General features: G+C 46.6%; 1 protein-coding gene across 1 annotated transcript; it reads left to right on the top strand.

The window, feature by feature from the left end:
* The first annotated feature begins 14537 nt into the window (after positions 1-14537).
* CNGA3 (cyclic nucleotide gated channel subunit alpha 3) lies at positions 14538-52193 on the top strand. Its single transcript, XM_058534506.1, has 7 exons — positions 14538-14648; positions 23862-23975; positions 26197-26372; positions 28167-28179; positions 44234-44341; positions 46586-46692; positions 49180-52193. Exons 1-7 carry the CDS (start codon positions 14548-14550, stop codon positions 50589-50591), a joined length of 2031 nt encoding a protein of 676 aa, XP_058390489.1. The 5' UTR covers positions 14538-14547; the 3' UTR covers positions 50592-52193.
* The last annotated feature ends 226 nt before the right edge of the window (positions 52194-52419 follow it).

The raw sequence follows: 52419 nt of genomic DNA, 5'->3' as shown, positions 1-52419 counted from the left end.
CCAATTCGCAGCTGCCATATTTTACGCTGTCGTTGAGACTTTAAACTTTGTCACTCTGAAGCGGATGTCTACAGCTAGACGCAGCGTGAGGCCGAGGATGAAGGGGGCAAGAGCAGAGAGGGCCCAGAGCCCGCGGCCGGGCTCCTTGGCTGCGGACCGGGTGCCTTGGACACTCAGTCCGCTTGCCCGGGTCTCTCCGCGCGAGTCGGCCCCGCGGGGGCAAACTCTAGCCAAGAAACGCGGCAACCAGACGGTGGACGCTCCTCGCCAAATCTTCCAGAAGCTGGGGTAGGCGGTGCAGTCCCTGGTACCCCAAACTCTTAGGCAATGGGCCACCACATGGCTTCAGGCTCCATCACGGAGTGGGCAGCCCAGATCCCTAACTTTCTCTGTGGACCGTCCCCCAGCCCCCCACCGTAACCCCCGCGCGCGCGTGCACACACACACACTTTCATTCATAAAAGCGAGCAACAATATCATTGCCTGGGCATGGGATCACACACTCTCTAAGCGAGAAATTATTGGAGGTGGCAGTGGAAAGTTGGGCCGGGAGAAGGGAGGGGACCACTATCGCCGCCACTCTCCAAACCAGGTCTTGTATGCCAAAGTCCCGGATTCTTGAAAATTCTGCCAGGTCAGGGAACCCAGCTGGGATTTCACTGAGCTGGTGGAAGCTCCTTTGGCGGGGATGGGGGTGGGGAAGACATGAACTCCCCTTACTTCACATAAAATGCCAAAGCGCACACACTTTTCCTCTTCAACCTCTGTTCAGCCATATATGGGGTCCCCGTTGGGAGCAGGATGCCAGGAGAGGGTGGAAGGCGGCTGTCTGGGTAACTGACCGGTCAGCGCAAGATCTCAGTCCCTTTCACTGGGACTTCGGCCAGGGCTGCGTATGCCCCTCGCCTTTGATGCGCCTGTTTTTATGTCTTTTCTGTCCTCATTCACTATCTGCCAGCGGTCGCTGCGTCTGGTTGGTAATGGGGTTGCCATAGCGACCAATCCCCTGTCGCCACGGTACCCAGGAGGTAAACAGTTTCAAGCTGCAACGGCTCCTCGCTAGCTCTCCCAGAACGCACACTGGCTGCGTGCGGGTTTCCTGCGGGAGTCTGGGAGGGATGGCAATACCCAGCCGCCCTTCCAGCAGCCTGCTCATCTGATACCCTCTCTAATCCCTGCCAACCACGGGCGCCTCCACGTTGAGATGGGTCAAGGTTTTTCCTGCATCCCCCGATTGCATACACTGGGGCCAGGGGATAAATGGTTTTCCCTCTGACCTAATTCTTGTAGGCTGCACGATGACTACTCTTTGGTGCAAAACATAAGGCTAAGTCCGGTGGGAGAAACAGAATTAAACAGACACAGTCCCTGCCCTCTGGACATCACCAGGTAGTGTGGGAGACAAGCCCTTACAGCACCTGTCAGCAGGCCTGTGCTCTGGGCTGTAGTAGAGGTGATAACAGTTCCCTGGGAGTAGAGAAAGGAGGGAGAGACTGACTCCTGGTCAGGAAGGGCGTCCCAGGAGAGGTCATATTGGAGTTGAAACTTGAAGGATGAAAGGACTTTCAACTGGTAAGCAAGAGGGGAAACATCTCTCCAGGCAGAGGGACTAACAGAAGCAAAGATGTGTGGATTGGTCAGGAGAGGATAGGCTTTGCTGTGGTAACATATGGACTCGGAACGTCACAGTGGCTTAGCTCATCACTTATGCAATGTCTGAAGTTACGAGGCATTGGGGGACCCCGCATCGTGGGAGGAATCTGCTGGCCAGAGCCTGCTGCACCTGGCCTGGAAGGGAGACTGGGACATACAGGAAGCACAGGGTGAGCTTTGCTGAGCAGACTCTGCCAATAGGTGGGGCGAGAAAATTCATGACACGCTTAAGGAAAGAGTGAGTAATTTGTTTTAACTGGTGCATCCCGTTTAGGCTGATATAGTCCAGGTTACAAAAAGTCTTGAGCGTCAGGCTAAAACTGTATGCTGGAGGGCGGGCCCGGTGGCTTAGTGGTTAAGTGCGCATGCTCTGCTACTGGCAGCCCCAGGTTCGGACCCGGCGCGCACTGAAGCACCGCTTCTCCGGCCATGCTGAGGCCGCATCCCACATACAGCAACTAGAAGGATGTGCAACTATGACATACAACTATCTACTGGGGCTTTGGGGGAAAAAAGGAGGAGGATTGGCAATAGATGTTAGCTCAGAGCCAGTCTTCCTCAGCAAAAAAAAAAAAAAAATAAGAGGAGGATTAGCATGGATGTTAGCTCAGGGCTGATCTTCCTCACACACAAAAAAAACTGTATGCTGGAGAAAATAGGCAACTCCTGAAAGTTTCTGAGTGACATGATTAAAACTACCTTTTAGAAAGACCCTGGTGTCAATTTGGAAGATAGATTCATTCATTCATTCATTCATTCATTCATTCCATGCTCATTGAGCACTTCATAAGTGCCAGGCCTTGGATGGGTTGCAGAGGGACTGAAGATGGCAGATGAGCAAAGGGAATTATTTCAACAATCTGGGGAGGGGGACAAGGACCCGGACAATGGTGGGAACAGAACTCAAGGAGGCCAGGGGCTGCCTCTGGCTTCTTCACTGCTATACACGCACTGCCTGGCAGAGCCCCTGGCACATGCTTAGTGCTCAGTCCATTTCTGAATTAGTGAATGAATGAGTGAGAGGGGCCAGAGGGGACAGATAGTTGGTGGTGTAGCTGAGGGCTTGGTGATGCTGGATGGGGAGTGAGAGAGGAGTATGTCGTGTCTCAGCTGAGTGATCAGTTGGCGCTGGGTGTCATGTACCGCATCAACCAGTACAGGGCTCAGGAGAGGAAGAGAGTATTTGGGAGTAGCTGGGGTGGTGCCATTCCAGACAGTTAGTTTTGTACTAACAAAAACTCTTCCCTGGATATGCTACATCCTCACACTGCCTGCATGCTGGATCTCCTCTGATCCCCAGAACATTTCTTTCTTTCTTTTTTTTTTGGCAGAGGAAGATTCACCCTGAGCTAACATCTGTTGCCAATCTTCCTCTTTTTGCTTGAGGAAGATCTTCCCTGAGCTAATATCTGTGCCAATCTTCCTCTATTTTTTTTGTATGTGGGTCGCCGCCACAGCACAACCATGGACGAGTGGTGTAGGTCTGCGCCCGGGAACCGAATCTGGGCTGCCAAAGCAGAACACACTGACCTTAACCACTAGGCCACAGGGCCAGCTCCCCCAGCGCATTTCTTTTGTCCTCCGTTGCAGGATTTTGCACATTCTGTCTTGTATTATAATCATGCAGTGTAGAGGTTAAACTCAAACAGACTTTTGTTCCCCAGTTTCACTGGGTGACTTTGAATAAGTTATTTCACTGTTCTGAGTCTCAGTTTCTTTATGTGTAAATTGAAAGTAATAGTTATAATACCTGCTCACTGACTTCTTGGAAGGAGTAAACGAAGTAATTGGAGTGACTTCCTTAGCGTAGTGCCTGACATGGTAAGTGCTCAAAGTTAGACATGGCCGTCTTATCATTTCCTGTAATAAACAATGTATTACTTTTATAGTCACATCCCAAAAGTTAATTAAGGGAAAAAAACACCCTTTACCTCCTGTGCCTGCCGCTAGGTTTGGTGAAACAGGTCTCTGGGGAACAAAGGGAGGTCCCCTGCCTGGCCTTGTTGGCTGTGTGTGTGTGTGTGTGTGTGTGTGTGTGTGTGTGTGTGTCAGGGGCTGGGGATGGGGGAAAAGACGGAGTTCTGGCTCAAGCATCTGCAGGGCAGGCTACAGAGATCTGGACTCTCCAGCTCGAGCAGCATCTGGAAAGCAGTTTCACCCTTTGGAATCTCAACCTGAGCAGCTGAATCTTATTGCAAAACAATCATTTTGAAACTGAGTACACTTAGCCTTGAAGAAACCAGGGTCCTGTTTAATTCTGAGTCATCTCTGCAGAAGACCAAGACACTTTCTAGGCACGAGAAAGGCCTCTGTCTGGTGATTGAGTAACATGATTGGTAACCTTGTTACAATTTCAGTGCATTCTCTTTCACCCCAAATCTCTTCCTGTTCTTGCGAATAGTGTTAATTTTTCTTCTCAGGCCTGAATTGAAAATCTGCAGCTGGCAATACGCAAGTTTCCCTTTGCTTGCTATAAAAATGCATCAAGTTCAGAAGAGGGAGAACTCACAGCCGTTCAGAGGTTTCCTTGGGAAATAAGGCTCAACTCTCCTAACTCAGACTCCTTCTCTCTCTTGGTGTGGGGACGTCCCTGGGTTTGCCCATACTCCACAGAAAATGGGGCGAGAGATTCTGACCGCCATGTCCTCTCATCATGTGGGAGCTCAACCCTGAGTACAACTGGACACACTCTCGTGATCTAAGACCTGAGCTGCCCTTTTGAGCCCTTTCTCGGGCAGATGGAAGAAGCTTTGATACTTACTGGTCCCAGAAATTGGCCTTGTTTCTTGAGAGGCAGGGGATTAAGCCTGCAGGCTCTACAATTAGAGCGCCTGCTATAGTCCTGGCTGTGTGAACTGTGTACCCTGGTTTGCTCATCTATAAAATAGGGCTAATAATAGCACCTACCTCATAGGGTTATTGTGAGGATTAAACAAATTAATATGTGTAGAGCCGTGCCTGGCATAATGTAAGCCCTCAAAAATGTGATTGTTATTATTGTGTTATTTTGACATCTCTCCTCTTTATTACGTTTATATTTTGTGAGTTCCTTGTAGCAGATATTGTGAGTTTTGCGTTTTGAAAGTGTTTTGGTTTCAGATTTAACATTACTATCTTTAGATATAATTCACATGCTATAAAAGCATCCATTTAAAGTATACATTTCAATGATTTTTAGTATATTCTCAGTTGTGCGACCATCACCACAATATAATTTTAAAACTTTCAACACCCCAAAAAGAAACCCTGTAGTTATTAGCAGTCCCTCTTTTCTCTGCCTTTCCCCCAACTCTCGCCTCTGGCAACCACTAATCTACCTTCTACCTTTATGGATTTGCCTATTCTGGATTCCATATAACGGAATCATACACTATGTGGCCTTTTGTGTCTAGCTTCTTCCACTTAGCGGAATGTTTTCAAGGTTTATCCATGTGTTGTAGCATGTATCAGTATTTTATTCTTTTTAATTGCCTAATAATACTCCATATGAATAACATTCTATTATGTAGATATACCACATTTTGTTTATCCAGTTATTAGTTGATAGACATTTAGGTTGTTTCCACTTTTTGGCTATTATGAATAATGCTGCTATTAGTATTCAAGTACAAGTCATTGTGTGGACAGATGTTTTTATTTCCCTCAGGTATATATGCATTTAGGAATGGAATTCCCGGGTCATATGGTAACTCTATGTTTAGCATTTTGAGAATCTGTCCAACAGTTTTCCAAAGTGGCTGTACCATTTACATTCCCACCAGTAATGTATGAGGATTCCAGTTTCTCCACATCCTTGTCAACACTAGTTTTTGTCTTTTTTTTTTTTCTTATAGCCATTGTAGGCAGTATGGAGTGGCGTATCATCGTGATTTTGATTTGCATTTCTCCATGGCTAAATATGTTAAGCATCTTTTCATGTGCTTGTTGAACATTTGTGTGTCTTTTTCAGAGAAATGTCTATCAAATCCTTTGCCCATTATCAATTAGGTTACTCGTCTTTTTATTATTGGGTTGTAAAAGAGTTCTTTATATATTCTAAATACAAGTCCCTTACCATATATGATTTTAAATTATTTTCTCCCATTCTGTGGGTTGCCTTTTTACTTTTTTGGTGGTGTCATTTGATGCACAAAGGTTTTTTATTCTGATGAAGTCCAATCTATTTTTTCTGTTGTCACTTACGCTTTTGGTGTCAAATCTAAGAAACCATCGCCTAATTCAGGATCATGAAGATTTACTTATATGTTTTCTTCCATAAATTTTATAGTTTTAGCCCTTACATTTAAGTCTATGATCCATTTTGAGCTAATTTCTGTGTATAGTGTTTATTCTTTTGCATGTGGATATCCAGTTGGCCCAGCAACATTTGTTGAAAAGACTATTTATTCTTTCCCCCTTTGAATTATCTTGTTACCACTGTCAAAAATCAATTGATCAAAAATGTGAGGGTTTATTTCTGGACTCTTAATTCTATTCCATTGACCTATACACCTATCCTTACACCAGTATCACACTGTCTTGATTACTATGTCTTTGTAATAGGTTTTAAAATCAGAAAGTATGAGTCCTCCAACTTTGTTTTTCTTTTTCAAAATTTCAAGATTGTTTTGGCTATTCTGCGTCCCTCGAATTTCCATGTAAATTTTAGGATCAGCTTGTCAATTTCTGCAAAAATTCCAGCAGTGATTTTGATAAAGATTGCATTGAATCTGTAGATCAGTTTGGGGAGTATTGCCATCTTAACAATACTAAATCTTCCGATCTATGAGCAGGAGATATCTTTCCATTTCTTTATATCTTCTTTAATTTCTTTCAACAATGTTTTATAGTTTTCAGTGTACAAATCTTCCATTTCCTTGGTTAAATTTATTTCTAGGTATTTTATTCTTTTTGCTGCTATTAAAACTGGGATTGTTTTCTCAATTTCATTTTCTTACTATTTATTGCTAGTGTATAGAACTACAATTGATTTTCGTACACTGATCTTGTATCCTGCCACACTACTAAACTCATTTATTAATTCTAATAGTTTTTTAGTGGATTCCTTACTATTTTCTATATGTGTATCATGTCATCTGCAAATAAAGATAGTTTTACATCTTTTCCTATCTGGATGCTTTCGTTTATTTTTCTTGCCTAGTTACCTTGGCTAGCAGTACAATGTTGCATAGAGGTGGTAAGAGTGGACATCTTTGTCTTGTTTCTGATCTTAGGGGGAAAGCATCCAGTCTTTCACCCTTAAGTATAATGTTATACTGTGTTTTTATCATAGATATCCTTTTCAGGTTGAGGAAGTTCCTTTCTAGTCCTTGTTTGTTGATTGTTTTTTATCATGAAAGCATGTTGGATTTTGTCAAATGCCTTTCCTGTGTTGTTGAGATGATCGTGTGGTTTGCACCGTTTGTTCTATTAATATGGTGTATTACCCTAACTGATTTTGGATGTTAAATCAACTTTGCATTCCTTGGATAAATATCACTTGGTCATGCTGTAGAAACCTTTTTATATATTGCTGGATTTGGTTTGTTAGTATTTTGTTGAGGATTTTTGCATATTAATGTAATTTTCAAAGTGCCCTCTCAGATAAGTTCCGGTATTCAAGTAGTTTTTACTTATATTGTACCATGTCCAAAGAATATTAACATTATATGGTTTTTTTCCTTTTCCTTTTTTGAAGCTCTGGATTATTTTCATTTCCTCCACATAGGATCACATTCACACACAAAATGTGAGGGAACCGTCAGGTACAATATTTGTACTGTAGAATTTTGTCCCATCATGGAACTTCTGGAATGGAAGTACCTTTAATAATTAGTTGGGCCTTGGTTTTCAGCTTTGCTCCACAGGGTTCCCTGGGGTGTTCTGTACATATTTTAAGAGGTTTTTTTTTTAATGCATATTTAAATGTCTTAAAAACCCAAATGAGTAAAGACAGCACTGACACGTGTACCATACCAAACTTTAATGGTCAAAATTAACTTGTGTCCCACTGATTGTCTTTATAAAAGTTATCAAATATATTTAAATAAAATATTCAAGTGAATGTTTTATGCATTGGGTTTCTGTGGAAGATTACATTTGCAATAAGTCCGTGTCTATCATTGGATGAAAAAACTAAGGTGCTGGGTCACTTGCCCAAATTGGAGGCTGAGCTGAGAAGAGAATCCAGCTCTTCGTTCTCTCAGTACAGTGCCCTTGACCACCTATATTGTCTTTCCAATGTCATCAGTCTCAAACAAAAGATATTTTACTCAGGTTTTTCCTTCTACCCTAAGATGGCTTGAAAACACACAGCCCTCATCACTGAGCATAGTAATGTCTGTTGTGTTCCTTGTGTTTGTTCTGTGAGCTGGTTCTCAGGTCTCAGAATGATTAAGCGACTTAGCATTGGATATTTTCCCTTCTACCCTGCAGTTCTCAGATGGGATGAGGGAAGAAGGGAAAGGCAATTAGAAGCGAGCTTTAGAAAAAGTTCCAAGGCATGTAGACCCTGTGGGAGTTGTTGACTTATCTTTGGAGTTTAATTTGACAAAGTGAACCTGTCCAACCTCACATTGACTGAGAATTTGCTCAGTGCTTTTGCCCAGAGTGATGCTGAGAAAGTTGAGTTGTGGAGGACAGAAACAGATGAAACCCAGGAAAATATTCCTTCTGAGAAGATCAAAGTGGTTAAAGTGATTCATTTCAGCTGGGGAAAATGGAGGCCTGGGCCAAGTGTGCCTGTCTGTCAAGACTGTGGGGCTCTCTCCCGATTGGGGTTTCAGTTTGTTTGGCATGGCTTTGCGTCCAGACTTGGTGCCTCACTAATTAGACCTGCCAGCCCCTGGCTGAGGAGGAGTCACAACCAAAGACAATGATGATTCAGAAAGGCCTCCAGTGGCTTCGAGGAGTATGCATATTGGGTATGCAGGTGCCTCTCTATTGCCTGAGCTACACTCAGGGCTTGAAAAATGTTAATATTTCAAATGACACAAATTGAAACAGGACTGGTTTTTATGTTTGTCTTCATAAAAAAGAAGACAGAGCATAGACCATATTTTTTTAGTATAATGAGTTAGTGATCGTGAGTGGGGACCAAGATTTTTTTCCAGAAGCACATTTTAGCTTAGAGCAAAGGGCTTTACATGTTTGACCTCCTTTGTTGTTACTTGCTCTCTCCCTCATAAATTCTCATCTGTTTTTAAGTAGGATAAATGTTCACTTTGACTCATTCACAGGAGCATTGTGAGGATCAAATGAGTTAACATACCTTTAAAGCTATAGAACAGTACCAGGCAAAGAGTAAAATGCTCAGTGAATACACTGTCGTTATCATCAGTGTCATCATTACAATTACTCACCCGTTCCTCCTCCATTTATGCCACTTACTTTTGATAACCTACCATGTGTATATGCTGGGCCTTTGGGAGGATAAAATATTTTTATAGTAAAAGGAAATAGTTCTTGCCTTCAAGGCTTTTGGAGTTAATAAAGGAATGAGAAAAGTACAAGAGTAACTGCAATGCAGGTGAGCTGTGTTAGATTACTGGCCTACTTAGGTGTCCAGGCCAAAAATGATGGAGAGAGTTAAAGATACGCACCAGACCACAAAAATCACAATCGAATCCTGAAAAGTGCACAGCACAATGGCTAACACATGGTAAATGTTGAATGGTCTTAAATAAAGATTGAGATTGCTTGTCACTTGAGAAGCCGCCTCAGACCTCAGCGGTCCCTGAGTCAGAATTAGTCCACCACTATCCACATTGCTCCCCATCATGCCCCTATCTCTGCTTCAGCACCTCTCTATCTTACCCACTATTTACATGCTGTTGCCCACATGCAATTTTGTGCTTTCAAAGACAGGGACCTATCTTCTTCATCTTCATAATCCTCAGGGCTGGGTACAATGCCTGGGACATTGAAGGAGCCAATAAGTGTGTTGGAGGGAAGAAAACATGTTGGATTTAGTAATGTTGTAAAGAAGATGAGAATTGTCTGATGCGATGTGTTCCTAATTCCCCAGTCAAGCCCTGGGAAACACATTCATTTGGGAGATGCTTGTAAACCGTTCTTCTACTCACACCTGGGATCCGCTTCAAGATCACCCTCGTAGTTGGCAGGATGCTTCTTCTTCCTGTGCTTGAAAATTAAAATTATATTTGTGCATTTCTAATCTCCTGTAGTGAGTGTGATAAACAAAACACACCAGGGACAGACAGACCCAAGCCTGTTTCCTCATCTGCAAAATCAGCATCACTATTACCTCTGCGGGTTCCTGAGGATTAACGAGTAAAGGATATGAAAATGCCTCACACTCAGGGGGCCCTGGCTGGATGGCAGTTTTCGTTTACAACAGAGCCTCAGGATCACTGATTGTAATTTCATCATCTCATCTGTAAGTTCTCCTAGAGTTTATCAGAGCCAGGAGATATGAAAACACATAGTGCATTTGGGGAATCTCTTAGGATGTCATGACTTAAAAACTGGTAAATAAAGGGAAAGAATTAAGTGATTATCCTGTCTTACTTGTATGAACTGCACTACTGAGCAGTCAAACAGTAAGTAACATTTTCTTTTTTAAGAATATTTCGGCTGATTGATGAAGAAGGAATAATAGACTACCACCAATTTGCAACTTCTAATGAATTTATAGATCTAGGCAATGATCATTAACGACTACTACAATCACCCAAAGAAATATTCTTGCAAAAGAAGAAATTGAACCCAAACTTGACCAAGCCTCTGAGTACAACTGCCAATTTACAGGAAACATTGTAGAGTTGGAATTGGCAAAAATCCATATTGTAGGAAACTCTATAGTATAATTACGTTTCTTCTATGAAAAGAAAGAAGAGAAATGCATAGAAAATTTTAGATTAAAAACTACCAATGAGGGGCCAGCCCAGTGGCACAAGTGGTTAAGTGCACGTGCTCTGCTGCGGTGGCCCGGGGTTCACCAGTTCGGATCCCCGGCGTGCATGGATGCACGGCTTGGCAAGCCATGCTGTGGCAACGTCCCATATAAAGTGGAGGAAGATTGGCACGGATGTTAGCCCAGGGCCAGTCTTCCTCAGCAAAAAAAGAGGAGGATTGGCAGATGTTAGCACAGGGCTGATCTTCCTCTCACACACACACAAAAAAACTACCAATGAGATACATCAACCAATCAGAATATATGGAACTTACTTTGGTCCTGATTTTTTAAGTAATTTTTTAAAAAAAGACAACCACTTTGACATTTATGAAACAATTAAGAAAAAAAAAAGATTTTGACTTATCTTAAGATAACATCTCCCTTTAATGGTGTACATTTTGCCCTGTCTGACCCAACATCATTCTCCTGGATTAAGAACACAGAATTAAACAGGAAATTAGTTTTACCTCCAACTCTTGATGGGCCCAGGTCAAGAGTGCACATAGCCCACTTACCATATGTCTAAATATCTAAAAAACATCCTCTTAGCTGAGGTAATCCCCTCCCACCAACAAAAAACAGACCCTTAGACAAGGGCATGTCACAGGCAGTTTATCTGGGGAGTGATTCCAAGGAGGAGAAGTAGAGGTCTTCTCCTCCTCCAAGGGAAGAAGGGAAAGCCACTCCAAGTATACATTATCAAGCTGATCGCCACTCTGGGCAACTCTCTTGATCCTTCTAGGGCTTCCCTGAAGAGCACTGTAGACTGTACCTCCAAATTATCTTCCTGAGCAATAGAAGAAGGGAACATTTGCTCATGGTTCCTGGGTTCTATTAGCCACGGGTTACCCAAGGGGAGTTAACTCCCTAGCACTTCTAGGTTTGCACGTGTGTCAGAATGGCTGACATGGTCCCAGTAGGTGTTCCCTGGGGGAAGCAGGGAAGCCCCAGGGAAGAAGGTGAGCAAGCCACAGTGTAGCTGAGGCAAGATGCTACTGGGCTACCCAGCATGCAGCTGGTTGCCATAGCAACAGCTGAACTAAAAGATGGGCAGGAAGAATGTGAGGTAGAAGTGCCCATTACAGACACTCAGCTGGCAAACTGCTAAATCAAACATGCCCTATCCGCCTATCTTGACAAATCAGTTTCACAAAGACTTGGAGGCCAGGTTCAAATTGAGAGTTCTCAGGCCCCTGTGACTTCAGCTTCAGAACATGGTGGCAAGGGGAGATTTGATCTCTGGTCCCCCACCCATGGCCCTTCTCTGCCCAGCCCTGGATCCACCTCATGTCATAAGGGGGCTTTCACACATGTATGTGGACATCCTGCCCACACCTCTAAGCTCCGTTCACCCCTCCCTCACAAACAGCTCCTTGTTGGCCACTCTGAGGCCTAGGGGAGTGCACTCCAGTGCCAATCTCAGGAAGACAGATCTGGGAAAACATCCAGGCAGGCTCTAGAACCAGTCCAGGGCCTCCCAGGCAGAGAATTTAGGGGTCCTGGGCACCCAGGACATAGTTTAGAGCAGGGGACAGGGTTCTGGGTGGGTACATACCCTTGGCCTCCTGGACTTCTCAATCCTTTGTGAGGGATGTGGTGGGGGAGGGCCAGAGTGGGGTCCTTTAAAGCGTGGGGCCCCAGGTAGAGACCCCTCCTGCTCAGGCCAAAAGGCAATGCTGGTTCTTTGTCATCCATTTACTTTACACTATAGGCGATGGAGTCAGAGAGATCTTTGTCAATCTTGGCTCAGGCGGCAAACAATAACATAAGGGAAAGTACTCACCTGTTCAGTTTCTTCAGTTGTAAAAGGGAAGGTTGTGAGGATTGAACGAGAAAATATTACACAAGCACTTGCCCTGTGCCTGGCAGATAGTGGCGCCCCACAGGAGGCAGGTCTGTGAGGGGCCAGAAGTGCTGCCTCCATACAAGGGCATCTGGGGCCAGGCTTTGTGTCCAGGGCGGAGGGGGCTGAGGGAAGGAGCGCAGGCTGGAGGCAATAAACTTTTTCTCTATTTGGTGCAATTTTCCTGGAAATGTATAAAGAAGAGTAATTTGATAGTTTTTGCACAGAGTTCCAAAACTTCTTTAAGACTTGTTCTAGATCCCACTGGACTGTGAGCTCCTTAAGGACAGAGCTGCGTACTGCTCTCTGATAAAAGCCTAGCTCTTAGCATAGTGCCTGACACTATTATTATAATAAGTGCTCAATAAAAAAGCATTGGATGGACGATTTCAAATTGGGTTTATTGCTTTTAATGGAAGGCTCTTTTTCATATGTTGGCTCTAAAGTTTCCATGTTAATCTCAAACTGTAATCATTCTCTTCCTCGAGCCTGCTCCTCCTCCCAGTTCCCTGCCTCAGTGTGCAACACCACCAACCCCCAAGCCGGCAGTCAGGGCATCATGCTCAGCACCTCACTCTCCATCACCCCTTATACCGGGTCAATTACCATGTCCTGGAGATTCTATCCATTTGGTAGTTTTGGGATATGTCTGAGTCACTACCGCAAACCTAGTTCAGACAACTATTCTCTCTCCCTAAAATACTGCAGCAGCCTTTCAGCTGCTCACTTCACACCCATTCATCTTCCCTGAATATGTCCTCCCCAGCGCAGCCAGAGGGGCCTTTACACATCTGACCACATCCCAGCTGGGGTGCAGCTGCAGGACCCTCTAGTATCCATCAACTGCCCCACAAGCCTGTAAGATCCTTGAGAACAGTCTTTGCCTTATATTTCTTTGTATCTCCTATGATCAGCCAGAAACTCAGTAACTGTTACATAAAGTTTTTAAAATTAGAACAATTTTTGACCTATTCGGAAAATTATAAAATCTCAAATCAAAGATTTAAACTATCAAACATCAGAGATGAACCAGGACCAGAGGAGCCAACGGCAGCCCCTGAGTAACTCGTGGTGAGCTGACCTTGGTGAGCAGGGGTCGTACTCATATTTGCTGATCTGGTGCAAGGCCCTGGGATCCTTGCACTGGCCCTCATTTGGATATGAAATTAACTTAGTCCTGGAGTGAGTCATTGGGCTATTTCTAGAAATCACCATCTTTCTCAGGAGTCGTCTTTACCGACATCTGACACTTAAGCCATGTGGCTGCTCAAGGGAGCCTGTGCTGTGTGTTTCAGAAAACCCATCCTCAGGAATTTATCTTCCACCTGGAAGGTTTTGATCAGACATCATGGAACCGACCAATCTTTGTGTTCATTACAACAGCCCTGTGCTCGCATCAGCTTTCTTTTCTCATCAATCATAGGGACACCTTCTGATATTTGCTGACGGGAAAGTATTTATGGTCTGCTTTCTAGCACAACCATCATGCATCAACAAGTTTTATCTATTTCTTTGACTGGACAAACTGCTTACCATCTCTGAGTCTCAACTGAGTCATCTTTGGGAATAAAAATCATAACTATCTGATGAGGTTATTGTGAGGATTATGAGATGAAATGTGTATTGGGTTTAACATTGCATTGTAAAGGTTTTATGAATGTCAAGTATTATTGGGGGTTTTTTGTGCTTTGTTTTAAAACAGGATTTGGGGAGCTACTAAAATATGTGCAAAATTATAAGATAAAATTAAGTAAATGAGAAAACCAGAGTCAGAAGGGACATTGCATCATTCCAGAGAATCATGAGGGTTTTAGCTTTCTTACGTCAAATGCCAACTTGGCCATGCATTCGTTCATTGTCTGGATCAGCACTTACTTTGAGCAGCTCTTCAGCATGGTAGCCTATACACAGGAGTAAAAGAGCTTGTTTGTGCTTCAGGCTGGGATGAAGAGCCCAGAGATACCCAACTAAAATACGGTGTGGCAAGAACTCTGAGAGAAACTGAATGAGGGCGTGTGCACCAGGGCTTTGCCTGAGGGGGGACCCTCACATACAATGAGATGGGTTTGCAGTTACTTCCCCGTCCTGATGACGTATCTGCTTTATGTTTATGTTTCAGCAACCACCTTGGGACTAAACGTGACAAAGCAAGAATATGGCCAAGATTAGCACCCAATACTCCCACTCCTCAGCAGCCCACCGTGCGGTAAGGACCATGGACAGAGATCTGGATCACGTTGAAAATGGCCTCAGCAGGTAAGATGGGCTTTTCCTTTTAAGCCTGGAACAGGTTACTCCCCTACCTGATCTGGACTGTGGGGGAAAGAAGGCCTTAGGCCCGTGGCCAACCACAGGTTGGAGGGCGGGGGCTATTCACAGAGCTCCTGCTAACTTTATTTTTCATCTCACTTAATCCTCACAACCCATACTGAAGTAGTTTTTATTCTCCTTTTAGAAATGTGGGAAAATGAGGCTCAGAAAGTTACATAACTTCTAGAGGTAATAAATTGAAGATTCAAATGCAACAGATTAAATTCCACTGTAAAAACTTCTCCAAAGTGCCACACTTTCCCATGTATACATCAAACATATATTGGACACTCTCTGTGCACCAGCCCTTGTCCTGGGCACTAGGGATAAGTACAAATCAAAGGTCCTGTCCCTCATTTCCAGGGGAAGGTCAGGACTCATGCTGTGCTCATGGGCCTGTAAGGAGTGGGCCATGCCTTGCCAGCAAAGCCATCAGCTTCATCAATGACATCCCAACATAGCAGCCATAAGGAAATCTGCGTTCTACTTCTAGCCCTGTTCCTAACTTACCAGTAGACCTGGGAAAACTCACTTAACCTCTCCATGCCTCAGTTTCTTCAACTGAAAAATGGAGCAGCATTCTTTTATAAGCTCCTGGAATAATAGAGAGGGAATGGGAGAGTACCTATTTGGTGCAAATGAACTTACATTTTTATGTTCCTTAAATACTCAATGAGTTGACTGAGTTGAACCATAAGAAACTATTTCCAATATTTATGTTATTTTTCCTACATATATAACACTAAAAACTTCCCCTTCCCATGATAACTGCATGTTATCTGATGGCCAAAAAGTGCAATGACAGTCCCTCAGTCCTCACATCCCTGGCACGGGGCCTTCTGCCATTTCTCCTCACTCACTTGTGTACATTGCTTCTTCTCTCAGATGCACATTTGTTTTTTCTCTGTCTAGGTTCTTGGTCCCAGCTCCTTAGCAAACTCTGCTAATAAGTGATGGACAACAATTTCCAAAGAGATTGGGTCCCTACTGTGGCAAACTTATACAGCCCTTGGACCCCACCTTTTGGGATGCAGGCAAAAGAAAGAAAATCTCAAAGCATCTCAACAGATATTTATTCCCTCCAACCATTTTAACTTGGTCCTGGGGCCCCAGGAAATTTGATATGACTCAGGGGCATCAGAAATTCCCACCCTACTCAAATCTCTCCCTCCCAACTGGCCTATACCTGTGTCAATACCTGTGTCCCATCACTGGGGACTTATTCCTTTAGGTTAAGGCATTGCCCCTTATTTAAAAGAAAAAAAAATGCTATTATGACAGTTATCTACTATTAAAACTTTGGTATGCTTTAATAGTTTCTATCCCACGTCTGAGCTAATAAAACCCTTTGAAGGGGAGCTTCGAGGAAGGTTGGGGTGAAGGGGAAAAAGGGCCCAAGTATGGACATATCAGTAAAGTCAGTCTCCCTGGGCAGCATCGGGCTCCTGGGATCACGGGCCTAATGACAGAAGGACAGAGGCTGTCAGGATCAAGGAGAACTTAAAGCAAAATGGAACTTTTCCCCATTGCTTCCTTTTGCCTCAACTGGGGCATGACCCGGGCGACTCATGGAGCCTCCAGACTTCCTGGAGCAGAGAAGGCAGCAACGGGGTCTCAATCCAACTCCTTCCAGTGAGATACTCAAGAGGAGACGGCAGGCACCGTTGGTGGGCTGGAGCTCCTTCCCAGAATGCCTGCTTGACTAGACAAGACTGGGACAAGACTCCAGTCCAACTGACTTGTCCTGGCTCTGCCTCGGCCAGGGGCCTACACGCCCAGGCTGACTTGTGAGCTGTTCGAGAGGGCTCACGAGGTCTCTTGGAAGATGACCCTTTGCAAAATGAACTGCTGGCTCATTAAGCCACACTGACACCTAGCGATGGGCCTCTGGCTTCCAAGAGACTCACTGTGGGCTCACACTGGGTTCATGCACGCTCAGGGAGTCAGTCAGCCACGTGGTCATGGACTCTGAATTGACGCCCTTTGACAGTGCTTTTTACCATCTGCATGGGTGAGAAAATGCCCTCTCTTCTCCTTCCCATCCACTATCCCCTGACCAGCATGATGACTAACAACACAGGCTCAGGGTCAGACTGCCCGGGTTTGAACACTGACTCTGCAGCTGACCAGGTCCGAAAAGTTGTTCAACCACTCCAAGCTGCTCCAAGTTTTCTCATCTGCAAAATGCACTAGTGTTGACCTCAGAGGGTTGTGCCAGGTTAAAGCTCTTGGCACAGTTCCTGCCATGTAATAAGTGTCCAATCAACCCTCACTGTCAGTCTTGGGAATGATTCCCCTCCTGTGGGCCTTCTCTGGTCACCCAGGCAGGAAGCCTTCTCCTCCTCCTTTGACCTCAGAAAGCCCCAGCTATCTCAACATCTGGAACAGGCCATTTCCTGCCTGTGTCCAAGTCATGCTTTCTCAGCCTGACCACTAGCCAAGTCTCACCAAGCCCCACTTGGGGCCTTGCCGACCATTCATGTAGTAAAAGCTTGTTGACAAATTAATACAGAATCCCATGGAAACACTACAGAGATTTCAAAAGGAGAGCAAGAAAGAATGCTTCCTTCATGAGAGAGATGTTCTTTATCTCATGGAGGCAGGAGTGGGTAAAGAGATGGAAGTTTCCAGAATGGGTTCCTTGGAATCACCAAGGATTGAGAACACATGTTCAGGCTGGGGGCGGAGCAGCCACAGGCTGTGAGGCTGGGTCCAGGCCCCTTGTCTGCTTCCCAGCACAGCCCAGTGTCTGTCTATTTACAAACTAGTTTTCCCTGTGAGATTCATTTGAACAAAGGACTCCGGCACATACATATCAAAACTTTAAAGTTTCCAATCACTATTTTACGGGAGGAAATGGTGTTTGAACAAACCATAGATCTTTGCTCTAAAATTCTAATCTTTTTCGAAAGCTTTTGGGAGAAATAATTGAGAGTGGATGTCCTTAAATATCAATCATTCTTTATCCTCAATGGTATCGAGAAGCTGTGTTGGGACCCTGTGTTGGTGTGGCCCTTTGCTGAGTGCCCCCAAGAGGGAGGGGCTACCACGTCCCCCGCCCCTGAGACATCCCTGCCCTCCAGGTCTTTCACCAAATTGGAGACCCAGGTTTCTGTTTCTCTTTTTAAATTATTGGGATCATTTTCCTAGGGAAGAGTCACAGTGAAGGAAGAAAACATTTCATGTGAACAAAAAATTAAGTTTACACCCTGAAAATACCAGAAATAAAAATGTCTTGCATTTTTCTTTTCTATAGATCTCTTTAGTTGACTCAATTATTTAAGAGCGGTCTGGCATACTTTTGAAGATAATGCAGTAGAGAAAGACTTCAGAATCCACTACAGACAACTGCAGCTAGGACCGAGGGCACCCCAAATCCCAGAGAAAGCTCCTGGTGTAACTATTTTAGGTGAGCCTTCGGGCACAGAGGTCTGTGTCCTACAGAAGAGAAGCCTTCGTCATACTGCTCCCTGAGCAGAGCCCAAAGCAATTATCACCAGAGAAAACCATTTTCAGCCTGCTTCCCCAGGACCCAAGACAAAAGTGACGGACATCAGTACCCTGGTCACACGTGGCCAATGGCAGTGTACCCCGATCATTCAAGTGCCTCAGGGCTTGGGAGGAGGAAAAGAAAAATAAGGTATCTATTCTCTACGCTTGTTCTAAAAGGTCACTTCTGTTTACTTTCCTGTCCCCAAAGTCACCAGAGGAAGACACCAGGTGCTCTGCAGAGGGCAAAGTTAATTAGCAGTTCCAGTTCTAATGAGAACTTCTGTCCTTTCCCAATGACGGAAGAAACCTTACCTCACAGACATGAATTCCTCTTCATAAATAAAGTTTATTTATGTGCTCAGAAGCTGAGCACTACAAGTTGAAAATAACCTTGTCTTTCAAAAAAACCACTTCATTGTGTCGCACTAGCTGCTCTTGATCTTGCTAAGCACCAACTCCAGGGGCTTCTTCCTGCAAAGCCTCATCACTAGAATCGGAGGGAGCCTGAAAGTGGGAGGGCAGCTTCAGGGTCGTCCTGGCCTGATCTGCACATCTTACTGTCGAGTCCTTGCCCCAGGCTTCTCAGCTAGCTCCAGGGAGGACAGAGCCTGGCCCCCAGTCTCTCCTGCCTCTGTATTTCCCTGGGAGGCTCTAGATCCCCGTTCTTGCACTGATTGCCAAAAGTTCCTCCCTTTTTTCAGTAGTACCTGTGTGTCCTTGGGGACTCAAAATGTCACCTCAGACCTTTGGTTCCTCTCCTGTCTTCCCGCCTCCCCTTTTCATCTGCTTGGTAAAATCGGTTTCTCTGAGACGTAACTAATTGGGTTTACTATTTAAATAGTGCCAGGCATTTAACAAGGGTAAGGACTCTGGTTGTCTGGTGGTTAAGATTCGACACTCTCACCTCAGCGGCCTGAGATTCGTTTCCTGGTCAGGGAACCACACCACCTCTCTGTCGGTTGTCATACTGTGGTGGCTGTGTACTGCTGTGATGCTGAAAGCCATGCCACCAGGATTTCAAATACCAGCAGAGTCACCCATGGTTGACCTTCCAGACTAAGACAGACTAGGAAGAAGGACCTGGCCACCCACCTGGAAAAAATTGGCCATGAAAACCCTGCAAATAGCAGTGGAACACTGTCTGATATAGCGCCAGAAGGCGAGAGGATGGTGCAAAATACGGAGCAGGGTTCCCTCTGCTGTACACAGGGTTGTTAGGAGTCGGAATGGATGCAAGGGCATTAAGAACAACGACAAAGACGCTGGAGCTAGAAGAAGGATGTTGATCAGGTAGAATTTCAGGCATCCAGAAACAAGTGGAGAGATGCATTGGGAAGAAAAGGCGCCCTTGGGTCCTTTGATCTTACGTCATATGAGGCTTTCCCAATTCTTCACAGCTAAATGCGCCTTTCTGGGCTTGGGTCTTTGAAGAATACTTACATCAATATAAAATCACCATTTTTTTCTTTTTTCCTTTTTGAAGACCAGGAAACTTAAACTCAGGGAGGGTAAGTCACCAGCCCACAGAACACCCAGCTAACAGGTGCTGGGGTGGGGATTCAAACCCAGGCCTCCTGGCTCCCCGCTTGGCCTCTTCCCCCTCCAGTGGGCTTCACAAATCCAGTCCACATGTGGTAGCCCTCACTGCTGCCAGTGGCATACATGCTTTGGAATCCAGTGTGAGTTTTGCCCCCCTCACCTGCCCACCAGCTCTGATGTCATGGGCATTGATTCCTTCGATGCTAATGCAAATGAATCTGGTCTCAGGATGTGCCCTCACGTAATTAACAGAAGCCAGACTAGGCAGAAATGCTGGAACGACTGCTTGGTGCTTAGAGCTCTCTGAGGAGCTGCTGGCGGGGGCAGAACACCTCCATCCTTGGGATTGCCTCCAGATCTTCCAGGCACACATGCCGTGACAGAGCTCTAGCCCAGACGGCAGTTGCTGCCTGATCCCAGGGCCCCACCACGTGCCAGCTGCTAGGATTCAGGGCCTGCAGATATGGACTCACTTGTCCCCCTGCCTCCTCCTCCTATAACTGACCTAGGTGCCTTGGAACATGCATTCCACCTTTATAGTATAGTCATGAGCCACATAACGACATTTTGGTCAAAGATGAACCACAAATATGATGGAGATCCCATAAGATCAGTACCTTATAGACTAGGTGTGTAGTAGGCTATACCATTTAGGTTTGTGTAAGTGCTGTAGGGGAGGAAGAAATTTTCCTCGACTCTTCTAGGTTCTTCTGGCTGGTCTAAGAATTAAATTGACATGAGACAGATTAACAGGAGAAAAACAAAAGTTTAATAACATTTATACATGGGAGAAACCCAGGAAAACCTGGTAACTCACCACAATGGCTGAAGCCCTCACCTTAAATACCATCCTCAGCTAAAGACAAAAGAAAGTGGGAGAGTCGGGGACTTCAAAGGAAAGGAAGGCAATGCACAGGTTGGTGAAAAGGAGCAAAGGTTTGGAAAACAAGTGTTTGGCCACACAGAAACAGAAGAACACAGAGGGGAGCCCAATAAACAGGCTTTTCTAGGTTCCCCCCGTCTATCACCTAGTTCATGTTATGCTAAGGTGATAGCTCACTCCCTGAGACAGGTTTTTTGTTGGGTTTTTTTTTTTTTTTTTTGGCGAGGAAGATTAGCTCTGAGCTAACATCTGTTGCCAACCCTCCTCTTTTTGCTAAGGAAGATTGGCCTTGGGCTAACATCCATGCCCATCATCCTCTAATTTATATGTGGGATGCCGCCACAGCATGGCTTGACAAGCGGTGCCTCAGTCTGCACCTGGGATCTGAACCTGCGAACCCCGGGATGCCAAAGCGGAGTGCATGAACTTAACCACTATGCCACCACGCCGGCCCCAAGAGACAGGTTTTTTGTGTGTGTGTGTGAGGAAGATCAGCCCTGAGCTAACATCCATGCTAATCCTCCTCTATTTGCTGAGGAAGACCGGCTCTGAGCTAACATCTATTGCCAATCCTCCTCCTCCTTTTTTTCCCCAAAGTCCCAGTAGATAGTTGTATGTCATAGTTGCACATCCTTCTAGTTGCTGTATGTGGGACGCGGGCTCAGCATGGCCGGAGAAGCGGTGCGTCGGTGCGCGCCCGGGATCGGAACCCGGGCCGCCAGTAGCAGAGCGCGCACACTTAACTGCTAAGCCACGGGGCCCAGAGACAGGTTTTTCCTCTGAGTTCTTTTAGGCAGTTGTGGGGGAAGTAACAAGAAACACTTCATGAGTCTTTTGTTTCTTAAAAATAATCAGCCTAAAATAATCCTCATGTTAAAGAGACACATTTTGGGGTGGCAAATTCTGTTCCCCTTCGGTACACTGTATGATGTTGGCACAATGACAAAAATCGCCTAATGACACATTTCTCAGAACGTTTCCTGTTGTCAAGCAATGCATGACTGTACCCAGAATATTAAAAGGGCAAGGGAATTGTGGCTTCCTAATTGCAGCAGGGCCTCTGACAGGGTCTCGCATAGGGGAAAGGATGAGATGTAAGTGGTCTCTTATGGGGATAGAGGAAGAATTCAATGAGGTGGTTTGGAAATAAAGAGCCATGCCCACTTAGTGCAGCCAAGGGGATCGGAACCGTGTCTCTAGTGACATGAAGCACAGCTCAGTCCTCAGCCGTGTCCTATTCAACTTTAGCTTTAATCAGTGCCACATACGAAAACACAGAGAGCGGCTTCATGGAGTGGATGAAAGCAGGCTTCCAAATGGGATGGAATGACATTCTAATCTCAGCTTTGCCACTTGGCTGTGTGACCTCAGGGAAGTGACTTAACCTCTCTGAACCTCAGTTTTCTCTCTTATAGGGTTATCTTAATGAAATGATAAAATGTATGTGACTGACATACAGTAAGCAGTCAATCAATGGTATGCGGTTGGTGCATCGCATTTGTGAGTGAGATGGATTAGGGAGGAAAGGCTAGTATGATGCTGCTGCACAGTGAGGGTCCCAGAACATCAAGTGACTCACGTAAATGGGAAGGTCCAATACTTACTTCCCACGAGTCAATTGTACATGCATAGGATAGGGCCTTCTGGCTTGGCAGCAGCCCGTGTTATAAGACTTTGGGTTTTGGCTGATGGTCGCTGGTGATGGGGCCACCAAAAGCACATGAACCCACAAACCTACAAAGACCTTCTCACTTGGGCTCTAGTAACAGCAGGGTGTTCTCCGTCTCCCTGCCTGGTCAGGCAAGAATGCGGGAACCTGCTCACAGGAGAATGAGCATGACGGGGAAGGGATTTGCACCTGCTGAGGAGTGGCTGGGTGAGCTGGGGTTTCTAGCCCGGAAAAGCAGTTGCAGCCCAGGTGCGAGAGCCGTCCCAGCATTGAAGGCAGACAGGTAGAGATGCACTTGCCCGACTCCATGAGGTTCCAGAAGAAAAAGTAGCCCTGATATGGGGAGGCTGAGGGTAGGAAGAGCCTGGTGGCAGTTGGGGCTGTGCAAAGGTGGCCTGGACGGGCCACAGGATGGTAGCGAGTTCCCACTGCTGGAGGTAGCAGGGATATTGTAGAAGGGAAGAGGCAGCAGCTCAGTGGCTGGGGTTCAGGACTCTGACTTCTAATCACTCACCTGGGAGAGAGAGCCTTTCCCCTGACATTAATTCTCACCTGCTTCTGCCCCCTTGTTAAGAAGGCTGATTAGGTTGGAATCGGTCACATGATAGACTTAATTTGTCTTGCTTGGGATCTTCAAGACTCGTAGAATGAAATGCAGATCCCTGGAGGCCAATGCCTGGATGGCTTTTAATCAGGCTGATCAAACATCAGCCCTAGGAGGTTTTAAAAGAAAAGGAAAGAAAGGAAAATAAGCCCAAATGCGTTGGTCTTACCGAGGCAATTCAACCCACCTCAGGCTCTGCTGGTGTCACTGGTGCTCACATTGAGTTGTGGGCACCTGTCCAACATGTGCTCATGCTTTTCACCCTGAATTGCACAGGTGAGGTCACCACCCTTAGTCACTTCTGCATCGCAGGGGATGGAGGTTAGGGCTTGGGAAAGGGCACAGTGGACATGCACATTAGAAAAATGCACGTGGAGCGCTAGACCCGTTCCATACAATATTCCAGGACCCTCCTCTTAACGGCTGAGCTCCTGTGAAGGCAGCCAGGCCAGCACACAAATAACTGCCCAGGTTGTGTGACTGCAGCACACGCACAGTGGGAGGGGAGGCTAGGGAAGGCCTCTTGGTGGACGCAGCATTGACCTGGCCTTAGAAGATAGAATTTCAGTATGCAGAGATGTATTTGAACCAAAATCCTTGTTCTGGACTCATTGTGTGGAAACAGCTGCTATGGCTCCAGAGGGCAGGCACTAGGACCTCCCCTGCCTGGTGCTCTGATGAGGATCATTTGCTGCTGCCTTGCCCCCTTTCACCCAGCCCGTGGGTAGTAGCTGGGCACGAGCTACCTTCTTTCGTCAGGCTTGCTTTAAAGGAAAGGCCGCATTTATCCTAAAAGCCAGGATCTGCTGGATCCTGCTGGAGCATGAACTCAAGTGGGGAGCCCCTGGGTTGGGGATCTGTGACAGTGGCTTTCCTCATTAAGCAGGGCATCTGGCCATCTCATTCCTGAGTGCGTCCAGGAGCTGGATGAGCTTGAAATCAATTGAGCTTGCTGCATATTTGATTTCCTAGGACCCACTCGCCATGCGAGGAGACATCATCAGAACTGCAGCAAGGAATCACCATGGAGACCAGAGGACTGTCTGAATCCAGGCGAAGGTCCTTCACTGGCCAGGGGCCTGCCAGGTAACTGACCATTCTCAGCCATCACCTTGGGAAGGGGGAGACTGAGGCAGAAAGAACATAGATACATCTCAGGAAGAGATGGTGGGTGGAGTGGGGTTGAAGATTTGGAGAAATAAAGGGCAAGAGAAGAGCAGTCAGAAATCTATTAGTCAGTAATTTCCTCTTGGCTCAGATGTTCTGAGCTCAGAAAAGTCTAAGAAAAACTGCCTTTATCTGAAATTGCTTTGATAAAAAGTGATATTGAAGTACTTGCTCAATTCTGGAAGAATTCAGAAAAAAAGCCAACCAGGGAAGGTTCAGAAAAGAACTCAGAAAAAAGACCAGCCAGCTGTGGGAGCCCATTGGGTGGACCACAGTGGCATGCAGAGGGCAATAGTGGCACTGTCCCAAAGAGCCTCTGGCAAGTCCTCATAGGCGTGTCTTGACTCCGTAGCATGCATCCTTGCAAAAGCATTTGAGAGATTAACTAGGCTCTGTCTGCCTTCTGATGACATCTGTACTCCGGCTTCAACAGCCCTAACACCTTGAGGAAGTCATTTCACCTCTTCAAGTCTCATTTAGAAATGCATCTAACAGTGCCTGCCCCACAGGCGGCTAGGAGCACTGCGTCAGAGCCAAGCATGGACTCACGACAGGTGCTCAGCAAATCCTGGCCTCATGATTTCCTTCCACCGAATTTTTTTTTACCAATGCCATAGTCATTTTATACAGTCATGTGTTCTACAGTTTTTGCTTGAGATTATTACGAAAAATTAATTTATCTCTTTATTCTTCATATTTTTCATTGTGGAGGATGCTACCATTATTTCACTAGGCCCGTTATAGCTGGGCATTTATGTGATTTCCAGCGTTTTTGTCTTAAAATGCTCTTAACATTCTTTGCAAGGAAGAGAATGCCTTCAAACCAGTTCAAATTAAAAGGCCTGGGGCAGGGCCAGCGGAAGCTAAGATACAGACCACCTCATGGAAATGGAGCCAGTGGGGCTCACGAAAGGGAGCTGGGGAGGCAGCTCTCTCATTTTCTTGTGGCGTTTCATGGTCTTTGTGCTTTTTTTCTGCATATCTCCTCCATTTTTGGCTTTCTCTGCTCACACATCAGTAGGCACAGGCTAAAAATGGCCTTCGCCACATGGTCTTGAGTTGAGACACCCAACCCCATCTTGGAGTGGTGCTTAGTTCAGAGGCTTGAGTGACTCACTGTGGGTCAGTTGTCCATCTCTGAGCCTGTTGGCTGAGGCCAGAGGGGGGTGTATGACCTCGGTTCCACTTCCTCAGCAGAGGGAGGATGTGGGTGCGGGAGCGACCAGAGCAGAGAGGTTGGCACCTCCACATACGCCTCCAGCAGCGTCTGTAAGCATCTCTGCATGTGGGATGTTTTCCTGCTTTGATTAATTCCCTTAGGCTAAGGTCACAGGAGTGTGATGAGGGTCAAAGAATGTGACAATTCATGACTTCACTCCGGATTGCTCAAAACTGATTTTATTGGGGACAGTGGCGTGCACTGTAGATGCCACATCAGGGAAACCGGGCCCCAAGATACAGGGTTGAGTCTCTCGTCCCGTTCCCTCGGGCAGAGGCAGGGAAGGCAGGAGGCAGGGCTGAGGGAAGGGTTCTCATGGAAAGCTGGAGCTAAGATGAGCTCTGGGAACAAAGACTGCCTGTTCTCAGGGCTTGAGGATCCCATGGGGTCTGGCTCTGGGAGAGGGGTCAGGGCAAGTTGCAAAGGACCTTGTGCACAAGTCCTGGGGGTAAATGAGAATTTCTATGAGAAACAGTAAGACAAGGGTTGGGGAAAGAATCTAAATTGTACCTGGGTGCTTGTTCCTTTAAACCTTGCTCTAAATTTTATACCATTTGGAAATTGTATTTTTTACTCCTCATATGCTTGCTAGTCATAACAGAGCCCTCCACAGGGCAGAAGGGATGATGAGCAGCAAAGCTCGCTAATGCCCTGTTTGAAGGATCGTGCCTCTGGTAGGGTCGAGGTGTTAAAAGGACAAAGCCATAATGAAGACAATGTCCCTTTTCAAAGAAGCTCTGTCTCAGGCTGCATATGGCAGAGGAGAAGGGAATAAAAGGCCCAGCAGAGTGGACGTGCAATGAGCCCACGGGGCCCCCAGGACCCGTGTCCTGCTGGTCATCTCCGCGTTTGCCTGGGCCCTTGAGAAGCGGTTTCCGTCTCCTCCTTCTCTGCACTCGCTGCCTGTCTGTGCCCTTCCAGGTTGTCACGCCTCATCATCTCGCTGCGCGCCTGGACCGCCAGGCACGTACACCACCAAGACCAGAGACCTGACTCTTTTCTGGAGCGTTTCCATGGAGCCGAGCTCAAGGAGGTGTCCAGCCGAGAAAGCAATGCCCAGTCAAACGTGGGCAGCCAGGAGCTACCCAACAGAGGGAGCAGGTAAGGAACCAAAAAGGAGAAAGGGCTGCCTGCACCAGCGGGGACAGGGCAGGGCTGGAAGCATTTGCCTGCTCCATCTAGCTTGGATGCACTCTGCCCCAGGGTGGCTCTGGAGCACCGCCCCCTCAGCAGTTCCTTGAAGAAGATGTCTGTCTTGGAGGAGTACTGCATGCTCTAACAGTCCCTGTCCAGAGGCCAAGGAGCCCTGCAGGAGAGGAAACCCTTTGACCAGAGTCCCCAGCCTCATTCTACCACTGCCCCCATCCTACGTGGAGCTCTGCTCGCCTGCCGGGAATTAGTACTCTCAGAGACTCATCTGGGGATGCTGGCTTCACCAGTTTCTCCCCAGCAAAGGACCCTCATCCTAGACTGCACTATGACCCTCCTTCCTAAAAGAGAGAGGCTTTTAGAGCACAAGCCTCAAGGAGTACCTAAATGGAACCCACAATTTTATGCCTAGGTATACATGCATTTTTCTGGGAAGAAGGTCCAAAGGTCAGAATTTTCAAGGGGGATCATCCATGTCCCAGATCAGGTTAAGAACTATGTGGTGGGGTGGGGGGGAGGTGACTGTGGGTGGAGGAGGATGGGGGATGGGGAGAGTGTTTGCTTTCTGGTAGGAGAATGGTCAGCAGAGCAAGGGTTCTGAGCGTCTTCTTGCACGGCCGCCTGTCCGACTGGAAGCTTGGGGCTGGTGCTGTCTGGTGCAGACATGTACAGAAATTGGCAGGTGCTGGACTGACATGCCCCCCCACCCCACCCCACACACGCCCCCCACACGCCCCACACACGCCCCACACACACCCCACACACACCCCACACACACCCTACACACAGAGCTGCGGCTCCCCCGTCTCTTGTTCTTGAGAAGTCCCCCCACCCAGTGGTTGGTGGGGAGACCCCTGGGCCACCACAGGTCAAATTAATTGTCGCAGAGCAGCCAAGGGTCTCTTTAGGACCCTCGGGGCAGGTGGAGGGGAGGAGAGGTAAGACAAGGAGGGGCAGCGTACCTCTCTCAAGAGGTACCTCACAAACAGGACTCTTGCTCAGAACCTGCTTTCTGAAAAAAGGGGCTTGAAAAGATCTCGTGGCTGAATTCTCTAGGTAATGCCAAGATTTATAAGATGTAAAGGTGAAAATGAGTATGATTGTTGCAGAACAGACAGTCCCTATATAATTTGCTAGAGAAAATGCCATCTGTTTTTGTGTCAAACAAGCAGAAGAAGGGCTCAGGTGTAGGCGTCTGGGCCCCTGGGGAGTGAAGGTCATGATGCCTCAGAGGAAACAGGATGGCTCTTCCTGAAGCTTCCATTTTACCTCCGTATTTCTGTGTGCGTGGGGGGGGGGGGATTTTATTATAGATTATGCATTAGATTGTAAAATGTACAAGCCTGTTCAAGATAAAATATGAGAGTTCAAAGAAATTTCTCACTAGTGACCCCATTAGGAGACCCAAGTTCAGTCTTCTTTCCTGGGGAAAGTGTGAGAGCTGCTGGCTGAGATGCGAAGGCTCCTGGAGCAGCATTCTCAGGCTCATGTTCTCGCAGGAGCTTGGGCTACAAACCCTCGGGCTCTGTGGGCTGTGGGAAGGGAACCATGGGGGGCCTGGATGCTGGCTGGGACACTTGCAGGGCCATCCCAGGGTCCCAGGGCCTAGCACCCCAGACCATGAGGGAGCTCCAGGACTGTAAGGCCTGTACGCTGTTTGCTGCTAAGTCAGAAAGACAGGGGGATGGCAGCTAAGGAAGAAGAGAAGATAGAGAGGGAGGAGGAGGAGAAAGAGGAGGGAGGGAGGAAAAAGAGGTTTGCTAGCAAGCCGGCCTGACCGGTTCAGTCCTTTGGGCGAGCAAAGACTTCCCTGGTTTAGTTGATCAAATTCTCTTCTCCACAACCTTAGACTAATGGAGACAAACATTAGACTTTTTGTCCGTTTCCCATTGTGATCAGGTGAGTGAAGGGTTGAGCTAGGACCCCATCAAGGGCAGGCCCTGACTATACCACAGATGCCTGGTCACTCACCCGACAGTTCAGAGTGAGTGGATGAATGCACTGGTGCAGGATAGTAGCTGATCAATCAGGGAGGCTTCCTGAGGGAGGAAGACTGAATTTTCCAGACCAAGTCCCACTGACAAAGTAAAATGTGTGCAGAGATGGGTCTTAGTTCTCCCGTGGGTTTGGCCTTATGAGATTACGGGCACAGTGGTGTGGGAAACACGGGCCACTGCACCCCAGGAGCTAAACTTTCCTTCACAGTCTCACAGGGGTTTGATCCCTCGAGGGTTTTCTGATGATCAGAACCAGTCCTGAAAGAAGCAGTTGGAGCCACATCCTGGGTGGGGAGAGGGAGACAAGGGCAGGATGAGCAGAAGTACCAAAACGGCTTTGGCTGGATGTTCAGCATCGTAGAAAAGGTACCCTGAGAGTCAGGCTGGAGTGTCACTGGCCACTGGCTTATACAGTGACCACGGACAAGCAAGCCGTCCTCCAGCTCTGTGAGGCCGAGCTGGCTTTCCTAACCCAGCTGTGTCAAAGACGGGTACTGGCAGTCGAACACTGGAGATAGCACCTCTTCCCATTGAACACCACGAGGTAGTGAGCAGCTCAGCTCTGAAAAACATCCAGTTAGGTGCAAAACCAGCTCCCACCTTCTACCTGATTCTCGCATAGATCAGGTGGCAGGCCCTGAAGTTTTAAGATTGACACGGGGGCAGGGGACACAGGGAGGACAGATTAACAACTGGGACAATTCTGCTCATGGTCTATATTTTGCTTTGCAAATTGGAAGCGGCTCCTGTGATTGGGTTTCAAGGGAGGACCCTGTGAGAGCCACGCCTCTGTAGATGAGGGTAGCACGTGGTCGCAGCTGCCGAATGTGTCCGCTCTGGTGGGGAAAGCGCTCAACCTGCTTCGCCTGAGAGCACCGGAGGACAGGCACCACATCGGGTCCATTTCTGTGCCCCTGGTAGCGCCTGGCATGCTGCCCGGCGTTTGGTTAAACTGAATGAAATCGAGTGGAATTTGAGGCCAGGATTCTGGATGGGATTCCAATGGTGAATCCTCGTTTGCTCAGAAGCCTCCTTTTCGCCAAGTGTTCATCCCCTCTTCCCCCACGGCTTTTACGAGAGACAACTAGTCACAAAAAATTTTGTCCCTGACGATAACAACACCCCCTGTTCTTCAAGCTGTGTTCTTCTCCTGTGTGCCCAGGAGACAGGGGCTGGGGGTCCCAGAGTAGCCACCTTGGGGCAAATGGTCCCCAGCAATTGGAACTGAGTTCAGACTCCCATGCTGCGTTCTCTCTGCCTCCCTGCAGTGCCTGGCCCCTGGCCAGAAACAATGTCAACTCCTGCAACAACTCAGAGAAGTGAGTACCTCTGCTCCCTGCAGAGCCCCGCTCGCCTTCCCCTGACCCAGTGCCACCCTCCGCCCCCTAGAAGCCCCAGCTTTGCCTCCCTCAAGTACTCCCGCTTCCCACCCTCCCAAAACACCACTAGACTATTCTAGAATCCTGTTCCTTTTATTGGAAATCTATCCCCATGGACAAACTGGGGGACGGGACCTGGTCTGTATGACTTCTTTGGGCAAGTCATTTTATCTCTTTCTCTCTTGTTTTTCTTATCTATAAAGCAAACGGTTGGATCAGACAGAAGTTTTAAGTTTTAAGACCCTCTATCGCTAGATATTTGAGGGTGGTAAACTGGGGTTCCTTTTCAGAGCAGTGGATCTTCTCCTTCTGGTGAGAATGCACCCTCCCTTCTACAACCTCAAGCTCCTGTGTGCCAGTGAAATGCCCTTGTCTTACGGCCAATTCAGGCCAATTTGAAGGGTGTAATCAGGGCAGTGGAAAGAGAAAATTTAAATATTTCCAGAGATTAGCCTCCTGAAACGGTGACCCGCTGTAATTACTGTCTATCACCAGATGCTGAGCCAGCAGATCAGTTTGACGTGTGATTCTGACAAGCGCCACCCAAGAGCCCAGGGAGGGCGTGTGCATGTGTGTGTGAGCGTACATACGTGTTAGCGTGTGTGCATGTGTGCACTGTTCTCCAGCCTCCCTTTATGGAATACCGTGGGATCTCATGGGGGCAGTCTCAGCTAGAGCTTACAGAAAAACCCTCAATATCCACAAGAAGTGTCAATTTCTTGACTTCCAGTTGAAAGAGAAACATGCCAGAGCTTTTTCTTCTTATTTCCCTTTGTTCCTCTGATAGAACTTTTTCCATTTCCCTCCAAGAACCTCAGTTGCATTTTGTTTACATAAATTTGGACATCAAATTCAGAGACCCAACCGCCAGCAAACAAGAAAAATGATTTAATCTGCAAAATAATAGCTACTGCGCTATGTGCTTGATTTAAAGCCAAACCTGATATTAAACACCCTTGAAACGCTGGTATTGAGTCCCACAGTCGGTGAAAGGCTCAGGGCACTGGAAATCACGGATGGAGGTCCTGTGAGTCTCCAGGCTTCTCCGTCCTGGGGCTGGGATGTGGGCGAGGATGGATGTGGGTGGTGTTGGCTGCACCAGGCTCTTATAAATCTTTCCAGATGGGCTCACATCATGGGTCCACACTGCAGCCAAGGACCGAGGGACAAAATTGGAGATCGTCCCAAAACGGGGCCCCCTGGGCACAGAAGATATGGAAATAACTCTTATGGACACCCTCCCCCATTCTTCCACCACATTGCTGGCATTTTCACTTAGTCCCATGGGTCCTGAACAATTTCTCCCTCTCCCATCAAACTGTTCCCAGCCAAAACCAGCATCATTTCAAGACTCTGCATAGGTCTTTTGGGGCAGTGCTGGGCGGACTTGGGGATGCAGCTGGATGGCGCTGGGTCTTTCCTAGGCCCTCAGCAGGTTGGTAGCCAGAAGAAAGGCTGAGACCTGGACAAATCCTGGCCCAAAAATCCCGGACAAGGGTGACTGAGCCTGGCGTGATTAAACTCCCCGCAGAGCTAAGCCTGCCAAAAAGCTTGTGGGCAGCGCCCTCTGCCGGTGCCTTGACATTAGCACTTCAGAGGCAGAAAACCGACTTCAGGGGGCACATCCCAGTAGATTCAAGAGGACAGAGGATGGGTGACTGTCCTTGCTCTTCTCATTTAATGATTTTAATAACCTTTTACTCTTTTTTTTTTTTTTGAGGAATATTGGCCCTGAGCTAACATCTGTTGCCAATCTTCCTCTTTTTCTTTTTTCTCCGCAAAGCCCCAGCACATAGTTGTATGTCCTAGTTGTAGGTCCTTCTAGTTCTATGTGGGACGCCGCCTCAGCATGGCTTGATGAGTGGTGAGTAGGTCCACACCCGGGATCCGAACTGGCGAGCCCTGGGCCGCTGAAGCAGAACGCGAAAACTTAACTGATACACCACCGGGCCAGCTCCCTAACCTTTTATTCTTACTGAATTTATTCATATACTCATTGTCAAAAACTTTGAAAACACAGAAAAGCATCCATGAGCATACACAAAACGTACACTTCATGTTAACAATAGAATTCCATTATCAGAGATAACCCATCTTAACATGTTGGCAAATATCACTCCAAGTTTTTTCTAGGTATGTATATTGAATAGATAGATAGATACGATGTATTTAAAATATACACTGGTTAAGAATATTTGTATGCCAACTTGGCCACCTAAGAGCTTTGTGACTTGGCAAACTACCTAACCTCTCTGTGCATCAGTTTCCTGACTTGTAAAGTAGGGGTTGTAATTGTGTCTTACTTACAGGGCTGTGTGAAGACTAAATGTGTTAATATATACAAAGTGCTTAGAACAGTGCCTGGTGCATAGGAAGTGCTCAATAAATATTGACTAGTGTGGTAAGCAGAATAATTTCACCCCCCTCCCATAGATGTCTATGTCCTAATCCCTGGACCTGTGAATAGATTACTTTATATGGCAAAGGGACTTTGTAAATGTGATTAAATTTGAGGACCTTCAGATGGTGAGATTATCCTAGATTATCAAGTAGGGCCCCTGTAATCACGTGAGTCCCTTAAAAGGAGGAGACGGAGGTAGAAGAGTGGGTCAGAGCTATGAGATGCAAGATAGAGGAAGAGAGATTTGCAGTGTGAGAGGGACTCGACCCATCATTGCTGGCTTTGACGATGGAGGCAGGGGGACATGAGCCAAGGGATGCAGCAGCCTCCAAAAGCTGGGAAAGCCCTCCATTTACAGCCAGCAGGAAAACAGGGACTTGGTCCTACAGCTTCAAGGAACTGAATTCTGCCAACAATCCAAATGAGCAGGAGACAGACTCTCCTTCAGAGCCTCCGGGAAGGAATGCAGTCTGATGATGCCTTGATTTCCGTCCAGTCAGACTTATATCAGGCTTCTGATCTCCTGAACTGTAATATAAAAATTTCGGGTTGTTTTAAGCCACTAGGTTTGTGGTAATTTGTTATGGCAGTGATAGGAAACAAATAACACAGCTTCTGATGCCAGAAGTGGGGTGCTGCTGTCACAAACACCTAAAAATGTGGAGCTGGCTTTGGAATCGAGCACTAGACAGAGGCTAGAAGAATTTTAAGGAGTGTGATTTTTTTAAAAGCTTAGATTGCTTTGAACAGGTTGTTAGAAGAAATATGGACATTAAAAACTCTGCCAGCGAGGCCTCAGAAGGAAATGAGGAACACTGCAGAGAAAACGTCAATTGCCTAAATATGCAATATCTAAATGGTCATAAACAGACTGTTAGTAGAAATCTGGACTTTAAGGATGCTGCTGGCGAGAGTTCAGGAGGAAATGAGGAGTAGCCTATTAGAAACTGGAGGAAAGGGGATCCTTGTTTTATAATGGCAAAAAGCTTAGCGGAATTGTATTCTGCAGGTATGTGGAAAGCGGAACTTGTATGCAATGATCTTCAATATTCAGCTGAGGATATTTCCAAGCAAAATGTTGAAGGTGCAGCCTGGTTTCTTCTTGCTGCTTACCGTAAAACTTGAGAGGAGACAGATAAATTGAGGGAAGAACTGTAAAATGAAAAGGAAACAGGACCGGTTTTAGATATTGTGGAGGGGAAGTCAAGATGGCGGCATAGGCAGACTCTGAACTCACCTCCTCCCGTGGACACAGCCAATTTACAACTACTCGTGGAAAAATTACCCCTGAGACAGAACTGAAAACTGGATAAGAGGAACTCCTGCAACAAAGGACAATCCTAATTGAGGTAGAAGAGGCAGAGACTCCCTTCTGGAGAGGAAAAACGCGACCTTCACAAGCCGCCAGCTTCACGGCCTCCTGGAGCCGCCCACAGGTACGCAGCCTCCCTGGAGGAGCAGGGCCCTGAGCCGGGGAGTGCCCCCACTGTGGGCATTTTGTGGAGCCAGCACAATCGAGATGAATGCATAATATTTGACTTTGCCTGCTACTAAAACATTGGGGAGTACCCCCAGAAAACCTGGTTCACAAAGAAATTAAAACCAGCTCTTAAAGGGCCCATGCGCAAACTCGCCCGGTTCAGAAAGCAACCTAAAGTCACCAGAAAGGAAGATGCACGGTGCTGTGGTGAAAAGAGACTCACCTGATAGGCTCTGAGTGCATTGCAGTGAGAGGTGGGACCTCTCCAGGGACTGGGACATTGGTGGCGGCCATTGTTGTGGCCTGGTGTGGGCATGCTGACACAGAGGCCATTGGAGTTCTCCCTGGGGCCTGCTAGCCAGGGGCTGCCCCACCCACTAGAGCACTGATTTAATCCAGCTCAGCCAGGGCAGGCAGCCCACCCTAGAGACTGGCCCCACACAACAGCAAGCCCTCAGGCAACTAGTGGGCCTGCATAGATTGGTGACTGGATTCTCTGCAGCCTGGCAACTGAGCCGACTTCAGTGGGGCAGGGCGTGCACAAAGAGTGGGTGGAGGGTGTGGGGTGGTGGTGGAGTGTGTGGGGCTCCCACTGTGGAGAGACTGGGTCCACTTCAGGAGGTCAGGGCACGCACACAGGGCAGGACCGTGTTGACTGTGTGTGTGGACCTGTGGGCAGCAGGGCTTGTCAGCTGCAGAAGACTTGTGCTTCTCAAAGACCCACATAGGGGGTTTGCCCCACCTTCCAAAGCCTGAAACAATTGGGTGCTCCCGTGCCTGAGGCCAGCCCCACCCAGCTGCAATCCTCAGAGAGCTGACAAGAGACCTAAAGGCTGGAGGCTTATAGCAAATTGTAAGCCCCTGAGCCTACTACCTGCCATGCTGGTGGCCTACTCACTTAAAAGAAATACTGCAACACAAATGTGGTATTAGAACTTGCAGCCAAGTGTGCTGGGGCTTCCCACACCTGATAAAGAGACTGAAGGGCCCACAACAACTACAAGCAGCTGAGCATTACAACAGCTGGCCAGGAGCATAACTCAGCCTCCCTGGGTGCCTACAGAGAGAGCAAACAGGCCACAACAGAAGGACACATGTAGCCTACATAGGGGTCACCTGTGGAACATTGAGAACTGAGGGAAGCACACTGCAGGCCTCCTAAGGCATCACTTATATAAGGTCACCTATCCAAGAGCAGGAGATGTAGCTGAGCTACCTAATACGTAGACACAAGCACAGAGAAAGAGGCAAAATGAGGAGGAAAAGGAATAAATTCCAAGTAAGGGAACAGGACAAAACCCCAGAAAAGGAACTAAGTGAAACAGAAATAAGCAACCTACCCGACAGAGAGTTCAAACAAAGAGTGTTAAGGATGCACACTGATCGGGGGAGAAGAATAGACGAACTCAGTGAGAATGTCAACAAAGAAATGGAAGTTATAAAAAAGAACCAATCAGAAATGAAGAATACAATACTGGAAATGAAAAATTCACTAGAGGGACTCAAAAGCAGAGTAGAGGATACAGAACAACGGATCTGCAAGCTGGACGAAAGACGAAGAAATTACCCAAGCTGAACAGGTAAAAGAGAAAAGAATTAAAAAGAGTGAGGACAGTCTAAGGGACCTCTGGGACAACATCCAGCGCACTAACATCCATGTTATAGGTGTTGTGGAAGGAGAAGAGCGAGACAAAGGGGCAGAGAATCTATTTCAAGAAATAATAGATGAAAACTTCCCTAACCTAAGGAAAGAAACAGACATCGAGGTACAGGAAGCACAGAGAGCCCCAAACAAGGTAAACCCAAAGAGGCCCACACCAAGACACATCATAATCAAAATGTCCAGAATTAAAGATAAAGAGAGAATCCTAAAAGCCGCAAGAGAAAGACAAGTTACATACAAAGGAAACCCCATAAGGCTATCAGCTGACTTCTCAGCAGAAACCTTACAGGCTAGAAGAGAGTGGCACGATATATTTAAAATGCTAAAAGGAAAAAACTTACAGCCAAGAATACTCTAGCCAGCAAGGTTATCATTCAAAATGGAAGGAGAGATAAAAATTTCCCAGACAAGCAAAAATTAAAGGAGTTTGTCACCAAGAAACCAGTGCTACAAGAAATGTTAAAGGGACTGATTTAAGGGGAAAAAAGAAGACCACAAATAGGAAAAATTATCTATTTCCATGAGAAGAGGGTAATGGATACAAATGCACAAAAAAGAGGTTAGATATGATATCAAAAACATAAAGTGAGGGAGGAGAGGAATTAAAGAGTAGAGCTTTCAGACAGAGGTCAAACTAAAGAGACCATCAATTCTGTATAGAAGGAGAAAAGAACAGAGAAGGACTACTAAAACACTGAGCAAAAAAAAAAAAAGTTAAAAAATGGCAGTAAGTACATACTTATCAATAGCTACATTAAATGTCAATGGACTAAGTGCTCCAATTAAAAGGCATAGGGTGGCTGATTGGATAAAACAACAAGACCCATATATATGTTGCATACAAGAGACACACTTCAGACCTAAAGACACTCACAAACTGAAGGTGAAGGGATGGAAAAAGATACTCCACACAAATGGCAATGAAAAGAAAGCTGGGGTAACAGTACTCATATCAGACAAAATAGACTTTAAAACAAAAACTGTAAAAAGAGACAAAGAAGAGCATTACATAATGATCAAGGGAACAATCCGACAAGAGGCTATAACACTTGTAAATATCTACGCACCCAATGTAGGTGCACCTAAATATATAAAGCAATTATTAACAGACATAAAAACAGAAATAGACAGTAATACAATAATAGTAGGGGACTTTAACACTCCACTTACACCAACGGATAGATCATCCAAACAGAAGATCAATAGGGAAACATTGGCCTTAAATGACACATTAGAACAGATGGACCTAGTAGATATATACAGAGCATTCCATCCAAAAACCGAAGAATACACGTTCTTTTCAAATGCACATGGAACATTCTCCAGGATTGATCACATATTAGGCCACAAAACAAGTCTACATAAATTTAAGAAGGTTGAAATAATACCAAGCATCTTTTCTGACTACAATGGTATGAAACTAGAAATCAACTATAGGAAGAAAATCAGAAAAGCCACAAATACGTGGAGATTAAACAAAATGCTACTGAATAACGATCGGGTTAATGAAGAAATCAAAGGAGAAATCAAAAAATACCTGGAGACAAATGAAAATGAAAACGACATGCCAGAATTTATGGGATACAGCAAAAGTTGTTCTAAGAGGGAAGTTTATAGCAAAACAGGCCTATCTCAACAAACAAGAAAAATCTCAAATAAACAATCTAACAATGCACCTAAAGGAAATAGAAAAAGAAGAACAAACAAAGCCCAAAATCAGTAGAAGAAGGGAAATAATAAAAATCAGAGCAGAAACAAATGAAATAGAGACTAAAAAAAAAATAGAAAAATTTAATAAAACCAAGAGCTGGTTCTTTGAAAAGATAAACAAAATTGACAAACCTTTAGCTAGACTCATCAAGAAAAAAAGAAAGAAGGCACAAATAAGTAAAATCAGAAATGAAAGAGGAGAAATTACAACACACACCTCAGAAATACAAAAGATTATAAGAGAATACTATGAAAAGCTATATGCCAACCAGTTCGACAATCTGGAAGAAATGGATAAATTCTTAGAATCATACCACCTTCCAAAACTGGATCAAGAAGAAATAGAGAATTTGAATAGACCAATCACCAGTAAGGAGATCAAAACAGTCATCAAAAACCTCCCCAAATATAAAAGTCCAGGACCAGATGGCTTCCCTGGTGAATTCTACCAAACATTCAAGGAAGAATTAATACCTATCCTTCTCAAACTCTTCCAAAAAATTGAGGAAGGGGGCAAGCTCCCTAACTCATTCTGTGAAGCCGACATTACCCTGATACCAAAACCAGACAAGGACAACACAAGAAAAGAAAATTACAGGCCAATATCACTGATGAACATTGATGCAAAAATCCTCAACAAAATACTAGCAAATCGCATACAACAATGCGTTAAAAAAAATTATACACCATGATCAATTTATTCCAGGTATGCAGGGATGGTTCAACATTTGCAAATCAATCAACGTAATACACCACATTAATAAAATGAAGAATAAAAACCACATGATCATCTCAATAGATGCAGAGAAAGCATTTGACAAGATACAGCATCCATTTATGATAAAAACTCTGAATAAAATGGGGATATAAGGAAAGTACCTCTACATAATAAAGGCCATATATGAGAAACCCACAGCTAATATCATCCTCAATGGTGAAAAACTGAAAGCTATCCCTCTAAGAACAGGAACCAGACAAGGATGCCCACTGTCACCACTCCCATTTAACATGGTACTGGAAGTCCCACCCAGAGCAATCAGGCAAGAAAAAGAAATAAAAGGAATCCAAATTGGAAAGGAAGAAGTGAAACTCTCACTATTTGCAGATGACATGATTTTATATATAGAAAACCCTAAAGAATCCACCAGAAAACTTTTAGAAGTAATAAACGAATATGGTAAAGTTGCAGGATACAAAATCAACATGCAAAAATCAGTTGCATTTCTGTACACTAACAACGAAGTAGCAGAAAGAGAAATTAAGAATACAATCCCATTTACAATGGCAACAAAAAGAATAAAATACCTAGGAATAAACTTAACCAAAGAGGTGAAATATCTGTACACCAAAAACTATAAAACATTTCTGAAAGAAATTGAAGAAGACACAAAGAAATGGAAAGATATTCCATGCTCTTGGATTGGAAGAATTAACATAGTTAAGATGTCTATACTTCCTAAAGCAATCTATAGATTGAATGCAATCCCTATCAAAGTTCCAACAACATTTTTCACAGAAATAGAACAAAGAATCCTAAAATTTATGTGGAACAACAAAAGACCCCGAATAGCTAAAGGAATCCTGAGAAAAAAGAACAAAGCTGGAGGTATCACACTCCCTGATTTCAAAATATACTGCAAAGCTATAGTAACCAAAACAGCGTTGTACTGGCACAAAAACAGACACACAGATCAATGGAATAGAATTGAAAGCCCAGAAATAAGCCCACACATCTATGGACAGCTAATCTTGGACAAAGGAGCCAAGAACATACAATGGAGAAAAGAAAGTCTCTTCAACAAATGGTGTTGGGAAAACTGGATAGCCACATGCAAAAAAGTGAAAGTAGACCCTTACCTTACACAATACACAAAAACTAACTCAAAATGGATTAAAGACTTGAATGTAAGACCTGAAACTATGAAACTTCTAGAAGAAAACATAGGCAGTACACTCTTCGACATCGGTCTTAGCAACATCTTTTCAAGCACCATGTCTGACCGGGCAAGAGAAACAATAGAAAAAATAAACAAATGGGACTACATCAAACTAAAAAGCTTCTGCACAGCAAAGGAAACCATCAACAAAACAAAAAGACAACCTAACAATTGGGAGAAGATATTTGCAAACCATACATCTGATAAGCGGTTAATCTCCAAAATATATAAAGTACTCATGCATCTCAACAACAAAAAAACCTACAACCCAATTAAAAAATGGGCAAAAGACCTGAACAGACATTTCTCCGAAGAAGATATACAGATGGCCAACAGACGCAGAAAAGATGTTCAAAATCACTAACTATCAGGGAAATGCAAATCAAAACTACAATGAGCTATCACCTCACGCCCGTCAGAATGGCTATAATTAACAAGACAGGAAACAACACGTGTTGGAGAGGATGTGGAGAGAAGGGAACTCTCATACACTGCTGGTGGGAGTGCAAAGTGGTGCACACACTATGGAAAAGAGTATGGAGATTCCTTAAAAAATTAAGGATAGAACTACCATATGATCCAGCTATTCCACTGCTGGGTATTTATCCAAAGAACTTGAAAACACCAATGCGTAAAGATACATGCACCCCTGTGTTCATTGCAGCGTTATTCACAATAGCCAACACTTGGAAGCAACCTAAGTGCCCATCAAGGGACGAATGGATAAAGAAGATGTGGTACATATACACAATGGAATACTACTCAGCCATAAGAAACGATGAAATCCAGCCATTTGTGACAACATGGATGGACATTGAGGGTATTATGCAAAGTGAAATAAGTCAGAGGGAGAAGGTCAAATACCGTATGATTTCCCTCATTAAGTAGTAGATAATAACAACAATAAACAAACACATAGAGACAGAGATTGGATTGGTGGTTGCCAGAGGGGAAGGGGGGAGGGAGGAGGGTGAAAGGGATAATTCGGCACATGTGTGTGGTGATGGGTTGTAATTAGTATTTGGGTGGTGAACATGATGTAATCTATGCAGAAATAGAAGTATAACGATGTACACCTGAAATATATACAATGTTATAAACCAGTGTTACTGCAATAAACAAAAAATTTAAAAAAATAAAAATAAATAAATAAATAAAATGAAAAGGAAACAGGACCTGATGATTTTGGAAATTCTCAGCCTACTCAAATGGCAAAAGATACTAGATTTTAAAAACTCACCATCAGGAAAACCGAGAGTATGGCTGAACAGCCTTTTGCTAAAACCTCAGAAAGATTAGAAGCTCTGAGTATTGAGTCACACAGAAGACTCTCTGAAGAGATTAAGGGTGTGGCGCATAGCTCCCTTCAGCCTTCTCAGCCCGAGCCAAAAATAGAGAAGAGATTTTTCAGAAAGATCTGTGAATGAGCTTCTTGTCTAGCAGAGTGAATCTCTCTGGTATCCATGACTCACAAAGTTCTGGAAGATTTCATACCAGCAGAAACACTGCCAGCTTGGACCTGAACGGACAGAAATAGTATGAAATGAAGGAAGACTATTGGACCCCTAAATTCTAGGTGCAGGAAACAGGCTAATAAGACCACTCAGCTACCAAATACCTTTCATGAAAATGGATGCTACTTCTCATGAAAAAGGAAGGTGACTCGGAGAGCTGAACCATGAACCACGGAGGATCATTCTCAGGCCTTGAAAGTAATGGCAATTGCCCCATTTCATTTCAGAGTTGCTTGGGACCAGTGACTCCTCTTGTCCTTCCGTCTTCTCCCTTTTTGAACTGTAATGTCTAGATGTGTTATCTAAGCCTGCCCCTCCATTGTGTGTTTGGAGCAGATGATTTGTCTCTTTAGTGTCACAGGTCCACAGGGAGAGAGGACTCATGCCCTGGATGATTCACACCCAGAGCCTCTCCCCCTGATTTAGATGATGAGATTCAGGATTTTTTGAACTGATGAGCTTTAGATGATATTTTTGGACTCTGAGTTGATGCTATAACGGGATGAGACTTTGGGGGATCCTGGAATGAAGGTGAATGCATTCTGCACATGGAATGCATATCAACCTTTGAGGGCCAAAGGACGGACTGTGGTAGGTAGAATAATGGCTCCCCAAGATGCGCATACCTTAATGCCCACATCCTGTGACTGTTATCTTACACGGCAAACGGAACTTTGTAGAGGTGATTAAGTTTAAGGAACTTGAGATGGGGAGATTATCCTGGATTATCAAGGTGGGCCCAATCTAATCACATGCATCTTTAAAAGTGCAGAACCTTTCCCAGCTGCAGAGAACGAGAGAGATGGCATCTTGAGAAGGACTCAACCTACTGTTGCTGGCTTTGCAGATGGAGGAAGGGTGCCTAGGACCAAGGATGCAGCAGCCTCTGAAAGCTGGGCATGCCCTCACCTTAGAGCCAGCAAGAGAATGAGGATATGCTAAAATTGCAAGGAATTGAATTTTGCCAGCAATCTAAATAAGCAGGAAGCAGATTCTCCCCTAGGGTCTTCGGAAAGGATCACAGCCGTGCCCACACCATGACTTTAGTCTGGTGAGACCCATACCAGACTTCCAACCTACAGACCTGCAAGATAATAAATTTGGGTTGTTTTAAGCCACTACATTTGTAGTAATTTGTTCTGGCAACAACAGAAAACTAATACAGCTCTTACTATACACTCTTTTGTAGCCTGCTTTTTAACTTCGTGAAATATTAGCGACATTTTCCCATGTCACTGAATGTTCTTCCACGACACAATTTTAAGTGGCCTCGTAGAATTCCTCGTTGATGACGAAGCTCCTACTGTTGCATGATTAGATTGCTTACACTTTTTGACTATTAGAAATAAGGGTAGTGATTATTCTTCTGTATGCGTGTTCGCACACACATTTTTGATTATTTCCTGAGGAAGTCCTTTGTAAAGTGTATTGGTCTTGTTCAACGAGGGTTTAATTAGCAGACAGCTCGTGCCTTCCTCTAAGATGTGGAAGAGGGGAATTGGAGGGGCCTGCGGTGATTCTGGGGGATGCGCCTTGGGCAGGCTGGGTCTTTTACCTTTCCCCTTAGTTTCCTCAACTGTTCTGTGGGCAATGATGCCTTGCAGACCCATCATAGATAACCTTTATAACCGTGCCCAGCCCGTGAAAGACTTGCAATAAAGAAGAGGAAGCACAGTAAATCCACATGTTGAGGAAACACCTGCACTCACGGACCTTCCCACAGACGCAGGCAGAAGGGGCGCTGTTCCACCCACCGCCTCACAGCCCAGCAAAATCTGGATCTGTGTCCGACGCGACTGCATTTGCCTCAGACGACTCTAAGATTTGCCACCACCTGGCATACCTGTTTCTGCCCGTGCAGACTTTGCTTCCCTTTTGCTCCCTGGCTTTCTCATCAAGGGCCGGGTTTTCATTTGAACCAGAACAACTGACAGGCCACACCGTTTACTTCAGGACTGAGAGCTTTACATGTGGCTTTCAAAACTCCGAGTGACTTCTCTGCCCTAAGTGTGTGGATTTGGGTTTATTTCCAATTACGTCAAAATGTCTCCCGTCTCAAACTGTTTGTGACTTCCTAGGGGCTCATGAACGTAGGTCAGAAATGGTAGAACATTAGACTGAACCACTCTGCGTGTCTACTTCAGCGTATACAATGTGTGCTTCAATGGGGTGGCTTACCTCACACTCCAGGAATATCATTATTATAATTATAATAAAGAAATAAGTAGCCTCATTCCTTGTCCCAGTGTGCTGGAAATACCCTTTTCTATGCCACACCCTCTCCTCCATATCATCACAGCCTACCCTCTCCACTTGGTAGTGTCCTTGGCATATGAAAATTGCTAAATGTCACCCTGTATCATCCAGTGACAAGGCAAAAAAGGAGGAGAAGGAGAAAAAGGAAGAAGAGAAAAAGGAAAACTGCCCGAAACAAGAAGAGTAAGTACTGAGAGAAGCTGCCTCCCAAGAGGTCAGAGCAGGCCTGACCCTCCCTGGGGCCCAGGACCCGTGAGTCTGAGAGCGATGCTGCTCAGACAGAGGGGACTGCTTAGGGCTGCCGGAGAGGAGTTGGTCCCAGGCGGGGGTCAGGCTTCCTGAGATCACGTGAGGGTCCCATTCTGCAGGGAGGGTCCTGCCCCAGCTCTGGGAACCCACAGGGGGTGACAGGTAGAGAGGGCTTTCCGCAGCCTCAGGTGAGCAACTAGAGGCTGTCCCTGTGGACCTGCCCCTGTGCCCCACCCCCTGTCTGTCCACACAAGTGACCGTCCACACAGTCAGGGTAAGCGGAGGCCTTCTCCTGGGCACTAGAAAATACTCTATGCACAAACTTTAATCCAAACTCATGGTGATGAGTGTCGGGAACATTTCAAAGCCCTGTCAGTGAGCAGTTGATCTTGTACTTGCTGAGTCGAGGTGCAGGCAGGAAGGCACCCCAGGGTCTCCTCTAGGGCCTGGGCCAGCATAGGGGGCTATGGGGTGGGGGCGGAGAATGTGGACCCAAAGAAAAATAAGAATCTCCAGTACCACCTGTAATCCTCAGAAAATCCTGAAAATAAAACCAGAAAACACCCTAAGCTATTTCTTCCAATCAATGTTGGCCCACAGTAACCTAGATGATTCCCAGGTCAGCAGTTCTTGATGGAGAGGCAGGATCCAAGTGCTTGGAAATGAGTCTTCAGAACATCTGCACGAATGCAGCAAGCCAGGTGGCGAGCATTCCCGAGGGAATGCCCCAGGGCTCCCAAATTCTGTCCAGAGAGGAGCAGCCTCAGAACCCCCCATCAGGGCAATGTTTAAATGCACATTTCCAGGCCCCAGCCCTGGATGGGGGTCCAGGTGGGCCCCAGGAATCAGCATTTTCACAAAGCTGCCCCAGATGGTTCCAACATTACCATGCTGCATTTTCATTCCCAGCATCCTGAAGAGCATGGAGGATACCACAGGACACGTGGGAATGCCATCACCAGGATTTTATAGTCAACTGAGGCTTCCTGGGGAGCTGAGCAGGGAAGGAAGGACCAGAGCCTGCCCTGCTCCCAGCCTGTCTTCCCATACAGGGTCACTCCAGGTGACCTCTTGAGACTGACAGGACACTGTCTGGGACAGCCATCTCTTGAGCTTCAGCCAGCAAGTGCCCTAGGGTCTCTAAGCTAGGCCAGGGCTCTAAGACGCTCCAAAGCTGTGGTTTTTCAACACACTGTGCTGTTTGTGTGTGTCTGTGTTTCCAGAAAGAAGAAGGAACCCATTGTGGTGGACCCCTCCAGCAATGTGTACTACCACTGGCTGACTGTCATTGCCCTGCCTGTCTTCTATAACTGGTGTCTGCTAGTGTGCAGGTAGGGGCGCTGGGCAGGCCTCCACCCAGGAGGGGCAGGGCGGAGGGGCAGGGAGGGAGTGAGGGCAGACAGGCCTCCAGAACGAGCTCTGAGTCCCACTCAGGAAGCCGGACTTCTGGTCCCCTCGCAGCCACCGTCCAGCTATATGTGCCTCAGTTTCTCCATCTATAAGGAGGATCTCAAGGAGAACCATCAAGCTTCTCTGAGGCATTGGTGGGACTGCGCTTGAGATCAACAGCAAGGGTCCTGGCACCTTGGAGCCTTCTTAATTGGGTTGTAGCAGGAAGACTCAGGAGCGAGTTGCTGCTCCTCTGAGGGGCAGTGGGTGGGGTTGGGGCGTTCCTGAGCTGCCTGCAGGGTGGGGATGCAGGGGAGAAGCACAGTTCTCTGATTGTAGGCTGTGGGCTTTGCGCTTTCCCAAGCAAGTTTCAGTGCTGGGGTGCAGGGCAAGCTGCTGCTACTTTCTCAGGGTAGACGTGCGCTTTGGGAAGTTCCTAAGCAAGCACATACTTCTGGGATGAGGGCCGAGCTGTTGCTCTTGTGGGGATAAATGGAGGCTCTGGAACGTTCCTAAGCAAGCGCATACTTCTGGAATGAGGGCCGAGCTGTTGCTCTTGTGGGGATAAATGGAGGCTCTGGAACTTTCCTAGCAAGCTGCAGGACAGGGATGCAGGGTGAGCTGCTGCTCCCTAGGCCAGCGAGGACTTTGGGGCGCTTCTGAGAAAGTCTGCAGGAGAGGGGTAAAGGGATGCCTTGATTCTCCTTTAATGGGGCAGGCGGAGGTCTGGCTGGCATTTCTGAGCAAGGTGCAGGCAAGGATGCAGGGTGAAGAGGCCGCATTTCTGAGAGTAAGCAGGGGCCTCTGGGGTGTTCTAGTGCCAGCGTGAGCGGCTGCTCCCCCCAGGGTGGGCGGGGTTTTGGGCCTCAGGAGGAGGAGCTGTGCGCCCACGGTTCTGAGGGGGCGGGGCTTTGGGGAGTCCCTGAGCGAGCAGGTCGGGGGCAGAGGGGCAAGCTGCTGCTCTCCCGGAGGTACACAGGAGGCTTTGGGGCTTTTCTAAGCAAGCTTCAGGGCAGGATAAGGGGTGAGCTGCTACACTCTGAGAGTAAGCAAGGGGTTGGGAGCCTTCCTAGCAGGCCTATGGGACAAGGATGCAGAGTGGGCTGCTGTTCCTCTGAGGGTAGATAGCGAGGTGCGGGGAAGGCAGACGGGCTTAGGGACATTCCTAAGCAAGCCTGAAGGACCGGTATGACTATTTCTGGGGGTGAGGGGTCGCTTTGGGACTTTCCTGAGCGCGCAGCAGGACTGCGACGCAGGCGAGAGCTGCAGCTCTGTGAGGGTAAGCGGTGCCTTTGGGCCTTTCCTGAGCCGGCCTGCAGCACGAGGATGCAGGGCGAGTCCTGCTCTGCTGAGAGCAGACGTTAGGCTCTGGGGCAGTCCTGAGCCAGCCTGCAAGACAGGGAGCCGCTGCTCCAGAGGCTAAGCCGTGGATCTGGAGCGCTCCTGTCGGGATACACTCCGGGGATGCGGAGGAAACCTGCCACTGCTGTCTGAGAGTGAGCAGGGCCTCTTGGGACTGTCTGAGCAAGGGGGCATCCCTTGCTCTCCTGAGGGTAAGTGGGGGGGTGGTGAGAAGAGGGAGAACTTGAGGCCCTTCCTAGCACTCACGCAGGAGGGGATACACAGGCAAGCTGCTGCTCTGTGTCAGCAGCTGCAGGGACCAGCTGCTGTTCTGAGCGGGGAGCAGGGGACTTTGCGGTTGCTGAGCAAGCTGCTCTTTCAGGGCTAAGAGGGGTATTTTAGGGTATTATCTGTATGAGAAATAGTGAGCATAAAGATCTAGAAAGTAGAAAATATTTACTGGCTTGTTCAGTTGTTAATCTCTCAGAAATTCTTATATTTTCATTGGCATTTGACCCTAGAAAGGGCAAGTCCTCAGTCCCTTCACCTGACTCCACCAGTGAGGCTTAGAAAGCCTGCCCCTTCTGGGGTCTCTTAGCTTACCGCAAAGAGGCCACAGGGCTCTGTCTTTGGAGTTGATCCCAGCTCTCCGTGACCTTGGGACAGAAAAGCTTCTCAGAGCCTGGGTCTCCTCAGCAGAGCCTGGGGTGATGCCGCTGGATACAAACCCTGCGGCAGGGCTGTTACCCTGTAACATGATGGACCAACCCACTGTGTGCAGCACAGAGCGTGTGCCGCATCGGTCCCTGTCCCCGACACACCAACTCCTTCTTGCACTTGTTTAGGGCCTGTTTTGATGAGCTTCAGTCCGACCACCTGATGCTGTGGCTGGTCCTGGACTACTCAGCAGATGTCCTGTATGGCTTGGATGTGCTGGTGCGAGCCCGAACAGGTGAGTGTGCCCCAGGCCAGGGGACTACTCTGGGCCAGCCCACAGACCCCACAGAGTGCATGAGGAGGGGGACCAGGGGCGTGTCCAGGGAGATCCAGAACAGTAGGGTGGACATTACCTACCTCAGACCATGAGAGACCAGGCAGGTCTGAGGAACCTCCAACAGTGAGTGTGGGTGGTGCTACCTTGAGCTCCCTCTACGATGACCCCTTGGATGGGACCCTGAGCAGGGGTCAGGACACCTAGGTTCTGATCTCTGCTGTCCCAACTAATTGTGTGACCTTGAACAAGTCCAGTTGTCTCTCTGGGCCTCGTTTGTATCACCTGTGAAATAAGAAGGCCAAACCATCATCTCAAAGGACCCCTCCAGCTGTGACTTCAACACTGCAGGAAGCGGGAGGGAGAGCTGGCTCAATCTCGGAGTTCCTTCTCTTGGACAGTCAGAGGATCCTAGACATATTACTCTGGGGCTTTAAAGGAGTTTTAATATATGGAGAACTAAAATTTGAAACAGTGCGTAGGCGAATGATGACTTCCTTCCAATGGCCTCTGGTTTTGGGTGGGAGCTGAAACCCCACCCATGCCTTGGGCTCCAAGCTGTGCAGCCTTGAGGCACCTTTTTCAGATTTGCACAAAGACATCACACAAGCTGGTGGAGGCCCTGCTTGTCACTTCCAAAATTTTTGAACTAAAAACCGTGCCATAGTTGTCAGTATAAATACCGCCAGATCACAGCAACAATCCTTGGTGTAGCTTCGTGGTGTAGCAAGCGTTTCAAGCACATCTTGTTTTCTCATTAGAACTGCTGCATGAGACAAGAGGTGCAGGCACGATTATCTCCATCTTGCTCATTTAGAAACCAAGGCCCAGAGACACTGAATGACTTGCCCAAAGTCCATGGTCACTACCCAGCAGGGCCAGACTGGCACCCCATCTTCTTCCACATTAGTGCCCAGCATCATAACTTAAAGACCCCAGGTACACAGCTTGAGGCTTGCATAGGTGACTTAGTCAGTCCTGGTGGTCAGCCTCTCTGTGGTCACATAAGCCTCCTGAGACACAAGAGCCCCGTGAGTGGCCGGACTCATTGGGCCAACCGTCCCTGTTTCAACCAAGCTTCAGTGGGACAGGTCACCCTCACTCAGACATTGACCCCACCCCTTTTTGTGCTTGGGTACTGTCCTTGGCAACCTAAGATTCAGCAGGAAGCCAGGGGAGAGGGGGCATGTGGGCACAGAAACCAAGTGGCCATGGATGATACTCCAATAGAAAAAGTTGTCAGAGTTAGAGAAGACATAGTAAGAAAGTATTGAGGAGTTCTAAGGCACAAGGAGTGCCCCATAATGATCTAGGCACTCAATTAACACAAGTGTAACCAAAGAATAATATAGGGACTGCGAGGCTGGGAGGCAGGGTGTCCCTAACACATGACAACAAACTCGATGTTTGCTTTTCACAGAGGGGGCAGTCCTACCTCAGTCTAGCCCTCAGAGTGCGGCCCTGGACCAGCACATGACCTGGAAGTTGTTAGAAGTGCCCCAGACCTATGGAACCAAAGTTTAGAGATGGGCCTGGCACTCGGTGGTTTACAGATAACTTGGGGTGATCCTGATGCTTACCAAAGTCTAAAAAGCATTCATATATTATTCTCTCTAATTTTGTGCTTATTTGAAAATGTTTTAAAAAAATAAGAGAAGAAGAAGAATGCAAGTCATGGTCTCCTTGATTGATTTCAAGGGTACTAACGCCTCACGACTCCCAATGGCCAGCCCATCTCCGGACCAGGCTGGGTCCCAGGGGATGGGTCCCAGGCTTCATGTGCTTTAAAAGCCCCTTGGTTGACAGTAATGTGCAACCAGGAAGGAGAACTACTGTGCTTCTGGGCAATGTCTTAAAAAGATGGGTTGTGCCTCATTAGTGACTGGTCAAATCAATTTGATAAGCCATGACCTGTGTTTTTAAAATTTTTATTATTAATATTTTCAAACTTACACAGAATCAGAGAGAGTAGTATTATGAATCCCCACGTACCCTCAGCCAGCTTCAACCATTATCAACATTTTGCTAATCTTGTTTCACCTATCCCCCCACCCTGTGTTGTTGGCTGGAGAATTTTAAAGCAAATCTCAGACAGTAACCACTAACATGTATCCCTAACTTTAAGGGACCCATTTTTTAAATATAACTCCCATTTATCTTTTACAGTTTAACAATCATTCCTTGCTATCATTGAATACCCAGTCCGCATTTAATTTTACCCAGTTGATCTATATTTTTAATTGAATAAAATGGATTAGAACATCATAGAATAGAAAATAACCGAGTGTATTTCCTGTAGTAATGGTAAGTGTGGTTTTTGGAAATTGTTTCCATTATATACGTATAACTACATCTTGTGTAGTCATGAGGTAAAATATCCTTCTGTGGGCCATGGTCAAAAAAGGGCAGACTCTTTGATGCCCGAGTGACCTCCGTCTTCGTCTTTAGGGTTCCTTGAGCAAGGCTTGATGGTCAAGGACACCAAGAGGCTTTGGAATCATTACACAAAGACCTTGCACTTCAAGCTGGACCTGTTGTCCCTGGTGCCCACGGACCTGGCTTATTTTAAGCTGGGCATGAACTACCCAGAACTGAGATTCAACCGCCTACTGAAGTTTGCCCGGCTCTTTGAATTCTTTGACCGCACGGAGACAAGGACCAACTACCCCAATGTGTTCAGGATTGGGAACTTGGTCTTGTACATCCTCATCATCATCCATTGGAATGCCTGCATCTACTTTGCCATTTCCAAGTTCATTGGTTTCGGGACAGACTCCTGGGTTTACCCAAACATCTCAAAACCTGAGTATGGGCGCCTCTCCAGGAAGTACATTTATAGTCTCTATTGGTCCACCTTGACCCTGACCACCATCGGTGAGACCCCACCCCCTGTGAAAGACGAGGAGTATCTCTTTGTGGTCGTAGACTTCCTGGTGGGCGTCCTGATTTTTGCCACCATTGTGGGCAATGTGGGCTCCATGATCTCGAACATGAATGCTTCCCGGGCTGAGTTCCAGGCCAAGATTGACTCCATCAAGCAGTACATGCAATTCCGCAAGGTGACCAAGGACTTGGAGACACGTGTTATCAGGTGGTTTGACTACCTGTGGGCCAACAGGAAGACGGTGGATGAGAAGGAGGTGCTCAAGAGCCTCCCAGACAAGCTGAAGGCCGAGATCGCCATCAATGTGCACCTGGACACTCTCAAGAAGGTCCGCATCTTCCAGGACTGCGAGGCGGGACTGCTGGTGGAACTGGTGCTGAAGCTGCGACCCACAGTGTTCAGCCCTGGGGATTATATCTGCAAGAAGGGGGACATTGGGAGGGAGATGTACATCATCAAGGAGGGCAAGCTGGCTGTGGTGGCTGATGATGGGATCACCCAGTTCGTGGTCCTTAGTGATGGGAGTTACTTTGGGGAGATCAGCATCTTAAACATTAAGGGGAGCAAGTCGGGGAACCGCAGAACCGCCAACATCAGGAGCATCGGTTACTCAGACCTGTTCTGCCTTTCCAAGGATGATCTGATGGAGGCTCTCACTGAATACCCTGATGCCAAGAAGGCCCTGGAGGAGAAGGGACGGCAGATCCTGATGAAGGACAACCTGATTGACGAGGAACTGGCCAAGGCCGGGGCGGACCCCAAGGACATCGAGGAGAAGGTGGAGCACCTGGAGTCCTCCCTGGACATCCTGCAGACCAGGTTTGCACGGCTCCTGGCCGAGTACAACTCCACCCAGATGAGAGTGAAGCAGCGTCTCAGCCAACTGGAAAGCCAGGTGAAGATCTATGGGACGGACCTCCCATCTGATGGGGAAGCTCCCGGGGGTGCTACAAAAACAGAGGCCAAACAACAGTGAAAATGCAGATGTCTGTCTCCTGCCTCGCAGGGTCAGCTGTCAGAGGGATGCTGTGTGGCCGCAGGTACATGACACAGGACGTGGCCAGGGTTGAATTCCAGCTCTCTTACCCTTTGTAAGCTGTGTGGCCTTGGGAGAGAGCCTCGGTTTCCTCATCTGGAAAATGGGACTCATTACTTCGGCCCCAGTTAGGTGCCAGGTTGTTGTGAGGTCCACATGGAACACTGCGTGAGGGCTTTGTAAAGTGTGAGGCGTCCCCAACCCAAGCGTAGGAAAGCGCGTGCACAGAACTCTTATTTTTTTTAATCCATGAGGAATTTTTAGAGTTTGGAACTTCATTTCATTTTCTTCTAAATGGAATATTATGTAGTCACCGTCCCCCTCCCATACGTCACTCCACCACCTCTGCTGAGGGAGATATAACCTAAACTGGAAGTACAATGTGGTAACTCAACTTCAACCTTACACGAGACACTTTGGGGCATATTTCTGAATCTGGTATCTCCGCACATGCTCTTTGGGACCCTAGAAACCCTGGCCTTTGGTCGTGCTGTGACAAGTACGAGGGATAAAGTGAGGTCACCCCACGTCTGTGAATCAAATCCAGCCTCCCTGCCCTCCGGCCCCTGTGAAACCAGAGTCTGTTTCAGGGGAAAGAGCATCTCAGTTAGGGAAAGAGACCCTTCTGTCTTACTCGCCAAAGGGATTCAGAGACAGCCTCTCTCCTCATCCTTGGGCCGGGCTCTGGGGCAGCCTGTTCTGGCTGCAGGAGGAGAGCTGTCCTCAGGGTGAGCCTTTCAGGTTGGAGGCTGGAATGGGGTCCTAAGCCAAACAAAGGTGACAACAAGAACTTTTAGAAGATGAGGCCCTTAGGCCATGTCTTTGCAAACAGACCCTCTACCCCCAAAGAGGAAGCCTCACTGCCCCTTGGAATTCCATCCCGAGGTGAAGCTCTTAGCTAGCCAAAAGCGTGCAGAGTACAGAACCTAGCTTTCTTTTTTTTTTTTAACCAAGTGAATAGAATACCATTAGCATTTTATAAGATATTTATATATTTGGGCTCTATGATTGTGAATTATGACCTCAATGGTCTATCCTTTGCTTACAAATACATATTGTAAATTACCCAAAGATGAGTTATTTTCCTGATGCAGAGAAGCCATATATGCAGGTTTCCCTTCTCTTCTCTCCAATCTCTCTCCTTCCTTCCTTCCCTTCTTTTCCTCCTCCTCTTCCTCCTCTTCCCCTTTCTTTTTCTTTTCTCTTTTTAGATAAAATGGCCCTCTTTGCTCTGGCAACTTTGAAGTCTCTGTGGTCTGACATTATGATCTATGTAACCAGGCCCTAGTGTAGTTCATGCGAGAGGTGCTGCATTTTCAAGTATGTATTTTGGATTTATATGGGTCTCTCCTGGTTTGTATTATGGATCATTTGACCCTTTTAACTTTTTAAAGTAGATTTAAAAGGTCTACTAAAGGAAGATGTGATCCAAGCTCATATCAATAGCAAAATGAAACTAGCAATGTATTCTCAAAATGCACATATTTTAAAAGCCTTAACTATTAATTATGCCTACATTCATATTTGCACAGGAAAAATAAAGACCTGTATTAAAAAAAATATTGAATGACTCCTGCTTCAGATTTTGTCAAAGGGAAGATTCAGTCCTGGGTATGTTTCTAGGGCAATGAGCCTGGCTTCCCTAGAAAGTACAGGCACTAGCAAACAGCACATACTCCATGTGAGGGGATATGCACAGCCAGAAGTAGGTAAGAAAATGCAACCAAAGCTGCAACATTTATCAGAGTAAAGAAGTCAAAGCATTCAA

This window comes from Diceros bicornis, chromosome 40, assembly GCF_020826845.1.
Source record: "Diceros bicornis minor isolate mBicDic1 chromosome 40, mDicBic1.mat.cur, whole genome shotgun sequence".
Taxonomy (NCBI): Eukaryota; Metazoa; Chordata; class Mammalia; order Perissodactyla; family Rhinocerotidae; genus Diceros; species Diceros bicornis.
The sequence above is the reverse complement of the archived record's forward strand: the minus strand, read 5'-3'. Positions and strand labels throughout refer to the sequence as shown.

Coding starts and splice junctions, on each gene's coding strand:
- CNGA3 (XM_058534506.1), top strand. CDS start 14,548: ATGGCCAAGATTAGCACCCAATACTCCCACTCCTCAGCAGCCCACCGT. Junction 14,649..23,861: donor GTTGAAAATGGCCTCAGCAG/GTAAGATGGGCT, acceptor TTGATTTCCTAG/GACCCACTCGCCATGCGAGG. Junction 44,342..46,585: donor TGGTGTCTGCTAGTGTGCAG/GTAGGGGCGCTG, acceptor GCACTTGTTTAG/GGCCTGTTTTGATGAGCTTC.